General features: G+C 43.8%; 6 protein-coding genes and 1 non-coding gene across 8 annotated transcripts; 4 read left to right on the forward strand and 3 right to left on the reverse strand.

The window, feature by feature from the left end:
- Positions 1-797: 797 nt before the first annotated feature.
- LOC132461762 (heat shock cognate 71 kDa protein-like) lies at positions 798-6,723 on the reverse strand. The gene is given in 10 exon segments (XM_060057154.1): positions 798-1,530; positions 1,532-1,657; positions 3,069-3,301; positions 3,384-3,582; positions 3,777-3,979; positions 4,086-4,641; positions 4,883-5,035; positions 5,116-5,321; positions 5,516-5,727; positions 6,573-6,723. Coding segments are annotated over 9 exon segments (1,995 nt in total). The 5' UTR covers positions 5,721-5,727; positions 6,573-6,723; the 3' UTR covers positions 798-1,416.
- A 5,243-nt stretch (positions 6,724-11,966) lies between these two features.
- On the forward strand, positions 11,967-19,139 carry LOC132461769 (cytotoxic and regulatory T-cell molecule). Its single transcript, XM_060057166.1, has 10 exons — positions 11,967-12,145; positions 13,690-13,815; positions 13,947-14,105; positions 15,622-15,732; positions 15,916-16,074; positions 16,551-16,742; positions 16,961-17,062; positions 17,477-17,860; positions 18,069-18,155; positions 18,262-19,139. The coding sequence occupies exons 1-8, from the start codon at positions 12,097-12,099 to the stop codon at positions 17,581-17,583; spliced, it is 1,005 nt and encodes a 334-aa protein (XP_059913149.1). The 5' UTR covers positions 11,967-12,096; the 3' UTR covers positions 17,584-17,860; positions 18,069-18,155; positions 18,262-19,139.
- A 1,502-nt stretch (positions 19,140-20,641) lies between these two features.
- On the forward strand, positions 20,642-25,181 carry LOC132461763 (heat shock cognate 70 kDa protein). Its single transcript, XM_060057155.1, has 9 exons — positions 20,642-20,802; positions 21,906-22,111; positions 22,501-22,706; positions 22,812-22,964; positions 23,060-23,615; positions 23,722-23,924; positions 24,135-24,333; positions 24,419-24,651; positions 24,736-25,181. Exons 2-9 carry the CDS (start codon positions 21,907-21,909, stop codon positions 24,934-24,936), a joined length of 1,956 nt encoding a protein of 651 aa, XP_059913138.1. The 5' UTR covers positions 20,642-20,802; position 21,906; the 3' UTR covers positions 24,937-25,181.
- LOC132462186 (small nucleolar RNA SNORD14) lies at positions 23,961-24,055 on the forward strand. Its single transcript, XR_009526748.1, has one exon. It is a non-coding gene; the product is annotated as a small nucleolar RNA SNORD14 (small nucleolar RNA).
- A 110-nt stretch (positions 25,182-25,291) lies between the features above and the next one.
- Positions 25,292-44,484, forward strand: jhy (junctional cadherin complex regulator). Of its 2 annotated transcripts, XM_060057151.1 has the most exons (9): positions 25,292-25,454; positions 25,790-26,174; positions 28,517-29,183; positions 33,815-33,934; positions 35,175-35,773; positions 35,873-36,182; positions 40,522-40,605; positions 41,866-41,994; positions 42,253-44,484. In XM_060057151.1, the coding sequence occupies exons 2-9, from the start codon at positions 25,837-25,839 to the stop codon at positions 42,463-42,465; spliced, it is 2,460 nt and encodes an 819-aa protein (XP_059913134.1). In that variant the 5' UTR covers positions 25,292-25,454; positions 25,790-25,836; the 3' UTR covers positions 42,466-44,484. The 2 variants fall into 2 exon arrangements, with proteins under 2 accessions (XP_059913134.1, XP_059913136.1); XM_060057153.1 differs by lacking the exon at positions 40,522-40,605.
- A 1,026-nt stretch (positions 44,485-45,510) lies between these two features.
- On the reverse strand, positions 45,511-48,051 carry bsx (brain-specific homeobox). Its single transcript, XM_060057164.1, has 3 exons — positions 47,531-48,051; positions 46,854-47,044; positions 45,511-46,732 (listed from the first exon to the last, which is right to left on the reverse strand). The coding sequence occupies exons 1-3, from the start codon at positions 47,790-47,792 to the stop codon at positions 46,487-46,489; spliced, it is 699 nt and encodes a 232-aa protein (XP_059913147.1). The 5' UTR covers positions 47,793-48,051; the 3' UTR covers positions 45,511-46,486.
- A 2,099-nt stretch (positions 48,052-50,150) lies between these two features.
- Positions 50,151-53,354, reverse strand: lim2.1 (lens intrinsic membrane protein 2.1). The gene is made up of 5 exons (XM_060057165.1): positions 53,157-53,354; positions 52,053-52,234; positions 51,589-51,738; positions 51,183-51,317; positions 50,151-50,364 (listed from the first exon to the last, which is right to left on the reverse strand). Exons 2-5 carry the CDS (start codon positions 52,225-52,227, stop codon positions 50,309-50,311), a joined length of 516 nt encoding a protein of 171 aa, XP_059913148.1. The 5' UTR covers positions 52,228-52,234; positions 53,157-53,354; the 3' UTR covers positions 50,151-50,308.
- Positions 53,355-70,410: the final 17,056 nt, after the last annotated feature.

Raw genomic sequence — 70,410 nt, forward strand, 5'->3', positions numbered from 1 at the left:
AGTTTTTTACCAACAGGTGGCGTGTTTCTAGAAGTCTAGAAAGGTCTCTAGCTGATCTTCTGATTCCAATAGGTTGTTTGGCCTTACCATGTAAGTAATCCTTTTGTAATTGTTTAAGTAGGCTAATGGATAAATTGATCCACGCCTATCAAACAAGGTGTACTGGTTTTGTGGAATGTCAGGGACGAAACCATCTAGTCTTTAGTCAACGATCAGTCGCGTGTATGTAAAGAAGGACTATCTCACCTACAGTATATTAGATTGTGATCCGATGAAATGATTGGACATTGCAGTCTCACATAATTTATATTTTGGTCAATCAGACAAGCTTTTCATTCATCCCCTTCACTAGGTCGACATACATGTCCAAGTAAAGCCTTATTATATATCACAGAGGTGGGCACTCCATTTTAATATTTGACACCGTAATCATAAGTAGGCTGTCAGGTAGGGGTGGAAACTAGAAGTAAAATTCAGAGACTCATTCTTTAAGCGCAGGGCTCAAATTTGTCAGACTTGAAACTATGCAGGAACTATACTGGAAAAGATCACTGCTGAAATACTTGAGATTGTAGGCAATGCGGCAAGGGAAATCAAAAAGTGCAGCAACCTAATATGCAGATTTGCGTAATTTGTTTATAAAACAGGAAAGCCCTAATTTGTTATTCTTCTGCCCTAGGCTCAAGGAATCCACTTGGTTTCACACCAATGTGTCTTTTCAATGAAATAGCTACGGTGGGAGCAATCTGGTTGCATAAAACACACAGAATAAACAAAACAAGACGGACCAAAAGAAATGGGGATGTTTTCTTCAAATGGATTTCGTTTAATTGTATTGCTTCAATGGTTTATCCAACGTGACCGGACCCATGTCTGGTATCAATCGAATGACCAAATCTTAAATATTCAAAAATAATTAGCATCCAACACACAGTACTTGTGATACAGTAATGCTTTTACTCATCAGCACTCAAACTATACAGGAAACGGTTCCATCATGAGATATTCAAACATACCAACTATATCCCGTTCCTCATGATTAGCCAGTGACCAGCCTTGGCTTGCAGACAGGGTTAGGGGGGTAGGGTTCATGCTTTGGTTACTTGAGGGCAGTGGTTCCCAATCTGGGGCGGAGGGAAAGGGTTGAACCTCTGTGTGACCTTGAGCTAGTGCAGCCTTTTTGATTTGTCAAATCATAATTGTAAATGTATATAAATAAATAAATGTCCATCCAAAATATACAGTAGAATAGCAGCATACTGTGGTTCATTACTTCACTTTGTAAACATCTTCTGCATCACAAACTCCTAGGGGGTAGGAAAGTCATTTGATGTGTTTACCATCATATGTGAGGGGGGGGGGGGGATGGACGGACAGACGGACGACACTGGGAACCACTGCCATAGGGAAGCAAAGTTAGGTACAGATACTGTATTTAATCGACTTCCTCAATAGTCGGGCCAGAGGATCCACCACCAGAGGGGGCGCCACCAGCACCTGGGAAGCCTCCTGGCATTCCACCGGGCATCCCACCAGGCATACCACCGGGCATGCCTCCGGGCATACCCCCAGCACTCTGGTACAGCTTGGTGATGATGGGGTTGCAGACCTTCTCCAGCTCCTGTTGCTGGTGCTCATACTCTTCCTTCTCGGCCGTCTGAAATATAGAGCACCTTTTTAAGTGGTGTTTTTTATTTCTGTTAAAGGAACAGTTCTCAAAACGTTCCATTGGTGGCACGTGTTGTAAACAAAATGTTAAGAAACTGTTTGAAGAGTTAAACTACATTATTTAAAAAGTATTTCCCAATACTCTTGATGCTCAATGTGTTCAATATGCAAACACTTAACCTTAACATCCATAAAGGTATTGGGAGACAGCAAATGGTCTTTGGGAACATTAGCCTTTGTTCATTCATTAATATTCTACTGGGGCAGCGTTTACTATGCTATTTTTTCCAGATGGTTCAGTTTTCCAATATAGGCCTGCAACTGTAACTGTGTGTTCACACCAAACGCGAAAATTTTCGCCCGTTCGCGTGGTCGCCGAAGTTTTGTCGCGCCACACATCATAATCTGTCGCTGTGCAAGTTTTGTCTAATTTGTCGCGCCACAACAAGGTAACCTTTTGTGGAAGAGGGAGAGACGTCGGAGGACCCGACGCAGTATATTCATAATATTGTAATGACCACGGAAGAGGCAGTGAATGAAGTATTGAATAGACAGAGATTTATTAGATAGGCCTACCTAATAAACCGTTGGAACACACAAGACCGGAAACATAGCAACGCCGGTAAACAAACCCCGAGAAGCCCAATCCCTATGAGAGCTCCCCGCGCTACGGCCATCTGGAGGAGCACAGAGCTTTTGGCCGTGATATTATGCATACAAATATTATATTATATATAGAGCTCCGGGAGTCGCAAACGGCAACATTCACTTTCTCCTCCATGCTGCAGTTCACCCCGGACTGCACTGCACTGAGTTTGACGGTTGAACGCTGATTGGCTGATACGTTACACATGTGACTCAGTGGCCATGCTGTTGAACGCTGATTGGCTGTCATCACGCGAAATTCGCGTCAGAGTTCAAATATTTGAACTCGAGCGAATTTGAACGCGCTCGCCTGTGCACGGCAAAAGTGTGGCGCGACAAATCAAAACTTGTCGCCCGTTTTCTCTCGCGGAAAATTCGCCCGAAACGCGTCTATACGTTCACTTTGTATGGGATCCTGTCGCCCCGTCGCGTTTGGTGTGAACACACAGTAAAGGTTTGTGTTGACATAGCTCTCTTGAACAAACAATCCTGAGGCATACCTAAACCATTAGAGTTTAACAACATTTAATTGCCATTTTTAATTATAGTAAAAGTGTCAGACTTTTGAAGCAATCAAAAGTTAAAGTATTTCTTTATTTCTGTGATGTATAATATCCCTTGGAAGAGGCAACCTCAAAGTTAATTCTGAATCATTTATTAAGTTCAATTAAATTAATATAATAATTTAATTGAGTGTCACCAGTTCAACAAATTCAGCCCAATGCATTGAAAGGTTTATGAACCCCATGTCTTACCTGGTTCTTGTCAAGCCAGCCAATGATTTCATTACATTTGTCCATGATCTTCTGCTTGTCCTCATCGCTGATCTTGCCCGCAAGTTTCTCATCCTCCACGGTGGACTTCATGTTGAAGGCGTACGACTCCAGAGAGTTCTTGGAGGAGACCTTGTCACGCTGGACATCATCTTCGTTCTTGTATTTCTCAGCCTCCTGCACCATGCGCTCAATGTCTTCCTTGCTCAGGCGACCTATGACAAGTCAGATGTGGTTAGCATGCAATGACGAGGCATGCTGAAGATTATTTGCCTGCAGGTTTTCTCTGTGGCTTACCTTTGTCGTTGGTGATGGTGATCTTGTTTTCCTTGCCGGTGCTCTTGTCGACGGCCGAAACATTGAGGATGCCGTTGGCATCAATGTCAAACGTGACCTCGATCTGAGGAACACCACGAGGAGCGGGAGGGATGCCCGTCAGCTCAAACTTGCCCAGAAGGTTGTTGTCCTTGGTCATGGCACGCTCACCTTCGTAGACCTATAAGGGGCATTGTATTAGTAACACAGATACTTTAAATAGACGGAAGCAACCCACAATACATCGCTTAGACATCCAAGGAAGGGCTGAAAAACCATCATTGGTTTTTAAACCTCAGGTGCAAACTGAGAATGTTAGGAGTAACTTAATCACAGCGAAGTATGTTGGTCAGCAAACCAATGAAGAGCTCTTACCTGGATGAGCACACCGGGCTGGTTGTCAGAGTATGTGGTGAAGGTCTGAGTCTGCTTGGTGGGGATGGTGGTGTTACGCTTGATCAGGACAGTCATGACACCTCCAGCGGTCTCAATACCCAGAGACAGAGGAGTAACGTCGAGAAGGAGCAGATCCTGGACATTCTCAGACTTATCCCCAGAGAGGATGGCCGCCTGCACAGCTGAAGAAAGAGCAAACTGGTTGGAACTTGTGGATGAGCCCGATAAGGTTGAGGATATAGCAACATTAAGATCTATTTGTATAACAGTTACACTGTTGACACTTACCAGCGCCGTAGGCCACAGCTTCATCAGGGTTGATGCTCTTGTTGAGCTCCTTGCCATTGAAAAAGTCTTGCAGCAGCTTCTGGATCTTTGGGATACGAGTGGAACCACCAACCAGGACGATGTCATGGACCTGAGCCTTGTCCATCTTGGCGTCACGGAGAGACTTCTCGACTGGGTCCAGGGTGCCACGGAAGAGGTCAGCATTGAGCTCCTCAAAGCGGGCCCTGGTGATGGAGGTGTAGAAGTCGACTCCCTCGTACAGGGAGTCGATCTCGATGCTGGCCTGGGTGCTGGAGGACAGCGTGCGCTTTGCCCTCTCGCAAGCGGTGCGCAGACGACGGACAGCCCTCTTGTTGTCACTGATGTCCTTCTTGTACTTGCGCTTGAACTCTGCGATGAAGTGGTTCACCATGCGGTTGTCAAAATCTTCCCCACCAAGATGAGTGTCACCAGCGGTGGACTTGACCTCAAAGATACCATCTTCAATGGTCAAGATGGACACGTCGAAGGTACCGCCACCGAGATCGAAGATGAGGACGTTCCTCTCTGACCCAACCTAACACAGGAAGTAATAACATTTTACAGGTGTCCAAAGTATAAGGCTGGCATTATTCAACGTCTTTCTGCAACAAAAAACAATTGCATTAAGCACTTTGCCATCCAGGGTATAACCCCGTTTTGTCCAATGCTTTGGTCATTTCATTGGGGGATGGTAATTATGGAAAAAAATTAACACTAGCCTTCTCCTGTACAGAAAGTGGGACACATCGTTATATAAGACTGATATTGAGGCTAACCTTCTTGTCCAGACCATATGCAATAGCAGCTGCAGTGGGCTCATTAATGATTCGCAGTACGTTTAAACCAGAGATGGTTCCGGCGTCTTTGGTTGCTTGACGCTGAGAGTCATTGAAGTACGCGGGTACTGTGACGACGGCATTGGACACAGTCTATAAGAAAGAACAGGAACAGTGTTATTAGACTTATATATCATATTCTTCATCTATAAACAGCTTTTATTTGTACGTACCTTTCCAAGATAAGCCTCAGCGATCTCCTTCATTTTCACTAACACCATGGATGAGATCTCCTCGGGGTAAAAGCTCTTGGTCTCCCCCTTGTAATCAACCTCTACTTTTGGGCGTCCACTATCGCTGATGACATTGAATGGCCAGTGTTTCATATCAGACTGCACCACAGTGTCCTCAAATCGCCTCCCGATCAACCGCTTGGCATCTAGATTGTCAAAAGTAGAAACGAAAATTGGTTTGGCTGGATTGCAACATTTGATAACGCATATCACATGGGGACATTAGGCAACCAAAAATCAATCATTCATCGGCAATCCGGGCAAGGAACCGAGTACTGCGGTGTACAAAGTGAATCAATGATTCATGCCGCATATCCTTTACGACCAGCTTGAGCCTTACCGAAGACTGTGTTTGTTGGGTTCATGGCAACCTGATTCTTGGCAGCATCTCCGATGAGCCTCTCAGAATCGGTAAAGGCCACGTAGCTGGGAGTGGTCCTGTTGCCCTGGTCGTTGGCAATGATCTCCACTTTGCCATGCTGGAACACACCTACACAGGAGTAGGTGGTCCCGAGATCGATCCCGACTGCCGTTCCCTTGGACATGGCTTTTCTAAAATACAATTAATACATTTTAGTTTGGAATGGACTGGGAGCAACAGTCCTGATCAAAAAAAATGATTGGTTCCTACTCAGAGCTACATATATCATATATAGACCTACAGCATCCTTGGAACAGTTTATACGTTAAAGCTGTTGCTGCAACAGAAAGATTAGGCTGCGATGGACAGAGCCTATGAAACGCTGCCAAAAATAACCTGCTGAAATAGAAATAGAAAATATGTTTTTTTTTTATAGTTTTTAGGTGAGAGAAAATGATTTACAGGCCCGGTGCAATTAAGCAATCTATAAAGAAAATATGTTGATGGAATAACCGGTTATAAATCAGAATGGATATGTGGGTCAACTCATTCAACTCCGATGTCAATTTCAACGATTTAAAAATGGCGCTTCGGCCAAAGTAGTCCTTGGTAACAGTAGTCATTTGCAACATCACGCAGTTCCCTTAAGCGAATTATCAAAGATGATCCCTGACCATCTGGGGGCATTGGGAGCTCCGCCCAGCTGTCAGTCTGAAGGGCGAAGTTCCGCTGCTGCAGCACAGCCGATGCTGCTGGCTCATCTCCCGCATCTATGCGCAAAGTTGCGTCTTAACCTCTCTGTATAAAATACCATATCTGGTTTCAAGAATCGATTTTTTCCGTTATTATCTACTTCCCAAACTATGGTTTTGTTGACGGTATTTCGTTAATATCGTAGTAATATGGGCTAAACCATCCTTAGAATTGCCCGAGATAATCGTAGTATCATTTCATGTATATTCTTTATAGAGTTCGATTTCTAATAACATTGACGTAGAAGATAAACATTGTACGTTTAAAAGTTATTTTTTCCTACCTGAAGGAAGGTTTGTCTGGTGATGCTCACTCTTTCTGCTGCAGACTGAATGAGGACAGTAAAATGCCGGCGAGTCAAAACCTTCCGGATGTCTTTGAGCCAATAGGATTGCAGTAGAAAAAAGAAAAGAGGTCTTCCAGAATATTCCAACAGGGTGAAACTGGCCTACAGTCAGATCTGCATATGGCATGCCCTGTGCCATGAGATGACGCCCTTTCGCTTTCACTATCTCTGGGTCAGTTTATTCCGTCGGTCTAACTCGTCATGTTGTGATTGGTTCGAAGGTGCAACACATGGTATTCACTAAATAAAGAATAAAGAAAGGTCACGCTGAGATTAGAGACAGAAATAGCAGGATTGTTTCAGGGCATTATAAGGAAGGAAATATAAGGGCATTATATAAGAATTGTGTGATAAATAAGATATATTATAGAAATTAGAAACTGATGTCAGGGGATGGACATGGACGGGGCTCTTGACAGCTTTTTTATGTTTTCTCCCAACAACGGTCCTTAAAGGTCCCATGACATGCTATTTTATGTATTCTTTAATATAGGTATTAGTGGGCAACTAACACAGTATTCAAAGACGTTCCCTAAATTCAGCCGTGGTGCAGAGTTACAGCCACTCCGAGCCAGTCGCACATTGAGCTTCCCCCAAATGCGCTGTTTCGGTGGGCGTGTCAAGGAGGAGGGTGGGGGTGTGGCCCTGAGCAGCTTGCAGCCACCATGCGCTCTGTTTACAGTGGATGTATCGCAATGGCGAGCCGCACACAGCTTTTAGCCGTGTTCTGTAAATATTCTAGGACACACGGGAGTCCTGGAGCTCTATATCTAAATATTATCATATAGCCTACACAGATATCTATATCATATAATATATATTATCACGGCCAAAAGCTGTGTGAGCCGATATTATGAATCTCAAACGACCGCGTTGGGTTCTCCGACGTTCCTGGTTCTTCAACGTCCACATCAATGTGAATACACACACTGTAACGCAAGTGTTTCTTGTCGGTTCTTTGACGTGTCTTGTATTTCCACAACGAGACTGTCGTGGGGGTTATCTGAGCCGTGGTTGAGAAGGAATTGGGGGGAAAGGAACTTTGATTTGACTCGCTGAAGTACATGAACTGCGACATGCCGCCGGTTGCCGCGAGGCACCATCGCCCGGCAGCGGGCAGCCGGCAGCAGGCAGCGCGCGGTTCAGTCGACTTCAGGTTGATGTGAAAGTGGAAGAACCAGAGACGTCGCAGAACCCGACAAAGTCGTTTGTGATTCATAATATCGTCTGGAGGCGCACACAATATGTTATATGATATAGATATCTATGTATATGATATTATTTAGATATAGAGCTCCAGGACTGTAACGCAAGTGTTGTACACTTCCTTGTTATTTGGATAACCGTTCTGCTGTTGGTGTGACGTCGGACTCTCGTATCTGGTATTTCTACAACGAGACTCGTATTGGGGGTTATCTCAGCCAAGGTTGAGAATGAATTGGGGGAAGGAACTTTGGCTTTGACTCCCTCAAGAACATGAACCACGACAAGGAGGAGAACGGGATCTTTGCCGGGCAGCGCTTATGCACCTCCGCCTCCGGCGGTGGTCCCTCAGCGGGGCTCAAGCGGGAGACATTCGCCGCCAACAATCCCTTTCTCCTCCATGTCGTGGTTCATGTTCTTGAGGGAGTCAAAGCCAAAGTTCCTTCCCCCCAATTCATTCTCAACCTTGGCTGAGATAACCCCCAATACGAGTCTCGTTGTAGAAATACCAGACGTGTTATGCGCCATCACACCAACAGCAGAACGGTTATCCAAATAACAAGGAAGTGTACAACACTTGCGTTACAGTCCTGGACCTCTATATCTAAATAATATCATATAATACATAGATATCTATATCATATAACATATTGTGTGCGCCTCCAGACCAGAGGCGTCGTCAGCCCCTTTTTACTGGGGCACGTGCCCCAGTAAAAGTCTCCAGTGCCCCAGTAAAATTCCATTGATCATTATTAAATTCATCTGCAGAAGCGCCGCTCTCGCTATGGAATCGGCAGGATTCATCAAGTGCATCTCCTGCTGCCTCGGGAGTCTTCAGTCGAGTCTGCCTCTTACCAGCCAATCAAAAAACGAAAGGGGCTACATAAAAGCCAATCAGAAAATAGCCCTATTGTATCTGGGTAAGATTTAACGCAACAACCAATGAAAAAAATCAGTTATTTACGGATTTGTCCACGTGACTCTTCTGAAAGTGTGTAAAGTATGACCAAGTGTTTCTTTCTGTTCAATAGTCTAGATAGAACTTTATCAATCCCCTGTAGGAAAAATTTGTCAATAAAACAATAATGGTAAAAAAAATAAGGAATCTCCCACTTCCGGCTTCCATGAAAGAGAACCATACTAATTCACACAATAGCGTTGATGCAAATCTAACATTAAAGGTTAATTTAAGGAAGTTCTCTCCAGTCACGCTGAAACTAGTTTGCTAGTAGTAGCGCTTTAATTTGCAGTGTAAGAGAATTCTGGGAAATCTGAATGCTGACAAAATTCTCAGAATTCTGACACTGCAATTTATTTGCACGCTACGACTAGTGAACTACTTTTAAAAAAACCTCGACACTGCGACCAGGCGACAAATGACTGGTGAGAACCTTCTTAAATGAACCTTTAATGCTGGATTTAATTATCAGAATTCGGATTTTATCCAAGTATTCTGACTTTATTATCAGAATGCTGAATTTTATCTCACAATTCAGAGTTTATTAGCCTATTCGATTTCTGAATTAAAATTCTTGTGATGAATAATCTACATTTGTACAGTCGATTAATTCCCGTCAACTATGTTTTCTAACACCAGCATTTCCACAACTATGCTCATGTTTGTGACTGCTATACAAAACCATTTATAGTGCATCTATTTTTCTGCTGGGTAGTGATAGTCGCCCTAAATGCAGCTTTAATTTGGGCTCTGATTCTGAATAAATGCCGCTGCTGAACTGTGTGAATAAATAAAGGGAACTGAAATCTAAAGAAGACACGTGGTTTTGATGTACCGTGAATTCCAGCTGAAAGTGGAACATTGCTGCCATCAGGGGAAATTAATGTAACCTAGGCATATTGTAAGTAGCTTTCAATTCCTTGTTTTTTTGTTGATCATGTTTCGTTGGAAACCACGGGAGCTGGAAAAAGCCCAGAGTAACTCATCTCCTTTTTTAACGTTACAACAAATTCACAACTTGTTTGACACAAACAATGACAACCCTGATTGCTGTTAAAGAATGTTGCCCACATAATTAGCACCAGTTTTCAATACTGAGCATCTGTAGCCTGTAGTTTGATAGCACACACACACACACACACACACACCATGCGTGCACGCACACACGCGGAAAATGAATAATGAATGAAAAATTGTCTGTCTAGACAAAAACTTCCTTAACACAAAAAAGGAAATTATGGATATACAGGGTGTTTTTAACATACTGGATCCAACAATGATCCCAACATTGACACAGATAATTCAGATCATTGCACTCACAATTCCTGTAAACAGTTGTAGTTGTGAGCGATCTTTCAGTGTGTCGAGAAGGCTCCACACCTGGCTTAGGTCAACCATGGGGCAAGGAAGGCTTCACCAACTTTCTCTTTTGTCCATTGAAAAGGAGCAACTATGCAAAGTGAGTCAAAGCCACGTTATTGACCGCTTTGCCACCATGAAGGCGCGGCGATACAGCTTAATAGTGAAAAAATAATCATTTAAAAAGGCTCTATGCAGTAGTGTATGGCCTTATTTAGTTTAATTTAAGAGCTTTGATGGTTCTATAACATTTTCCAGGTTGATTGGTGGCAATGAGCCACCTCACCTTAAGTCAGAAATTCTATTTGTTTTAAACCTTGTTTCTTGCCTTTTTAGTACATGTCGTTCTGGCAAAATGATGCTGTTTCCACACAGCTTCTAAATAAATATAGATGTGTAGACTTCTCCTGATAAAGAGGTGAAGGTCATAAAGAGACTTCTTGTTTATTTGTCAGTTACCTTATTTGTAAATCTTTGAGATGTGTATGTGTTTAAATAAATATAATTGTACGGTACTCATGAATCCATCTTTGCGTCTTTACCTTTACCAGTGCTTTAATATAGCCTACAGTATGACAGTGACAACAATTTTGAAGCTCGTACATACCCTTCTGTATCCATATATTTCATATTGTGCACACGTAAAAAAAAAAATGTTGGCAGTTGGGGGCCTGTGCCCCAGTAAAACTCTAGGTCTAGCAACGCCCCTGCTCCAGACGATATTATGAATCACAAACGACTTTGTCGGGTTCTGCGACGTCTCTGGTTCTTCCACATCAACCTGAAGTCGACTGAACCGCGCGCTGCCTGCGGCCGGCTGCCCGCTGCCGGGCGATGGTGCCTCGCGGCAACCGGCGGCATGTCGCAGTTCATGTACTTCAGCGAGTCAAACCAAAGTTCCTTTCCCCCAATTCCTTCTCAACCATGGCTTAGATAACCCCCAGGACAGTCTCGTTGTGGAAATACAAGACACGTCAAAGAACCGACAAGAAACACTTGCGTTACAGTGTGTGTATTCACACACACACATGTGGCGCTCGCACGGTCGAGTCTCATTGGCGGGCCAACGTCTCTGGGCGGGCCAGGCAGAGTAAGGGGAGGAGCTGAGATTCCTCATGACGTCATGAGCACAGATTTCCAAATCAGCGCGCTTGAGCCTCCGTTTTTTCAAAGGCGAGCAGAACAGCTAGTGCTAGTTTTACACCAAACGCAAGTTTTAGCCACTGGGGGACCATAGGCAGGCTAGGGGAACTCATATTTATGTTAGAAAACCTCATAAATTGAGATTTTCATGTCATGGGACCTTTAATGTATAAGGGAGACCTTATTCTTGCCGTATGTTTTCACATTTGTTGTAAACGGTTGTGGCTATCATGTTTTTATTGAATTAGAAACAACCAATAACTAAGAGCAACATCATTCAATCACAACTTTAATATCTTTTCCTGACATGAAGAATAAGAATATCTAGGCTTTATTGCATTTGGAAACCAGTGAACAAACCTGGCCCCTAGTTGTAAATGACTAGATAAGATGTTCTTTATTAATCCTAGTGGGAAATGTTGGTGTCACAGCAGTACATGACAGTAATTGAAAATACATTTTAAATTATAATATGGGCGAGAACTACAAATAATATTCAGAAAGCGTTATTTATCTATAGACAAGGAGTGTCCAGTGGTGTCGTTTGACCTCTTAAGACCAGTAGTTTCATCATATTCAGGAAATCGCTTGTGTTTGAGTTTTGCTTGTTGTTAGCATCAGACCAACTTTTACTTTATAAGGAACGATCATGTGAGATGATCTTCTGTGGAAACCACACGAAACCAATAATGTAGTGATGTCACGGAAGGCCCCCTTTCACACGGGTGTTCAAAGACCTGAAGTCAGAGAGGAAGTGGTGCAGAAGGCAGGCAGCAGGCATTGTCAAGGGCTACAACCATGGCGACAACTACCCTCCAGCTTACCATCCTGATATTATTCACAAACTGTGAGTACTTTAATGGTGCCTTAACCAATCAGAATGTATGTATTTGGTTTTTGGTTTGAAACATTTCTTTGATACGTGTATCAGGAAGCTGCTATTGAGTTATTGTTTGAATGATGAAATGTGTAAATTTCATGTGACAGGATTGTCATTTTGTTTATTGAAAGTATTTGGGAATTAACCCCTCAAAACAACCTTTCAATTTGAACAATACTTTTGTATTTTTAATGGCATTAGGCTATGGTTATGGGGAAAAAAATATGCCTAACAATGTCTTCAACGAACGGACGTGTTTTACTATAACACCATTGAAGCTTAGTAAAAGTACATAAAATCAGCATTATATAGACATGAACAGGGTACTTCTACAAAAACAAACAAAACAAAAAGATAAATAAACGAACAAGTCTTCTTATAAACCACAGATCTTAATGGATGTATGTTTTGATATTAAAAGTAATGGAATTATGCTTCTAAAATAGAGCAAATGTGAAGCACTTGAAATGATTTACGCTTTAGAGTAGACCCAGAAACAAGAAATCATGTAAATAATGCAACCCGGTATCATGCCAAAGCGTGATACCGGGTTGAATAATGTCTTCAGCATTCACAGATGCTATAAGGGATACGGTCAGACGTGGAACGGGTTAGTGCAGTGAAATTGTTCAAACCTCCTACACATACGAAAGGAAATTGCAGTAAATAACCTTGTGGTCCACACACAAAAACACACACACACACACACACACACACACACACACACACACACACACACACACACACACACACACACACACACACACACACACACACACACACACACACACAGTTTGTGTTTTCCAAACACAATGTCATTGGTAAACCATCGGAAAGAAAATCAAAAGTAAACTTCAACAGAGACAAAGTATCGGCCCAGCTTTTCTTGCTTTCTCTTTTACCTCTTTGCTGACAGACCACATGACTTCCTGTCAGAGATATATGGGCAGATCAATTTACTTGTCTCATCATTGGCTGTCGCAAAGGGCTCTACACATTCATCCGCAACCAAAAAGGAAACTTTTGCTTACCCCGGTTTCCTGAACTACCCCCGGAGAGGTGCAAATACGTCCTACGCATCAAGATCAATTAATTTGCAACTGTGTGTTTGTGTATGGAGGTGGGGTTTTTCTCATGATTCCATTCCCTTAAGGTTGTGCCAAGTCAAGGAAAGTTCGAACTGCGGCACCTTCTCAGTGGGTTTTACCAACCCATATTTAGATGATTAATTTCCCAGCATCGAACCACCTACCTCCCTCACACTCAAACTTACATCACAGCACTCGTACTCACAATCACACACCTGGGCCACACAGCCCCCCCCCCCCCCCCCCCATTTAACATCTTAATTCAATTACATATACAATTACACCGCTCAAGATGAAGGGGGGGGTTATGTCTGATCCTCGTGCATCGGGCACTGGGCGTATATGAATGAATGCATCTGCCCTCGGCATGCATGCAATGGTGAGTTGGTGTAACGAGTGAGTGTTGTTTTCTCTCCTGTCCAGCTTGTCGGGCCGCGTGGGAGAGCGTGACCTTGATGAAGGGCAGCACGTTGACCCTGAGCTGTCCCCTGGACAACGCCAGTGCGGAGTGGCGGAACCCCCATGGCATCATGTTCACTCACGACAAAGGTACGGTAAAGGAATACATTTATATTTATTGGGAGAGAGTGATAAAGATTAAGGGAGTTTGTTCATGCTGATAGATTGTTGTGATTTTATGTGTTTTAAAGTATTTGCTTATTTTGCTTTATTTCATTAAGGTTTAGGTATAAAGGACAGGCGCTTCAGAATAGAAAAGCTGTCCAGCAAATGGTTCAATATCAGCGTGTCTGACGTCACCTTTAAAGATGGCGGCGACTACAGATGCACTCAGTACGGCAGTGTGGTCACGAAGAAGGTTTTTAGAGTGACAGTGCTCGGTGAGTTATTGCAATAAGCATACTATCTATGGTTTGGATTATAAATGTAATTTAATTATTTATTTTTCGGTTGCAAAATGTTACATTACATTCCAAAGCTATTTATATAAAAATAACAAATAAATGAGTAGCAAATGTGTACAGTAGTGAAGTATAATACTAATATAATCTAGGATGATCAAGGACATTTTTGTTTTCTTTAATTTAATCCAAAGGCAAACAAGGCCCATGAAACAAAACAGATAGATCTTATTTATTCATTCGTCTTTTTTTAATTTGTCGCAAAGGGCTCTAAACATTCATCCGCAACCAAAAAGGAAACTTTTGCTTACCCCGGTTTCCTGAACTACCCCCGGAGAGGTGCAAATACGTCCTACGCATCAAGATCAATTAATTTGCAACTGTGTGTTTGTGTATGGAGGTGGGGTTTTTCTCATGATTCCATTCCCTTAAGGTTGTGCCAAGTCAAGGAAAGTTCGAACTGCGGCACCTTCTCAGTGGGTTTTACCAACCCATATTTAGATGATTAATTTCCCAGCATCGAACCACCTACCTCCCTCACACTCAAACTTACATCACAGCACTCGTACTCACAATCACACACCTGGGCCACACAGCCCCCCCCCCCCCCCCCCCCATTTAACATCTTAATTCAATTACATATACAATTACACCGCTCAAGATGAAGGGGGGGGTTATGTCTGATCCTCGTGCATCGGGCACTGGGCGTATATGAATGAATGCATCTGCCCTCGGCATGCATGCAATGGTGAGTTGGTGTAACGAGTGAGTGTTGTTTTCTCTCCTGTCCAGCTTGTCGGGCCGCGTGGGAGAGCGTGACCTTGATGAAGGGCAGCACGTTGACCCTGAGCTGTCCCCTGGACAACGCCAGTGCGGAGTGGCGGAACCCCCATGGCATCATGTTCACTCACGACAAAGGTACGGTAAAGGAATACATTTATATTTATTGGGAGAGAGTGATAAAGATTAAGGGAGTTTGTTCATGCTGATAGATTGTTGTGATTTTATGTGTTTTAAAGTATTTGCTTATTTTGCTTTATTTCATTAAGGTTTAGGTATAAAGGACAGGCGCTTCAGAATAGAAAAGCTGTCCAGCAAATGGTTCAATATCAGCGTGTCTGACGTCACCTTTAAAGATGGCGGCGACTACAGATGCACTCAGTACGGCAGTGTGGTCACGAAGGTTTTTAGAGTGACAGTGCTCGGTGAGTTATTGCAATAAGCATACTATCTATGGTTTGGATTATAAATGTAATTTAATTATTTATTTTTCGGTTGCAAAATGTTACATTACATTCCAAAGCTATTTATATAAAAATAACAAATAAATGAGTAGCAAATGTGTACAGTAGTGAAGTATAATACTAATATAATCTAGGATGATCAAGGACATTTTTGTTTTCTTTAATTTAATCCAAAGGCAAACAAGGCCCATGAAACAAAACAGATAGATCTTATTTATTCATTCGTCTTTTTTTAATTTGTACTTTTCAAGGTCCAGTGCAGCTTTTTAAGATCACAAGGGGAATCGTTAAATGCAGCGCAGGGGCAAGCAATCTTCCTCCGAATATCTTCTGGCAAATAGGTGATGGGATCCAATTTCATGGTAGGTTTCGCAAAATTCTATGGTCAATATTATGAAGGGTATGGTTGATTATATCAACACTATATTAGCTTTAAGAAATAAGTGTAATAATAAGCAAGTCAACTTTTCAGAGTGCTTTACTTCAAGCCTTTTTGTATATTAATTATAATTTATTTTATCCCTCCCATACTCTCCGTATCACAGCAAAGCCACACTACACATATGAAAACCATTCAGGGAAACACAACTCTGAGGACTTGTTGAGGTTCGAGGCTCTCAAGACAGACAAACTGTGTTGCATTGTGCCGCAACCACATCTAAACACTGAACCTCTGATGAACTGTGTCAAAGTCAGGGCAACTTGTGAGTAAACAACTTTTATTTTCCGTATAACAGCTTTTATACATTAGACAATTTGATTAAAAAAATTATAATGACTGATGATATAAAATAATGAAGTAGTGAAAGTCCCCATTGCAATTGCAAACTGGGTTTCTCCAAAACGTCATGGTGCAAACAATATCACCCTCTCACACACTTCTTACTTGAGCTCCTATTGTTTTTGGCCTCATGACAAGCTTGGAGTTTCACTTACCAAAATGTCAAACTCGTTTTCATTTCCTCTTTATTCATGTTGGAATTTCAAGTAAATCCTAAGTCCAAATTCCTCACGTGGTGTGAAATGAACACCATTTTAAAAGTTAAAATTAAATAGCAATAGTGAAAATACAATAATGTTAATATAGTTTATAAATAATAAAATGCGTGTGATCACTATTCTGCCTTAGAACGTTAAATATAAATATGCGATGAATAATCAGAACACCTTTCTATCACAGCCAAAAGAAACCCTCCAAAAACCACGACCTGGTCACCTACAGAACCTCAAGGATCAACAGACTTGCAGAGTATGACAACTTGGCCTGAAAAGGACCAGAGCACCGAAGTCACAATGAAAGCCATCAACCAGATCAAGGCTTCACCTGAGGCCACAACTCTTGAGGCCACTGCTAGCAAAACTGTGTCTATGAGTGAGTCATTGTGCTTAAAGATTACAATTAGAGGAAGAAACCCAACCTGCAGACACACCATTGAAATATAAGAAAAAAGTAGATGCACTGAAAAAGGGTTACATTCCTACTTTATGTTATCGGGTTGAAGTTGCTTTATTACACATCGTTTGGAATGTTGATCAACTTAACTTCGAGAAAATGCTACATGTTGTGATACATTGATTTTGGTATTTAAGGGGATTTTCCTTCTGCTGTAGACCAATCCCAAGGGGCGACAGACTCCTGGAGAGGAACAATTCCAGAGACAGTGGTGTCAACTGGATGGACTCCCAGCACTAGTGAGTCTAATTGTTTTAGTTCATGTTATTATATGTACGTTATAAATTATATCACAAGACAATCAATCGTGATGTTAGTAAATAAATCACAGCATTAATTATGTGTTAAAAAAAAAAACACACAAAAGACCAAGATGTAAAAACTGAACCGAATGAACATATGTGAACTGTGTGAACATATCTGAACTGGAATCATAAAGTTGTGTTTGAACATACTCTTGAATCAAGCTTGTCAGATAACTGGGGCAGTATCTCAATAAAAGTCATACACACATTATATGAGCTGTTTTTAAGATCTGTTATCAATCACAAGTAACCCTTTGGCCAAGATTAGTTATGCTGATCAAAGTATTTGTAAATTTTTACCTTCTTACAATCTATGATTGTAACCCCTTTCCTTGTTATTTCTCGTAGGTGTTGCACATGTACCAGTCACTGAGTCACCAGATAAGAACATAACTGTATACACATCCCATAATAGTACGGAGGGCAACAGAACCAAAATAGGTGTGCTTACATAGAATTGTCATAAATACAACGCATAACATTTCCAACCAAGCCTTCAAACATGCACTAGCAGGCTGACAACACCAATGATAAAATGTTCTTGCCCAAATTCAGCAAAAATGTGTTTTGACATGTTGCCAGGTAACTTGGAAGAGATGGAAAAACGAAGTGGAGAAAAAGCGAATGGCACATTGCTCATATTCCTTGTCACATGCCTGATAGTCGCTCTTTCCGTGGTTGTTCTCTTTCTGGCCATCAAGCTCAGGAGAGCTCACATTCACTGGAAGCGAGGTAAGCATTGGGGTTATACCATATACGTATATGCCCAATTCCTGAAACATAGAGGCCTTTCATTCAAAATCGGCCAAATGTATTCGCAAAAGATTACTATCAGCACTGAGGCAAACACTGACGCAAACATCTTGATGGTTTGTATGATGTAAAGTTTGTATTAAAGAAAATGCCTCTGGAGTTCTCATTGTTGATTGTTTTTGATCAGAAAATGAAGACTCGGATCCGTCAATTGAGAGCAACAAATCCAAATCAAGTGACGAGGAGAGATGGTGGATGGGTCAAAAGTGCAGAGGTATTTCAACGATTTTACCAAAATAAAATTTGAATCAGACGTGAATGAGCTACAAAGCAGCCCCTTGTACATCTGTTCTAACAGAACTCCTGTGTTTTTTTTTCAGGGATTTTCAATATTGCCTTCACAAAGTATGTAACTGAGGAGCCCACAGGAGTTTCCATTGTAACAACCCCAGATGCAATGCCAACCAAAGTGAACCTCCCACCAGTGGAGGCTTCTCCAAGTCATTTTAGCCCACATTATGATGCTCCGGCCCCTGTTAGGGAGACAGAGCTATAGTTGATCACTTCATTGCTTCCTTTTTAAATACTTTTTTTAATGTTAATGTTTTTATGATTGTTTGATGATGTTTTTTTATTCAAATTTGCATTAGAGTACAATTCCGGTGTAAAATGAATTTGGGATATGTTTTGTATGATAACGAGTTCAAACGTTCGTTTTGGAGCACAAAAAACGCATAAAGTGACGCTTTCTTCAGTTGGCTGTTTTTAGCCGATTCTATCAAAACGCTATAAACTTGGAACGATGAGGCCACTGGTTATCGTAAAAACTAAATTGCTATTTTTCACCACTTAAAAGTCTAAAAGTAGCCCAACACTTCTTTGGTAGTATAATAAGGGTCTTAACGTATAAAACGGGGCATTGAGAACTTTGTAAGTGTAAAGATTGTTTATTAAAAAGGAAATTTTATAGTTTCTGGTTACTTTTAGCCTTTTAAGTGGTTTAAAATAGCGATTTCGTTTTTACCATAACCAGTGCCCCCATCGTTCCAAGTTTATAGCGTTTTGATAGAATCGGCTAAAAACAGCCAACTGAAGAAAGCGTCTATATACTCCAAAACGAACGTTTAAACTCGTTATCATACAAAACATATCCCAAATCCATTTGACACCGGAATTACCCTTTAATAAACGGTCAGATTTGTACATTATATATTTTTGTTCAATGCTCACATGTAAATAAATATTTGTTAATGTTTTACTCCCTTTTCTGAAATGAATAATTTCCATGAGCCATCATGCTACCTTTACAATTATCTTGGCTCTTGACACCAGTAACCTCTAGATGAGAATGCTGTTCATTGGGCTCAGCATTTAACACCATCATCTCCCATCCAAGCCACATACTGTTTCACCTCCTCCCGCCTGGGAGGCGCTGCAGCAGGACTCACCGTTCTCGAGTATCCTAGCCTGGGTATACCCCGTTATTTTTCCCGCGCGATTTCATTCAATGTAGATTGAGATGGGGGTCTGGCGTTAGCCAGGCGAGGAGTACTCAAGTCTGGCTATTGCCAGACCAAGCGCAATTGTAGATTGTACGTTGGTCTCATGGACCTATTAAAGAAGGTTGGTCTGGGGAAGCTGCCCTCATTTTCTTCAGCAGCACAAGAGGCTTGTTCAACGGGCCTAGTTGTCCAACTGACTCTGTACCGATTGGTTGCTTGCCGTTGCTTCCCTGTCGTCATTGTGTTAAACCAGCTAATAGCGCGACAAGGGGAAAAGCCAGCTTGGTGATTGGCTCCCGCAAAAACGTATCGGAAGCAGAAAGAAATGTATTGCTCATCGCTAGTCCCTTGTAGCCTGGTCCTACCAGACCATCGTACTTCATTTAATTTGTACTGAAGTGAAATGAAAATTGAGCGGAAGTAGGTAGGCGGGCGGTGCCAGGCTAAAAGTCCCTTGTGCAGGGCGAACTCAAATCGCCGGCAGAATGGGCGGGGCTACCCAGCCTATGAGTAGCCGGTTCTGGTACTACAGGAACAGCTTGTTCTTCTTGGCTGTCATGTCACAATGCGCTCCGCAACACGGTGATTCTTTATTAGGTCCATGTTTGCCCTGCGCCATTGAGCACTTTTCATAGGAATGAATGGGTACCATTTTTTAATCAGCGTCCCTTTCTTTAATAGGTCCATTGGCTCATCCACCTTCCTCCAGTGATTGAACTTTTCTCCCCTCCAGCGACCCTGGACCAAGGGACCCTTCTTTAATAGGTCCATGCCCTGGACCGCCAACAGCCTTCCTCCCGCCACTCTATATTTGCACTAGAATCTTCTTTTGTAGTACTTACTGTTAAATAATATCTTACCTATAGCGTGATATCATGTTCATAGTCTTCTGTACATATTTTAACGTTTTCATCACCACCGTTCTGTTCATATAACTTATTTATTTATTTATTTACATATTTCAGCATACATGTACATACTCTGCCTTTTACAGCCTTAATTTGCACCTCTAGTGAGATACGAAAATGCACACACTCGAATAGAGTGCGTTCGTCTTTGTGTGTGTCAGTACATCCAGACTAGATTACATTAGATGTAGTCCACGTTTTTATACTGACACTCATTTTATCATATTTCCGGCAAATCCCTAGGTAGATGATTTCCAAGATCATTATCGGCCACTGCAATGGCATTACGAAACCACCATGAAAAGATAATGAAATCTGAGGAAGTATGGCCCATCCGGTTTGCTATTGGTGGATTGTTCGAGAACAGCTGAAGAATCGGCGTCTGATTGGTTGCTTGGCCTGATATAGAAGCCTTAACGCGCATAAGACAGTCTTTCTCTTTCAGGCGAGGACAAGCCGGCCTTTCCATTGCGCAACAAGAACATCTCATCAACCTCGCGTCAAATACAAAGTAAGAATTGATTCTCAAACCCACCGGTTATGTACGATTACGTTTACTGCTAATGTTAAGCAATTTAAATATCTAGGGAACGATTCCCTCTATCGAAAATGTAATTAATTCGTCCACATGCTAATTTAGCATAGCTTGACTAGGCCTTTGTTGGAACATGGTTATCTACTTCGCGTTTTTAACACGACACTTCTCAGGTAATCGTCAGTATCTGTTGTATAATCTGGTTCGCTGTGACAAAACACGACGCATTTATCGAATGTTGCATCGTCGTTATTGCCCTTAAAGGATTGCGCATGTGTGCTGTAGAGTGGGGGTTCCTTCAGAATGTTCTAGAACAAGGCTCCAGTCACATGGTCGACGCGTACAACGTCGTAAATCATCGTGGAAAAATGATATGGATTTTGTATAAAGTAAAATACTCTGGAATTTTACAATTATTAAAATGACTGCGAAATGGTTACGTTATTTCGGTTTATTCTAAAATTTACTCCGTCGAAGAGTTTGTCAAATCAGCGAAAATCTCGCTGTAACTGTTAAATTTACTCCATAATCTAATAATGGTTTATGGGAATTGGCACAGTCTACTAAATAAGTCGGCGATTGATGAAATCATGTTATTTTTTTCCAACATCATTTCGGCGTTTCCTGTGCACTCACAGGCGGTTAGGTCGTGACTCATACATGGCCGTTGACTAACCAGTGATGGCCATTTTGTCCGAATGTGTTAACATTACGATTTAGTTTTCACCCCTTGTCTATGACCATCACGGCAGTTTATTGCATCGCTCTTTTGTTAAAATTCTTTATTGGACGACGGCGTTTTTGAGTTCATGCTTATCTAGCCCCGGGACCGTGGCTAGATAAGATCTCTTTCACTATGATCGGTGCAGTTCTCTAGCCGCCCACATCGATATCCTGAATCGATAACTACTAATCAACAAAGGGTCGAGTCTGCGAGTATCAAGGAAAGTACTCTTGACTAGAGGTCAAGACTGGACGGTGTTGTGAAGGCCAATGGCCCCCAACTATTTTCGGCCGCTGGTGGATTGTAATACTTATCTGTATTAGTTTAATTAATGTTGTTTTGGGTTTATTCACAGAATGTCCAAGGGACCAGCAGTCGGGATCGATCTCGGGACCACCTACTCCTGTGTAGGTGTGTTCCAGCATGGCAAAGTGGAGATCATTGCCAACGACCAGGGCAACAGGACCACTCCCAGCTACGTGGCCTTTACCGATTCTGAGAGGCTCATCGGAGATGCTGCCAAGAATCAGGTTGCCATGAACCCAACAAACACAGTTTTCGGTAAGATTATGGAATTTTGGTTCACGCTGAACGGACATCTTTAAATGTATTGATATGGAAGGTGGTGTTGAGCATTCAGCCTTATCTGTTGAAAGGGTGTCGGCTCAATGACTCAACTAGTTGGTTATCTTATCAGTTTAGGAAGTATACAGAATTATATTGCTTGTTAAAGACTATTTGGTTCAATTCAACATTGAGAAGCAACCATATAGATAAGTTCACTTGCACAACAGTCCTTTAGGTACTAAAGTAGCTACTTGGGTATTGCATTGCTCCACATAATCATTTGTTTTCTGTGCTTCGTGCAATCAGGGTTAATGGGGTGTGAGAACAGGTAATTTTTCTTTCAAAGTGCTTGTTAAGCTAAGCATATATTTATTATTTTGCAGATGCCAAGAGACTGATTGGACGCAGGTTTGATGACGCAGTTGTGCAGTCGGACATGAAGCATTGGCCATTTGAAGTCATCAACGACAACACCCGCCCAAAGGTCCAGGTTGAATACAAGGGTGAGACCAAGTCCTTCTACCCAGAAGAGGTCTCTTCAATGGTGCTGGTTAAGATGAAGGAGATTGCAGAAGCCTACCTCGGAAAGGTATGGGAGGGATTCTTTGGATTCTTTTTCTTTTTCATTCAAATTTAAGTTATGGAAATAGAATTTGTTAACCAACCAGTCGACTGCTTTCTCCCCAACTTTCAGACTGTAAACAATGCAGTTGTTACTGTGCCTGCCTACTTCAATGACTCCCAGCGCCAAGCCACCAAGGATGCTGGTACCATCTCTGGCCTCAATGTTCTCCGCATCATCAACGAACCAACAGCCGCAGCCATTGCCTACGGCCTGGACAAGAAGGTACGCAAATGTGGATCATATGGTGGTTCTTATTTTTAGACTTGCACCTGGTTCCAAAATTATAAACCTGATCTCATTTTTGTTTGTTCTTGTAGGTTGGAGCTGAGAGGAACGTCCTCATCTTCGATCTCGGTGGCGGTACCTTCGACGTGTCCATCTTGACCATTGAAGATGGTATCTTTGAGGTCAAGTCCACCGCTGGTGACACTCATCTTGGTGGGGAAGATTTCGACAACCGCATGGTGAACCACTTCATCGCAGAGTTCAAGCGCAAGTACAAGAAGGACATCAGTGACAACAAGAGGGCTGTCCGTCGTCTGCGCACCGCTTGCGAGAGGGCAAAGCGCACGCTCTCCTCCAGCACCCAGGCCAGCATCGAGATCGACTCCCTGTACGAGGGAGTCGACTTCTACACCTCCATCACCAGGGCCCGCTTTGAGGAGCTCAATGCTGACCTCTTCCGTGGCACCCTGGACCCAGTCGAGAAGTCTCTCCGTGACGCCAAGATGGACAAGGGTCAGGTCCATGACATCGTCCTGGTTGGTGGTTCCACTCGAATCCCAAAGATCCAGAAGCTGCTGCAGGACTACTTCAATGGCAAGGAGCTCAACAAGAGCATCAACCCTGATGAAGCTGTGGCCTACGGCGCTGGTAAGTGTCAACAGTGTAACTGTTATACAAATAGATCTTAATGTTGCTATATCCTCAACCTTATCGGGCTCATCCACAAGTTCCAACCAGTTTGCTCTTTCTTCAGCTGTGCAGGCGGCCATCCTCTCTGGGGATAAGTCTGAGAATGTCCAGGATCTGCTCCTTCTCGACGTTACTCCTCTGTCTCTGGGTATTGAGACCGCTGGAGGTGTCATGACTGTCCTGATCAAGCGTAACACCACCATCCCCACCAAGCAGACTCAGACCTTCACCACATACTCTGACAACCAGCCCGGTGTGCTCATCCAGGTAAGAGCTCTTCATTGGTGTGCTGACCAACATACTTCGCTGTGATGAAGTTACTCCTAACATTCGCAGTTTGCACCTGAGGTTTAAAAACCAAAGATGGCTTTTCAGCCCTTCCTTGGATGTCTGAGCGAAGTGTGGTCCGATTTAATGTAGGCTTCAAGTGCAGATCTGAAGCAATGATAATTTTACTAACCAAACCATTCTTTATAGGTGTACGAAGGCGAGCGTGCCATGACGAGGGACAACAACCTTCTGGGCAAGTTTGAGCTGACGGGCATCCCTCCCGCTCCTCGTGGTGTTCCTCAGATTGAGGTCACGTTCGACATTGATGCCAACGGTATCATGAATGTGTCCGCTGCTGACAAGAGCACTGGCAAGGAGAACAAGATCACCATCACCAACGATAAGGGTAGGTTTTGCATATATCTGGTTGTCTTAAAGTATTATAACTAGTGTCTTGAAATGGTACTAAACGTTTACCCATGCCACCCCAGGTCGCCTCAGCAAGGAAGACATTGAGCGCATGGTGCAGGATGCCGAGAAATACAAGAACGAAGATGATGTCCAGCGTGACAAGGTCTCCTCCAAGAACTCTCTGGAGTCGTACGCCTTCAACATGAAGTCCACCGTGGAGGACGAGAAGCTTACCGGCAAGATCAGCGACGAGGACAAGCAGAAGATCATGGAGAAGTGCAACGAAGTCATCAGCTGGCTAGACAAGAACCAGGTAAAGGAAATGGCATATGTTAAGTCAAGGCTTCTGGCTTGTTTTTAGGAACTCTGGCTAACCACACATCTTTGTACATTTCAGACTGCCGAGAAGGAAGAGTATGAGCACCAGCAGAAGGAGCTGGAGAAGGTCTGCAACCCCATCGTCACCAAGCTGTACCAGGGTGCTGGTGGTATGCCCGGTGGCATGCCCGACGGTATGCCCGGTGGCTTCCCCGGTGCTGGCGGTGCTGCCCCAGGCGGCGGTGGCTCATCTGGCCCCACCATTGAAGAGGTCGACTAAACATCGAACCCAGCAACTAGTGAAGAGATCACTAAAGTGTAACCCTCAATGCTTGAGTCTTGCCATCATTTGAGTTGTTGAGTGTCATCTAAATAAAAAAATAGGGTTCAAGGGATCACATTTGTATTTGTACTGTTAGTTTGCCTCACTACAGGGATCAAATTTGTTTAAAGAAGTTGCCAATTCCCCACAAATATTTTGTATACCAGTTTTCGCAATGACACAATAAATCTTGAAACCCTAAACTTTGTAATCATGTTTTGACTTGCATCATTGAACAAACTGCCAGTGTACGGACCTGTGGGACAGTTAGAGTAAAGATAAATAACATGAGGGTTGACGACTTTTGACTTCTGTGCCACAACATTTAAATGAGCTATACTCGGCCACATTTGGTGTTGCACAATGGCGACACCTATTGTGACATACCAAGTCTTGCGCACGCGCCTTGAGTTTGCATTTTGGTTTCCATGGAAGCCGAGTTGTCGCTGCTGCGTAAATGTAGGAAGGAGAGGTGGGTGAGTAATGTGTTTAAATTAAACGGGAACTGTTTATTTGACATAGGGTTATCGTGTAGATATGTATACATGAATACACGGATTGGGCATTTCTGTTTACCAAACTACTCAAGCTGATACCAATGACAATTGTAATGTCTGTAACCTAGTTGCACTAGTTGATCCATGGACATGGTTGGAATTGTTGGGGATGTTGACATGACCGGTAGGCTATTCATTGGATACAACGTCAAATGAAACGCAGGTCTACACATCAGCAGAAAGTGGGCAACGCTGTTAACTAACTCCATCCCCTCATTTTGTAAACCTGCAACATGTTATTTCTTTGTGCATAGGAATCTGACCTAAAATCACCGATCGATGAGATGTAAACAAATACACGATGGAAATGTTCCCGAAGGGAGAGAAAATGAGAGTGCTGCAAAAAGAACCATCGAAACCACCTTCAACGCAATCTCCGCCAAACTCTGACACGGAGAGCCTGGTCCAGGGTAGGGCCTGCCACCGACCAGCAGTGCACCACGGTGAAGCTCGCACGGTGCGATGCATGGATATTGGGGACAGCCTTGAGGCTGAAACGGGAGAAAGATCGGAGGTGCACCAGGGTGGAGGGAGAAGCCTCGAGAGGTCTACTGATCGGTTTGAAGTGAGGAGTTCAACACCTTTCCCCACCAGAGATCAAGATGCCTATCATGAAATTGGTGGAACAAAAGCTACAGGGTAATTTGGTTTAATAATTCAATTTATGTATATGCATCACCATTCTCATTGATAATCACAACTATAACTTATCGGGGTACTACTGAGACTAGGTATTAGGAACATTTCAGGCGCCGATTCGCGTGCTCGCTTGGCTGCTTGTTATGTGTAGACGACCTGTGTAGTTCAGACACTAGATGGCGTTACAGGGTCGTTAACGGAGGGAACACCTATATTTCTAACCTGCATGTACTTCTGCATTTTCAGACCGGTGCTACGACCGCCTACATGCTTAATTTCTTTCATTCTTTTCTCGAAAGAATGAAAAATACACATTGTTGTGATGAAGTGACCATACGAGTCCAAAGATATGACTACAAATCGAGCCAATGAAAATATTCGTATTAAGATAGATGGACCGAGTCACTATTCGTCACTCCACATCAATACTATTCTTACAATTTTATGTTGGGATTTTTTGACGATTCTTTATTCAAGCAACCTATTGCATTCAAAGGCCATTATTTTCTAGTGATACATAAAACATTGAAAAGTAATTATGCTGCTTGTGTGCAACACAAAAGGCAGAATCTCCACCATCAGAAACCCTTTTACTTCCAAACAGTGCATATCATAAAAGAAAGATAGCCCTCATTGATCCCCCGACAATGCGACAATGTCACTCATTTAATGAGATGGGAGCGCTGACAGTTTGCAGTTGTAAGAATGGTCTAATTCAGTGCTTTTAGTATAACTGCTTTCATTTAAGGGGTATTAGATCTGGGTTTTGTTTGGACAGGATCACAATAAGTGGTCACTCTTTAGTCCATTAACAAGGATCATCGTCATTACAAAGAACATCTCTCCCCCTCTCTGTGTCTGTTTTTCCCTCTCAGTCTGAATGGGTCCGACATAGGAATCCATGACACAGACTCATCCGCCCCCGCCCCCCCGTTAATTCAATCAAACAGTTGGCTCTATTTTCCGCTCCCCAGCCACCGTCATCTATTATGTTTTTCTATGAATAATATTTGAAAAAACAGCAACAAAAAAAACTAGCGCCTCTTCATTTTTTACGGCATTAACCTGTGGAGATTGGTCCTCACTAGAGAGAGTTTGCATTCATTTTTCGAGTGCATTGTTTCAGTAGAAATATGACCATGACATATTCCCACAAAAGACTCCATTCGAGGTTCTATCCCTTTCCCCATCGTCACAGTCTCACCATCCCCTCTTCCCCAGCAGCCCCATCAAAGCAGGTGAGCCCCTTTTCCACACAATAGTTTCAGTTTCCGTGTAGTTTGCAAGCCCAACGGCCACCCCTCATTCAAGCCAAAGGATTTCTTATTCAAGCAACGCTTTTCATCTCCCTCTCCGTATCATATTTTCCCCCTTTCTCATTTCCCTCGAGAAAGCACCGGAAAAGAAAATGGTTGAGTGTATTCCCCATAACCTATTTTTCAATTTGCCCCGCTCCTTTGCTTGTTTTTGTTGTTGGTCACAATATCATGTGTCCTTTTTATATGTGGGTATCTGTACGGTGGGTGAGGGATAATAGACCGCTGTATTTTGCCAATGTTTAGGGCATTGGTTGCCCCAGCTGCTGTGCTTGCCAATAATGCATTCTCCCACTTGTTTGAATCTGATCATTAGCGGGCCATCCCTTACTCTTTTGGCCTTATAGAAGTGAAGGGCCCTACACCTCGACAACTCCCGCCTCTGGCATCGCGGCTCCCCTCGTCCTCCCAGCAAGCACAACAAAGAGGCACTCTTCTATTTATTTTAATGAGATCTTTTCATCACCATCAGAAGGAGCATTTTAGCCCATCATTTTCGAGCCATCTCATAAGCTGAAAATTGCCGTTTGTGAGCCATTTTCCCCGCTACCAGTACTCAAACATGCACTCATTAGTGAGCCCGGAGGTGAAATTACTTAAATTATATCTAAATACAGCCCCATAGACACCACCACTCCCCGTCTGTTTCGATTTCACAGGGCTGCTTTTATTCTTGGGACGAGATGCAGCCGTCTTTGTTTGAGCGCATCATCGATCCAATAACGGTGTAATGGCTCTTGTCCTTTTGACCCAGACGCCTCGGTACCGGCCTGCTGCGCATTGGTTCCTAGTCGTGTGTCGGATACACCTAACTTCTGCATTTCTGTAAATCCTGCTGTCTGCAAACATAACTAGATTGGAAAAAAATGTAGGACTATCTCAGACGTAGAAGCCCAGACTATCTCCTTTTGATCTTGTCAAATGTTCTCTTACACTTTCCTGTCGGTTTTCCCAGAGGTAAGAGGCAGAGCATGACCTAGCCATCCTCTTGACGTCCCTACCGGTTTGCTTTGGCTCCATTTGTAGGCTCCACCGAGACCTGCCCTCTGACGCCTACTCGGACCTGCGCTACGACCCCGACTGGCGCTCCAACCTCGAGGCGTCGGAGCGCTTCAGCGACAGCCCCCTGCGCCAAGAGGAGCGTCGGCCACATCGGCCGGGCTCCCCGCGGAGGTCTGGGGGTACAGGAGAAGAGCTGGTCATAAAAGGAGGCTACGAGTACGTCGTCACCTCCGGTCCCCCTCGTCCCCCCGGCCCACCGAGTGTGGCCCAGGAGGAAGCCCAAGGGTCCTACCATCTGCACCCTCGGCCCAGCCCGGCCACCGGAGGCGTATCTGGCAACCCAGGCCATCCCAGACCCAGAGTCCTCCGTCTCCCTGTAGCGAGCCAGACCCTTGGGAAGGGAGGCACGGCCGTCCAACGGGAGTGTAGCCACAGGGACACCGGGGAGTACCGCAAAGTCCCTGCTCAGCCGAGACAGAACGTGCCGGAAACACAAGAGGAGGCGGCGGCGGTCGGGAAACTGTACAAGAATACTTCAAAATATAAGAGTCCTCTTCTGGCGAACAGAGATCTTGAAGGCACGAGAGAGGACATTGTCGAGCGCAACAAAATCACCCTTGGGCGAAACACATCCAAATATGGCTCCTATCTAAAGGCTCACACTCACAAGCAGGAAACAGACGATATGACGGTATGTGAAGAATGAAAATAACAAAAAACAGTGTTGTCCTTCTTTCTATTTTATTCCTGCTTTAAGGTTGAACACCATGATTGAAATGTGGTAACAAGAGGAGATATATCTCACATCCTGTCTACTCTTCCCTCTTTCCTCTCACTCTGCGGGTTGCAGTTTCAAATACAGCCACAAGGAGCCACACTAGCCTAGTTTCATAGGTTATGGCTTCTAGGTTATGGGGGCCAGTAGCTTGAATTCACACAGTGTTTCGTACCTTTACGATTGGGTCGAGCTCCGGTGGAGCTTTACACATCTTCTCCCCTCGGTTCGCGGGACAATATTGCAGATTTGAGTTGGAAAGGTTATTTCCTTTTATTTTGTAATTTATTGACTGATCTTTCGGATTGGCATCCTGTAGAGATGGAGTCATAATAACAAAGTACAGCTTTAAGCGTCACTTAAGTATGGTTCCTAAATAGGCTTCAGTGATTCCAAGAATGGAAGAATTAACATGGTCCTGACTCTGACAAGCTCAACATTGCCAGTGGTTAGGGGTGCAAAAAATATATCTGCACAAACAAATGGTACTGTGTGGAACAAATTCTAAATGTTCACCCAATTAGCCCACTGTAGTAGACAGTAAACATTTATTTATTATAGTAATTAATTATTCAGTGCGGATAAAGGGAATAGAATATCTGCTCACAGGTTTGGTTTAGTAGTGGTCTGTAGTCCAGGTTGTTGGAGATGTTTGTATGTGAATGGCAACTATCACAGTGAATCATTGCAACCATTTCCTGTTTTAGCCTGACATAGACCCTTCAAATTCGAAAAGTAAGTTGCTGGTCTAGTTGATCTCGTCAGTCCTTATTTGTAGTCCTGCAAGGCATGTTTTTTAGGTGTTTATCCTATATGGCCGACTTGGAGAATTGCAGTTGATTGTGGGCAAGCCATGCGCCGAAACCTTTCTTTCTATGTATTTTCATGTGAAAGCTTTGCCTTATCTCAGTGGCAGAGCACTTCAGCGTCTATCCTTTGGAGTCGTCCAACATTGACATGGGCCTAACCGATTGATTCCACATCAGCCAAGCATATTCTCATTTATTCTGTATTATGACCCCCCCGTTATATCTTTTCATGTTGAGACGACCCAGACGACGAGAAGCCCAGGCAATATCCTTTCCTACACTCCGACCGGGGCCGCGAAATGCATTAAGGGAAAGGAGGCAGGTCACTTTCCATTGCCCCTGCCCCTCCACAATGTCAAGGCGGGGGGGGGGGGCTATAGACTATACAGTGCCTATTATTTAGTTGATGTGTACAACAACATCAGAGAAGCCCTGCTACCAATAGGCTCTTAGGTATCCCTGCACCTGGCACAGTGGCATAATTGGCCGTGATGTCCCACATTCCCCATTTGCCGGTGCATGCGACGACTGCTTGTTGGCTATAATACCCCCCCATAGCCCATCCCCATCCCCCCCCCCAACTCTGTTCACCCATCTGAGCCCCGACCCAGTACAACGTCTCATATCATCCCCATTTACATAGTCAAGAGCAGTTAGCTTTGTGCAACGGTAAATGGAGCCTCCCGAGTCCTTTTGCTCTCCTGAAGCCTTGTGTTTTGTCATTTCCCTTTGAATTCGCTTATTAGTTCCCATACACAAGATTTGTCTCACTTAATGGGGGGGACATGGCATAGAAGCACAGGGCATCCATTTGCATTTGTTTATCTTCCCCATTTGGACATAAGGTTAAGGACAAAACATGGAGTGATAGCAAAATATTATGGTGTAGCAGAACAGTTAATTGAGATCGGAACACTGGTATCGCTATTGAACGTCGCCTATTGTTGGCCATCTTAAACATGCATTATAAATGTGTAGTATTTGCTCATACTTTAGTAGTAGTATTATTCTTGAACAAGATTGCCTTTCAAAGGCGATAACTAGCTAGCACAAGAAAAACCACAACCAACCATTTATTGGTTTAGTTTTTGTAGTTTTTGAGGTTCATTCACATATAGGCCACATCTAAATTATAATATTTTTCGATAAGATTTCCATCTCTGTAACAGTGCCCGTGAATGAGGTCCTCTGTGGCCAAAAACCCACATATGTGCCACAAAGAAATAAAATGACAATGATAATGATCAGAGAGATGTCGTTTTTGCATCATTATGTGTAAAAGAAAAGGATAACGCAAAATTGTAAGATATTAAAATGCCTGTGTACTGTGCCTGGGTCCAACATACAGGGGCACATCACGTTAGCTCGCTAGTCGGGCATGTGATCAGTTCCTTTAAAAAAATGGCGACCATCGGGCCCAAATCGCATCAATTATGGCTAATCCTCGCCAGCTCTGTTCAGCACAATGCCTCGTCGTCGATGGCTTTCTTTTGAAATCCCGCTTTGTCATCTTTTTCTTCCCTATTTTTTTTTAACAGGACTTCGGGAAGTAACTTGCGACAATTAGCTGTGTTATTACATGCGCACAATATCCTAATGCCGCAAATGCTTAGAAAGACCAAGTGGAGCGAGTGGCGGGAGCGATGATTGGTCAGGGGGGGAGGGGGGGTGCGGGGGTCAGCCGCTCCTTTGATAAAGACAGAAGTATCAGATCAATCTTGTGCTATTGCACTCAGCCCTCCGAGGCCCCCGCTCCTTTTGCAGGGCCATCACTTCAAAGCCAAGGGAGCATAATGTACAATCTTTTAATAGCTTTAGACCAAAGCATTCGTCGGGAGGCTCATGTGCCACTGTATACCCTACCTCAGTCTAAACACCTAATCAAGATTACCTGGGCCCGCAACAATGGAAGCTAAATGCAATTCAAGATCTGCGGATCCTTTGAAGTCATCATTGGGAAAAAAGCAGATGTTTCCCTGGGTACAGGAGGTAATACGGCGAGCTGAAATTGCCGGACTTTGTTGTGACATCGTATTGCTGAGAGGCAATTACGGGCCTTCCAATTTATCCGAAAAGATATTACACAGCTTACCATGCTCGGAAAGTAATATGGGCCAGATCCTTTAGCCCAACTGATTGGGATTCTTCGTAATGGGCAGCAAAAGGCAACAGCATGGTGGATAGGCAGAGGTCTTAACTCAAGTGCATGTGTGTGTGGCTGTGTTTGTGTGGGTGGTGTGTTTGTGTGCCCTGTCGGACAGAAAGTCCTAACACCTGTTACTGGTCTCCCAACTGAGACACTATCAACAGCAGCTGTGGCCATGGCTTGGGACCAATCATTCAAACAAATCGTTGAAAGTCTCCAATTCTTGTGAGAAACCAAATTCCCTCATCAGAACTACAATTTTATTTAGCTCTACAGCTTTTTTTTTTTTTTGCCAACTAATACCTGAGAAATACAACTCCACAACAGAGTTGTACATGTTTTGCACATCAGGTACATTTAGTATCTTCTGCTTATTTCCATAGGGTCGACGCCTATAGCCGTGTCTGACCAGACGAGGCCCCATACACTTGTCACGTAAAAAAAAACCCAAACAACTCACGACTCCGCTGGCCTTTGAAGCCATTAGACGCAATGACGTGGCAAACACGTGTATTGATGGCTACATAACTACCGCACCCACTCCGCCTGCACTGACCTTCACCTATTGAAGCGCACGGAATTAGCTGCATTCAGCGCAGAAGTCCTCTGTCCGTCAATACCATCGATCCACTCAGATTGTCCTTCGCAGCCGTAGGAGGGGGGGGAGGCGTCGAGCTAACTAAATGATTTTCATTACAGCGTTAACACAGGATATTTCCCTGTCGCAAATGGGTACGTCGGGGACCACTGACACAGTGCATTGATCTCATAATACGCAGTGGTTGGAGGAGATGAGAGTTTAAGTAGCAAATGAGCTGCGAGTGAGCACACCTAGGCGAAGGCCTTCCCTGCCGTGGGTGTAGTAGATGATTACGTCAGCCCTGGGGGATGAGTGCTATAGCGGTTGTTGTGTGGTGCAATAATTGCATTGTATGATTCTGTGGTCACATCCTCCTCAATCAGTTTCAGTGTTGAATACTTACTGTGGCCCAGACCTAGGTCACACTTTTTTCACTTTTTATATTACTCGAAATGAATACATTCATTTGGCCAGGGGTTCAGCAAACTGGTCGTGTTGTGACCTACCTAGGAGGTATTTTTGGACCAGGGCTCTCCAAATATTTATTACCGAGAGATAAGCCTTATATTCTTCATGTCAAAAGAGTGAGATTATTAAAGTCGCAATTTGAAAGATTTAAACTAGCTCGTAGCTACCGGGACATATCTGTAGTCATTGCTGATCCATATCGATTTGAATAATTTTCAATAAAATCGACTGATATATTCTACAAATAAGAATGCTTGCCAGCCTTTACCTTTGTTTACGAGAAACTTTCTATTGATACTCCAAAAGCCCATCCCACTCACTAGCTGCGCCAGTTCGCGTCACACAGTTACAAAGCCCGTTAACATGGACAGAACTCTGTTATTTCGTCTTGCATATTATGACTTTAACATTCACAATGTGTCTTTCACTATAATTCACTAGGTGTACCATCTTTCAGTTTCACTGTTCATTCCGATCCTGTTGCCTACAGAGATGACTTTCATTCATCCTCTATTCACTTTTTTGATTCGGCAAGAGGTGGGAGGCTCAAGAGGAGGAAGAGGAGGAGGAGGAGGAAGAGGTCATCTGGCATGGAGCCGAGTGCACAGTGGAGGAAGGTTTGGACCAGGATCTAAGGTGGCTCCAGAAAACACAGCAGCTGAAGGTACCAGAATTTCTCTCACACACACACACACACACACACACACACACACACACACACACACACACACACACACACACACACACACACACACACACACACACACACACACACACACAGTGTGTGTTGACTTTGTGTGTGTTGGGAGGGGGAGAGCAGGAGAGCATTATTATTTCTTGAGCACTTGAATGGCAGCCCTAACTCTGCCATGAGGACAAATATCAGCACGCATGCAGGCACACCGGAATAAGCAGAGCTTGCGTCTGGTAAATCAGTGGCATTAGATGCAGGGAGGCGCAGGCCAGCGGGGGCTAGCAGGATAATTTGTCCAAATCATGCAAAGAGGAGCGCTAGTCCTGCTCATGTTTCATACAGAATCACACCTATCGACCGCAGCTCGCGTTTGCCCGTCTTTATAGTCGTCTTTTAGGGCCCAGCTTCGGTCTGGCCCTTCTGAAAGGGCTTTTATACATACAAATCAGTGTTCCCTGTTGTCTGACTGTTTTCTGACTGTTTTCCGGAAGCAGTGCTTAGGCGTGTGTGAGGGGCATTATGTTGATGTGTGTGTGCACAGTGCTCATGTGTGTGTGCATGGTGCTGATGGACGTGTGCACGGGGCTGATGTACGCGTGCACGGTGCTGATGTGTGTGTGCACGTTGCTGATGTGCACGGTGCTGATGTGTGTGTGCACGGTGCTGATGTGCACAGGGGCTGATGTGCACGGTGCGGATGTGCACGGTGCTGATGTACGTGTGCACAGTGCTGATGTGTGTGTGCACGGTGCTGATGTGTGTGTGCACGGTGCTAATTAGTGTGTGATGAAATTAGTCCAATTTTTTTTTTTAATGTCGAAATATAATAAAGATTTTGATGCATCAATAACATGCATCAGTTTTTAAAAATTTGATACTCAAAAATATTTAGTTATGTTTAAATGATAGAAATATTCCGGTTTCTGCAACATCCATAGGTATGGGAGGAATTCAGTTTTTCAACTCCCTTTCTGAAATCAATATGCTAAAATCAAAAACAATATCATATGCTTATAGAACACATGTAACAAAATAACATCCAAAATAATTCCTGTTTGGCGTTTTCAGATTATCAGATTATTTCCTTTTTTTTCTTTTGGGTGTTTAAGGAAGATCTCAGAGGAAATGACAAACCCTGCTTAAGTCTCCCCGCTATTGTTCCGTCACTCAGCAGGGACCAATGTTATCCTGATCCTTCTCTTCACCACAGGCCTACCAGTCCTCCAGAAGAGACAGGCCCCAGCAGAAGGGGAACCCCAGCCCCCGGAGACCCACCGGAGCTCCCCGCCCTGGGGCCGCAGACAGGCCCGGGCCCCGGCTCCGCCCCCCCCCTGGTGGCGGTGGCGGTGGTGGTGGCGGCGGTGGTGGCGGTGGTGGCGGTGGTGGCGGTGGTGGCGGTGGTGGCGGTGGTGGCGGTGGTGGCGGTGGTGGCGGTGGTGCTCGACCACAGCCTAGCAAGGAACTGATCTTCAAGAACACGCCCCCTGAGGTTTTGCCGCCCATTTCCTCCTCTGGTGACTCCGCCTACTCTCAGACGCCGGTGACATCGCCGTCGCCTATGGCCAACGGCACCGGGTCCTTCTCCACCACAGGCGCGCCTCAGGGTCTCCACAAGGTCAGTTACCGGGACCCCCAGACCGTGGTCGGGTACTTTGACGCCCAGTTCCCCGGGGACGTCCGCGCTTTCATGCGACCGCTGCGTGGCACCGGTGGGCGGGGTCTCGTGGCGCTTGGCTACCCCCAACCCCAGAGAGGGTATCCACCGCTGGGCTTCCAGAACAAGACCACCCCAGTGGGAAGCATGCAACGGTAAACAAAAAAACAGAAGTAATAAGGGCGTGTTGGCTGGTTGTTTACTGTGTGCCTCTAATAAAGCCTCACTCTAATTTTTCACATTCTGCGTCTCAGGGCCCAAGCACCGCAATGGACGCTCTCCCATGACCAGGAGCATTTCCTGATCCATCCTCCCGACGTAGACGAGGACGTCTTCACCCAAGACGGCCGCAGGTGGACGGGAGAGGTGCAGCTCCGGCGCTCGGGCTCCCACCCGGTCCTGCCACCCATAGGTGACGACGGGCGGTCGGGTGGGGGGGGGGAGCCCCAGCCACGCTCCGGGTACGTCAGCCCCCTGAGGAGGAGCTCCGAGCCCCCCTGCCCCAGCGGCTACCTGGCACAGATGGAGAGGCAGAGGCAGCTCAAGGAGAGAGTCGCCTACAAGGTGGTTGTGTGTTTGTGGGTGCACGTGTGTGTGTTTTCGTGTGTGTGTGTATGTGTGTGTGTGTGTGTGTGTGTGTGTGTGTGTGTGTGTGTGTGTGTGTGTGTGTGTGTGTGTGTGTGTGTGTGTGTGTGTGTGTGTGTGTGTGTGTGTGTGCGTGTATCCGTGCTTCCATGGGCGCAAGATGATGACTTTGTTCTCCCTCCCAAGTAGCCATGGAAACCAGGCACACTAAAGGCCGTAAAATTCCAATGTGTGCAGTAAAATAAACAAGGAGGTTCCATATTGCATCACATAAACAGACGCAAATTAAAACATCACAGTTGACCCCCAAACCCTTACCACCGCAGCCCCCCCAACCCCCCCTGTTTCTTCTCCCTTTAACCCCCACCTACCCAAGAGATTGCCCAAATAAATATTCCTTTGAAGCCTTAGCATAATCCTCCTCCTTCTCTCCGGCGCTCCCTGCGCGCCTCCTCTCTGTCTACACGCGCGTTAATCCAACACGAGAGGCCTGTCGTTGACTAAAGGCACAGGAGGGGGAGAGTGGAGGATAGAAAAAACATCATCTTAATTGTCCGGCCGCGGTGAGATACACTTAATCGCCACGAGACGACGGCGACACGGGATCGCCGTGCTGTGATTGGTGGCCGCTGAAAAGCATTGGACGAGAGGATAAGGTGATTACAAGACGGATAATAGGTTGTCTGTGAAGGCACAGGGACCCTTAACATGCTTATTTGCATCTAATGATTTGTCCCTTGTTTAGTTCTCTGGGTTTTCTGCCCCCCCCCCCTCCCCCCATCTCTCTCCTCGACTGTGGTTGGCTCCCTGTCCCCTGGCAGGTGGGCCCTAGAGAGGAAAATGACAAACACGCACACAAACACACACTTCTGTAAAGGAGTCGTGTAGATCTCCCCTCACGAGATGCAAACCGATTAGCAAACTCAGGGGAGCTCATGTGTTTGCTCCCTCGAGAAAAAGGATATTTGTGTGTGTTCTTTTGTGATTCAAAGAAGGAAAATAGTACATTTTTCAGTATGTGTATTTTCAGTATGTGTGAGTATCTGTCCTAGCTTAGAGGTTTTTATTACGTGTACCCATTACATAACTGTAACTTTGTCTCTCCCTCTGTCAAGTTAGCTATGGCTACTTGACAAGACTACTGGTTTAAAATTCCTAAACCAGCACGGTTCATCATGGCCGGCCATGAAAGGAGACGAGCACGGCTTAAGAGGGTTGTCAAACGAGATGTGTGTGTGTGTGAGAGAGAGAGAGAGAGAGAGAGAGAGAGAGAGAGAGAGAGAGAGAGAGAGAGAGAGAGAGAGAGAGAGAGAGAGAGAGAGAGAGAGAGAGAGAGAGAGAGAGAGAGAGAGAGAGAGAGAGAGAGAGTGAGAGAGAGTGTGAGAGAGAGAGAGAGTGAGAGTGGGAGAGAGAGCAGAGGGGGGCTCCCTGTTGTGTCCATGACCAGCAGCTAATTCTTGGGTGAACTGATCCCCCTTGAGAGTCAGCTAGCCCAATCTGGAATGATTAGCCTCCCTTTGTCTGGGTCAGGCTGTGGATCGCCACCACCCCATGCCCCCCACGCCCGCTGCTGCACACACACACAAACAACACACACACACACACACACACACACACACACACACACACACACACACACACACACACACACACACACACACACACACACACACACACACACACACACACACACACTCTTGTTTGACCAACACACACACGCACACACAGACATTACAAGGGACAGGATTCGAATATTTCAGCGATGAAATAGGTCTTTGTTCAAGGGTACAAAAAACATCCCCTGCGCTACGCTGCCAGACTAAATGCACTCAATGTTAAGGCCCAATCCCATTCCTACCCCTTACCCCTTCAAAACAAGGGGGAGGGGTAAGGGGAAGGGGTAAGGGGTAGAAATGGGATTGGGCCGATTTTCTGCTGGAGAGCCCTGCCAGCCTTAACCCACTGAAAACACGGTTGAGGACATGCCCCAAGCTGGCAAAAATAAAGACTATTAGCTTGCATTGGTAGCCTAGGTCCCTTAGTATTTCCAGAATGGGCTGGTACTTAACGATTTTATCGTTGAAAGCAATTTCCATGTACAGATCAAACACACAGCCTATCTCAAGTAGGAGCACTTCCCTTCTGTCTCTGTTTAAAAACACAACATCAGGGGTATTATGGATGTCACAAAACACCTCAATAGAGCTGTTAAACCATTCCGGCATGATACGTGAATGTTTGGACATGGTCACATTTTCTAGAAATACTTCTTTAACATTGCTGGAAATCAGATCGACAAGACGGTCGTGGCGTGCAATATACAGTCCTTTGTACATAGTACAGCCATTCACAATATGGGCAACGGATTCAAGTTGATGGCCAGAGTGCATTATACAGTGTGGATGGTGGTGTGCAGGGTACCATAATGCCAGATTGTATTTGGTAGGTAGCACCTGCAGTCTAGCTCTGGCAATGAAACAGAGGATTTCCTCCCCAACAGCAGCATTTCTGTGCATGGAGTGGGAAGCAGAGTGGTCGGCAAAGTCTTGGCATGCTAGCTTTCCCTGCATTCTAAGTCCAGTCCAGTGTTGTTTGGTCTCTGTTTGTTTTATGTTAAGATCTCCTTGCTGTTGTGTTCTGTAGGGTGTGTTGTGCCTCGTTGTGGTATACAGTAGCCTCTGCGGTTACAGGTGGGTCGGTGACAACTGCATCAGATGCCTGTGGTGCTGTGTGGGAGTTGTGTTGTGTCCATTCCAGTTTGACTGTCATTCTGTTGCACAGATCATTTAGGTCCGGCCGGTCCGACCGAACTCCAAAGCCTGCAGCTTGTGTGTCCAGTTTCCCGCTGCTTTTCCTACCAAAGCCTAGGAAGCTGTCCTGGCCTGCTTTGGCCAGAGGGACCTTCCTCTTCCCGAGGTCCAGCAGGAGGGTAGCTCTGGCCAGCTCTCTGACAGTGGCATCATCATTGTTGAGCATGCTGATGAGGTGCGTCAGCCTGGTAGCAGTGTATACCCATTCCAAGTTTGGGACACCCAGCCCCCCCTCTTTATGTGAGAGGAAGATGAGATCCCAGGTAGAGTGTGAGTTCAGCCCTAGCCATTTTCTGACGGCCTGGACTGTTTTATTGTTCATGTTCCGTAAGACATTATGCTGGATATGGACGTTTGCAAAGAGGTGTTGTACCTTCGTTGTACCAGGGCCACCTCTCTGATAGCGTCCAGTTCCATGACTACAGGGTGTGGGGAGGAATCAATTAGATCGATTCTGTTCTTCTAGGCACAACATAGCTCCTGTGCCGGCTCCCCCCACTCACCCGCAATGTTGATGTTATGGCCAAGATAGGTGTATGACTCATGGCGTGTGCACACACACACACACACACACACACACACACACACACACACACACACACACACACACACACACACACACACACACACACACACACACACACACACACACACACACATATACACACATACACATTTAAAGGAGAGGCGGAAGAAGTGTCCTGTCTTCCCCTGAACCTCAAGGATCCAGTGAAGAAGCACTAATGCACAAATCCTGCACTGATGGCAGCATATAGGTGCAGCTGTTGACATGGGTGTTTTTTGTATTGGCATATGAAATAGTGAAATTTTGCCCCAAAATACTGAGTGAAATAATCTTGATTTATGTGCTGTTGGTTCTGTGTGTTTATATCACAATGTATGTTTGCCTATGTGAGCTGTGCACAGTGTGAGTGTGTTTGTGTTTGTCTGCGTGTGTGTGTGTATGTGTGAATATTTGGGTATTTTTGTGTCTGTCTGTGCGCATGTGTGTCTAAGCACTAACTTCAAAATGGAAGAGGCGAGATGGCAAAAATGAGCAGGACAGAGAGTACATGATCAGGTCTTTGTGCTGGAGGGGGGTGGGGGTGCTGATGGTGGTGGTGTGGTTGGGCTGACGGGGTTCACAAAGTGGCTCCATTTTGCCACTGGCTGCAACCATCATTCATCCGTCTGTCATCACTCGACTCCATCAGCCGCCCCGCTGCACTATCACTGGATGTTTCTACAAATAGACTCTTTTAATGGACCGCTCTAATTTCAGCCCAACAAATCCCAGACAAGGGAAGGAAATGGATTTAAATTGTCCTCCTGTGATAATGGGGGGGAATGCTACTGCTGTAACAGACGGCGCGTGGAGGTTTGGGTTTTTCTTTTAATTCTTCTGCATAAATATTCTCTCTCTCTCTCTCTCTCTCTCTCTCTCTCTCTCTCTCTCTCTCTCTCTCTCTCTCTCTCTCTCCCTCTCTCTCTCTCTCTCTCTCTCACAGGTCTATACTCTAAAGGACTACAGGCAGCTGAGGCAGGTGGTGAACCTGTGCGGCCTGGGTCCTGATAAGGCCAATGAGAAGACAGTAAGCGTTTTAGTTTTCGTAAAGTGCCTAATCAGGACCAGTTGACTTGGGTTTATGATGCAAGGTGTGTTCGATTTTGGCATGCCTACTGCTGTACGGACACAGAGTATTAAACAGAATATCTTTGCACTAGATACTTGACAAAATATAAAAATCCTAATATTATTAAAGAAAAGGGTCAGAAACAGTTCAAACATGAACACAACAACGAACTAGAAAAACCTTCATAGGTTGTCTTTGTGTATCTTGTGGTATTAAGTATATCTTGACTGCAACAAGTACATTCATCAGGCTCCACACATCTGGAAAGCCTGTAACAAACCTCTTTATGTTACGACTGAGCGCATGTGCTACTCTGGCCTGTTCTCCTAACTAGCTTGCGCTGTTCAAACACACTCACACACTTGAAGATTCAAATTTTTCTATACTGAGCAGACTAGAAACATCACATATTTTGTATGTATGTTTTCCTTCCACCTCACCACTACTCACCCAGACCCCCGGCGAGCGGTTCATTATGTCGTTGTGGGTCCGGCGGTCGTGTTTTCTCGCTCCCCCGCCGCAAACACTCTCCTCCTCTTTCAGCGCAAAGAATACGATTCACAAAGCAAATGAGAATATGTCCGTGAAGTTAAGTGTGCTTTTGTGCTTTGATGTGCCCTCTGTTAATAACCTCCCCGCTCTCACACACACACACACACACACACACACACACACACACACACACACACACACACACACACACACACACACACACACACACACACACACACACACACACACACACACACAGACACACACACACACACACACACACACACGTGTCAGGGCCACTTTGTCGGAGACGGGGGTCTCTGTGCGTCCCTGTGGGGGCCGAGCCTATTAGTGAACGATGTGTCTAAATGTTGATCGGGTCGCTCAATGCCGTACATGTGTTTGTTGTTGCGATGGGAAGGGTTGTGGATGAAGGGGGGGGCACGTGGAGAGAAGAGGCTTCTCTCGAACCGGAGAAAATAATAACCTCAAGGGGGGAAGGGGGGGGGGGAATGGTTCAGTTAATTAAACCTTGCTTTATAATGTCTCTTTCTCTCTGTCTATTTGTCTCTTTCGCTCACACTTTCTCTTTGTGTGTGTGTGTGTGTGTGTCTGTGTGTGTGTGTGTGTGTGTGTGTGTGTGTGTGTGTGTGTGTGTGTGTGTGTGTGTGTGTGTGTGTGTGTGTGTGTGTGTGTGTGTGTGACGTGTTTCTATCCCCCCGTCAGGCAGAGAAAACGAGACGACAGAGGCTGTATTCAAATGTGATCCGGGAGCGGAACAAAAAGACGAGCACGGCCCCCGTCCTCCCGCCCCGGGACCCGGAAGACCCGGACAAGACGGTTCCCAGGAGGAAGGTGCGATGCTATCCCTCTTTAGCGGGATATTTGTGTGTTGGCAATCGTTTCACGTTGATGTTGTTTGCGCTTTTTTTTTGGCTGTGCTTTGATAACGCAGTGACGCTACCTTGATTGTTTTCTTACTAAAAACCGGTTACCCCTCTGATTAAATATAAAAAGGGAGAAATGATCTCAAAGCGTCAATCCTATAGCGGGTTGCTATACCTAAAACTCTCTCTCTCTAATGCTATTGCCACCTCTCTCTATCTCTGCCAGGCATTGGAATATGCCAAGAGTATCGCCAAGCCCCACCCAAAGCCCCGACCTAAAAAGCACCAGGACCATTCAGGGGGCTTCCCTGGCCTGCTCTGTGACGCCCACCTGGAAGGCCTGGAGCTGGCCCAGCTGGAAGCGCTGGAAGACATGAGGAGACGCCACGAGGAGGAGAAGCGGGCCGTGGCCGCCTTCCAGAAGGGGCGCTTGGTCTGAGGTGCGCCACCACTGTCCTGCCGGTCCGAAACAGAACCACGACTCGGAGGAAGAGACGTCCACATCACCTGACTGTTTACCACCCCGTGCAGGGGTAATAAATACAGCTGCATCACGCCTAGTGCACTGTCAACAACAACAACAACAACAACAACAACAACAACAACAACAACAACAACAACAACAACAACCATCACAACAAAAACCATGAAAAGCAGAAGGATTCCCAGCAGAATGATTAGTACAGACCGATGAGGCCTTTTACTTGTGAAAGCACAAATGCTGGCTGACACAGGAGTTAAGGTCTTCGGCAAATGATTACGGAGCAAATGTGTGAAAGCGTTCGCGATCAGCGACACATCAAAGTCTGTTTAGGCTGACTCCTGTCATAGAAACACGGTTTGGTTACATACATTTTCCATACAAAAGTTTTGCATGGTATACTTTTGATTGGTACATACTATATACTTGTACTGTACATTCAACTGTATAATGGAACATGTGGCCGTGGTTATACTTATCTGCAAGTATCGAATCATCATCAATCATCAACAAAAATCACCCCGACACACACACACCACCGGATTCTGTGTTGATGCTGAAACATTCATAATGAAAAACGCTTCACACTCGAGTGTTTATCCTGCAAAATCACGGACGTTGTTGACATTTCGAAGACCCCCCCCCCCCCCCTCTGGCTCCAAAGCTTTTGAGAATGCTGCACCTATTTTTGGTAGAAGTACAGACTTTTTTACAGTTATTTATTTATGAAAAAACCTAGGTGGATTAATAATAGTTAATAGATAATAAGCCTTGCGTACCTCTATGCCTGATAGACCTCTATGATGCACAGCCACTGTCGGCTGGGGTGAGTGACCTCACCCCAGCCTGACCGGGAGAGAAACAGAGAAACGGTTTCTCTTCTATACACTGATAATGAGATATCAGGTGACATGTAGAAGCGCACATGATCGGTTCTCCCAGGGAACAACTTTATAGATAAATACTTCAAAATGAACAGGCCCCCCCCCCCCCCCCACCAGCCCCCCAAAATATACACTCGCCCCGAACGTTCACCGTTCAACGTGCGAGTCTCAAGCACCGCATTTCGCTAATAGAACCCCTCAGATCATTATCAAAGCACTATTTGGCTCTCTGCAATATTTTAATTAGTTTATAGTCTCTATTTAACCCATCAGGGGCTCTTTGAAGCCCTCTGTTTTAGTGTTTAAGTCCACTGATGAGCAAAGTGTAAATGAACACACACAAGCCCACCACCCACCACCCCTCGGTGTGTTTTTTTCCAACGCTGTCTACCCAGACCCTGTCTCGCTTGCATCTCCTTTCTCCCTTTAGTCCCTCCTCCTTATGTTTTTTGCCCATTGAAATCCAGTTAATTGAAGGGGTCTTTCACCACCACACATGAAGAGGGCCTGAATTAGCATCCCTTTCTGCCCATTGGAAAAGCTCACATGTGGACGTTCCGCGCTTTGATGTGAGAAGCACGCTTTTCTCTGCGCAAGGCGGCAGGCTTCCTGAAATGGGCCTGAAATGAGCTGATGAGCCCGCTGTTAGGGCCCAAATGTAGATGCGTCCATGTGTTGCAAAACGCTTAATCTTTTAATTGATCACCTTCCGCATGGCCTATTCTCTGTGCCGCCCCCCCCACCCCTACTCTTTTACGTTAATCAGAATCAGCTTTTCAAAGGGACATGGCGGGGGGGGGGGGGTGGAGGGGAGCGTGGCATATCCTGTTTTAGAAAGGAGAATGGAAAGCTTTGCGCGAGGAAGAGATTAAATGCACAAATGCACACTCGTAGAGCTGTGTCTCTTAATGCCTGCTTAAATGGATTTGATTACAACAAAAAACATGTAATACAATATTTAACATTTTCTGTTTGTGTGTGTGTGTGTGTGTGTGTGTGTGTGTGTGTGTGTGTGTGTGTGTGTGTGTGTGTGTGTGTGTGTGTGTGTGTGTGTGTGTGTGTGTGTGTGTGCGCGCGCGAGAGACAGGATAGAGACATGCCTATTTGAGAAAAAAGCTTGTATTGAGAAAGAAGCAGATATTCTTGTATTTTTATTTTTATGGAGGCAGATCAAAGTTGTGCAACAGCAAATTGACCAGGAAAGTATGTATGGAGTTAGTGTGCTTGATGGAAGGGAGAGGGAGAGGGGAGGCGCTTGCGTGTATGTGCACGGACTGGCAATCTGCATCGCTTGTTTTATAGAAAGTGCATACAATATACAGATATATACATATTTTTAAAGAATATAAATTGAAATTATTTATATGTATATATGTAACAACTAAAGATACAATTGGCAGTGCTTATCAAAATATATGGTTTACTGGTATATGGATCTCCATTTGCTGTATTAATTTTATATAAATTAAATGTTTGGAATATCTGATACATTTTTTAATTTATTAATGCATTATTTTTGTTTCTCTAAGTTGCTTAAGTCTCTAATTAAGTAAATTAAGCTACATTAATATAGCAATATCAACGTAACATAACTCATTAAAAGGCAATAAAGGCTTACGAATAATTGCACTAGGGCATATCCTTCATTCTCTTTTAATTTTGACGCAAAAATAATTTTCCTCAACTCCTTTTTTATCAAAGGCTTATCAATTAGGCTTCTCTTAACGCAAAATGTTCAAAAAATATTTCCGAATCCCAAGGCAGCTATACCCACCAACGAAGTCTATTGTCCTATTGTAATTAATAGGCCTATTATGATTGTTATTCCCAAATTACTGCAAGCAGTCCCAAAAAACGGTATAGGCCTATCTGTATTGTTACTGTCATGGTGGGCTGAAACGGCCCTCTGTACCCCTGCCAATCACCATCGATGACATTTATGGGTTTACACTACCAAACATGCAGTGCATTCTAAATCATCACATTGTAACCAGAAGGATATATTCTAGAATGTATTTTAGGTAAATCGAAATCCTTCAATTTCTATTTCAATAAATAGTTTTTTTCCATTGACCACTTTTCAGCCATGCAACAAGCGTCTCTGAATATCAACAATACATTGTATATTATCATTTAATTGGGAACGGAACGGATCATGGCTATACAATCAACAAGACATATTCTTAAATGGACATTGAAGACATGTGGTAATATAGACATATGGATAACATTAACTGCTCATTTTTACACAGTGCCCATAGAAGACAGATCTAAATATGAGCTATGCATAGCCTATTCAAAATTAGAAAATATGTTATTTACACGCATTCAGTCCATTTCTCCGCAGCTCGGAGTCCCAGACAGCCATGTGCGGTCTTTGGCCCGCTGGATGCAGCGGGCAGGGGTACTAAGAGGGCCGTTTCAGCCCACCATGACAGTAACAATACAGATACACACATTTTGGGACTGCTTGCAGTTATTTGGGAATAATAATAGGCCTAATAATTACAATAGGATAATATAATAACAATATCAGTAATAATAGGATGAAATAAGAGATGATATAATCATAATAATAACAGAATAATTATGAAAGGTCCTAATAAAAAATGATCCGACAATATGCCATTGACAATAGTAGGCCTACGCCTATTGTGTATATTTAGACAATAATCGAAAAAGTGTAAATATATTATTTTGACAGTGTGTGTCAAAATAACAAAACCAAAAAGCCTTTAGTAACAAGCTGTGCTTGGTAAGAAATTCGCTATTGAAAAGTGCAGAAGGAATTATGGTGTATTTCCCATCGATTATAAACAGTAGGCCTATTTAAATACTGCGTAATGGAATATTATACTACTACTACTACTACGAATAAAAATAAAACAAACAATATTTATAACAATATCAATAGCCTCCATAATTTAAAAAAATGCAATATTGTCATGCTCGTTATATTGACGTGGTCATATACTATTTACAAAGCAACATAGCCGCCGCCTCTTATCGAAAGGGAAAGTCTTTAGATTCTTTACACTTGTGTTTTTTCGTCGTCCCGTTTATAAAACAAACACCACGCAGGGCAGCCAGGCCTACTATAGTAAATGCTCCGGGGAGCAAATGTCCTCCTCGATGTCCACATCGTCCTCGTCCTCGTGCAGCAGGTAGGAGCCGGGCTCCGTCCCGCCCTTCAGCTCCTCCGCGTGCTTCTCGTTCACTTCGCTCTCGCTCGAGTTCTCCGTGGACCGGGGGTCCGTGTCACTCGAATGTTTCCGATCGTCCTGTGCCTTCCTCAGCTGTTTCTTGTGCTTCATCCGCCTATTTTGAAACCACGTTTTCACCTGTATATGCGTTAAAAAAAAGAGACAAAAAAACAAGTATCAATAAACAGGCCTGCTTTAAAATATTATTTTAAAGGCCCTATTTGGGGTGGTCAAGTGCTTTTTTCAGATGTCTTCTGACCTGTGTTTCTGAAAGACTCAACGCCGTGGCAAGCTCCACTCTCTCGGGCGTTGACAGGTACCGCTGGATCTCGAACCTCTTCTCGAGGCCGGACAGCTGCGAGTCGGAGAACACTGTGCGAGCCTTCCTACGCCGGCAGTGCTTGCCCGGCAGCTCGGGGTGATGCTGAAACAACGCGGGCATTTGCATCCCTATCAGGTGTAATATAGTACGGTTAAAATCCAACATACACCCAACGGTATTCAACAAGTATGTATTTTTGAAATGTCCAATCGATCACTTTATTATATACATAGGGATAATAATTAAAATAAATAGTAGTCATAACCGACTATATATTTTTTACTAAACGAATCGAATTAAAAATGAATAAAGAAAAATGCATTTATTATGCTACAATAACATAGCCTAATTTCTTTTTCGATTGATCCATCACTTTTTTTTTTCCATTATTAAGCATGTGCCCCTTCAGATGAATGTGATTAACAAACTGGTTACTTAGTCTACACACTCAAATTATAAAACTGACATGACTTAACTAAAACTTAAAAATTTAGATTTTTAGCCTAAACCCTACCTACATCAGTAGGCCTATTGCGTAGTGGTTTTCTTGTTTTTATCTTTCAAACAGCTCGTAGATAAACACACAGCCTGGTAAACAGGTGCATGGGTCTTACCAGATGTGAAGAAGTACTGGTGGTGCTCCGGCTTGTGGAGCCCGTGGTGCGGGTGCGCCAGGATCGGTGTGGGCATCAGCGGGTATCCGTACTCCAGGAGGGGCATCCGAGACGCCAGGGAGCTCGAGAACGGCGAGTGTATCACTTCCCGCATGGGCTTGGGTTTGTGTAACAAGATGTCCTCGATGAAGAAAGATGTGGATCTCTGTGTCGGCACCTGCGGCGCCGGAGACGTATAATTCATACTCATACTCATACTCATAACTTTTCAAAAATTGAATTCACTGTTCATCGGTCCTCTCTTCTTTTTATATCGCTGTGTGGAGACACACATACAAAAACAAAGTCTCACTTCTATCGACCCCAAAGACGAGTGTGGTTATAGAGTACCCTGTGCGAGAGTTAGTGACTCTATTGGAGGGAGGAACACAGGTTTTAGATTCTGGGAGATTACTATTTATTCAAGGAGTGAAGTCGATTGTGAAATTGATTAGCGGAGAGCCAATAGCGCGTCAGCGGGGGCGGGGCAAAGAATGATTGGGCGCACATTAATTTGGAGTGGCGGAAGGAGGAGAAGCACTACAGGTTGTAACCAGCTGCGGCTCACTCAAACTTGCTTTGGCATTATCCTTCAGCTGCTTGTGGAAAAGAGGCAGAACAACAAATTAGGTTGTTAGTGCTGTATGCTATGTTTCAGTGAGCGGCTTAAATGGCAATTTGTACTCAAACAAAGCCTAAACGTGCCTTACAAAAGAAAAAGGTAAATGAAACGGTTTTATTTAGGCCGACTATGATTTTAATTGCATGCCAACATTATTGTCATCCGTAGGGAGCGTTTTTTTTTTTAAAGTTTTTATTTCATTATCAATGTAGGCTAGTTATCCAGGCTAATGTCGAAGTCTGATATTTCCAAAAATATCGCCGACTCGGAGCCTCTCTCCATGGGCTTTTCAGGCTGGGTTGCCACGAGAGGATTAGACAAGACTACGGGTCTGTCTAGTAATCTTGCCCAATTTGTCTGTAATTGTTGGTATTGAAATCTGGGAGAGTACAAGTGTTGCTCCGGTGCCATTTGTGTCGGAAGCCGTTTGCTATAATTTGTTGATATCGTGTTGTCATCACATTTCCAATCATGCCGGCTAATGTGAAAGTGTCTTAATGTAGGCAGAATTCTTGCTGCAATGCTATTAGGCAATTAAGTGAAATGTTACAGCGGAAGTTGTAATCCTCGGGCTCGAGGACAGGATTTCCATTCGATCTGATAGAATGCTAATTATTAAAATTATATTATGCAAGGAAGTGTGTTGTATAAACTCCAGACTACAATTTGAAGTTGTTATTGTCAAAAACGGCAAATATATTTTAATAATCATTATAATAATGGTGTATTCTTGAGGTCTAGTAGGCCTTTTCAGTTGTTTTGCCTGGTTCCCTGCATTTATTTATTTCACAAATGGAAAACTCGTAAGCTCAATTAAAAACGGTAGACCTTTGCAACAATGTTGACCGTGAATGTGGACGTTCTGTTCACTCTCTTTAAAGAGCCCGTCAGGATAACAGGTTTTGCTTTTAGAAGAAAATTAGAAAGTAAATGAACAAATGGGGACGAAATCGCCTTTACGCGCTGATCAATAGGATCCGTTCCCTTGGTTCGTCCAAAGCTGCTTTCAGCTGCCATTTCATCAGGGGACGAATGCGGGGGAGACCAGGTAGTGCGTCACTCCCTAAGTGGTACATTGCGATAAGAGGCTTGCGATGCTGCATTCATCTCAGACTTCAAAAACACAGATAGCCTATAGTTACACCTGGATTCAGGTTCCCAAACATGAGTTGTGTTCATTAAGAATTGCAAAAAGTGTGTGTGTGTGTGTGTGTGTGTGTGTGTGTGTGTGTGTGTGTGTGTGTGTGTGTGTGTGTGTGTGTGTGTGTGTGTGTGTGTGTGTGTGTGTGTGTGTGTGTGTGTGTGTGTGTGTGTGTGTGTGAGACAAAACTGTTGTGGTGTTCCCTGTGGTCAAGGTCTGTAGAAGCGTTGAACTTTTCCTTCCGTTAAGGAGTTCATTTACATAGTAATGTGTAGCCTACTTTCAAGAGTCTACTTTGAAGAGTCAAATTAGTCTACCTATTGCCAGCCATGTAGGCAAAGTTATCCTTTTGTTAGAAATTAATAATAATTAATTGTGGCGCATCCTGACAGGACTCGCAAAAGAATATGGAGATGAAGAGAAAGGCCAGGGTCTTAAATATGACGCTGTATCAAGGTAAGCACTTCCCACAAATACATACTTTTCTACACTTGTTCATGTAAGTGTGATATTTCGGCACATTCCACAAATTGCTTATTTTATGTAGTTGCAGATGATCATACGGTAATCAAACACACTAACACAAACAGAATCTATTCGTAGCACTTAGAAATATAAACTCATAAAATCTGGTGTAGGGAGGTCATTTAGGATCAACTTTTCAGAATCAGGTCTTGGTTATACTGAGTTTAGCTAGATGTATGGATGGATATTTAACATTGCAATAATTTTGAATGTATATGTGGGCAAGTTCTTAAACAAAAACAGTCTAAAGGGATGAAATTCAACCAAAGAGTAAGCAATATAAAAGCCGGAGGCACATTTTCCATGTTTTTTTTATTGAAATCACTGAAACGTTGGTCATTTTCCAGAGCCAACGCTGCGGGGCTCATGTTGCTGGTCAGATTGAAGCCAATAGAAAGGTTGCAACTCTCGCCGTCGTTCTCATTGATGATGGCCAAGACGTACAAATAAATCAGTGAGAGTTCCTTGGGCACTCGTGCATCTTGTAGGCACACATATAAAATATCCCTGAAGCAGAAAGAGAAAAACAACATTCAACATATATTTCGTGTGGCCTTAGGGTATTACATTAGTGGATCAAACGCAGACTCTCGGGTTTAAAATAAAAGGGTTTAGGCCTACATGCAGCTTGAATTAGCTTGTCTGATACACTATAAGAACAGGTACATGTGTCGCAATATGGCAGTTTATCCTGTGTAAAACTATCGACGATTTAAACATCTATGGAGTTGCTTTTAATATTTCTGTATGTATACATGGAAACAGGCTCATGCCAATATGTCCGATTTTGGTCTGACTGATTGTCTTTATTTCGGAAATATGTGCTGCCGATTCAGTTATTTCCATGTGTTTTAAATTAAAAGAAAAAATCACAACAAATTCCCAGCATGCATCACAGAGACTCATCATGGAGTCTAAAGAGCGGTCAGGAGTACTTCCTGGTGGCCCCCAGCCGGGGCCTAGTGGCCCTAGCCCATTAGGGCTCATAAGAGCCTTCTCTGTATGTAAAACCCTGCGGTTGATACAAACATGGACGTACCTATTCCTATTCCATTTACACACCAAGAAATCACATCATTATTTTTATAATTCACCCTGATGCTAAAGCTAATGCCAAATGTGGAGCGTCCTCCTAGTATATATTCCACAATGACTTCCAATGAACAGGTGTGTTGTTTGAATATTTTGAAGTAATCTGTGCTGTGCAAATGCCACAAATCAGATACTGTAGCTATAGCCTACTAGCGGAGAGGGCCATGTTGATGTAGCTGGTGGGTGGTAGCAGGTGCAGGGCGTGTACGAGTGTGTCGGGGCGCAGCGTTTACCTGAGAAGAATGTGAGGACCACGGACACCCAGCCAACGATGTAAGACCAGGAGAACCTCCAGTTCCCGTATCGTTTCCCAAAGTAGTTGATGGTCACCCCCGTGTACACGGCCATGGCCAGCAACACTAAAAAGCCTGCAGGAGTACATGAGGTGCAGTAATGAGGTACACCCTAAGCTTACAGTTGTCTCATGTCATACACGTACAGTCCATGCAGGCAGGGGCGGTTTGGTTTTTATGTTTTTCAGAGTCGAAGTGTAAGATGAGACAATTGCCTTGTTTTAGATTGAACAATGCGGTTTATTCAAATAATAATAATAGATTTAGATTCACGGCTTTAGCAAGCCGTGAATCTAAATCGCCACAAACGGCTTTGTGATGAAAACCCAGCAAAAACCCGACTTACATGAGATGAAGAACAAAATGCTGGCAGCAAAGGTTTTGTCAAATCTGTCAAAGGAGGAGTAGTGGATGAAGGCCATGATGCCGATGATGATACCGACAAAGCATGCGAGCAGCGACAGGATCATGAGGGCACGCGTGGCGTCCAAGTGGGCTGTGTTGGAAGGAGGGGGGCGGTCAAAGGTCAACGAAGCAGGGTTGGCTTCAGGCTTAAATGCAGGTCAAGGCAGGTGAGCGACATGCGGCGTGTGTCCATCCAGGCAATTAAGCTTAGTCCAAAGACAGGGAGGGCCTCAACCTTAAACACAATACCCTACATCTCAAAAAACGATAAATCTATAGTCAGTATGCTAGTGTTCTCCCTATGGCGAAATGCAACAGACAAAAGGCTACTGACAGTGATACTAATAACAACAGTTAACACAAGCACAGATGTAACGCACGGCCGTGGAGCCCAGCGGTCTTTACCGATGCTGTCGTTGTGTGTGAAGCATTTCCCCGGCATACAGTAGCGCCACAGGCCTTGGTGCATGTAGTTGTTGGACTGCCGATACTGCATCCAATAATCGGTTGCTGTGGAAACAATCAGGAGGATGTTCCCTACGCCAGCACAGAACAACCCTCCGCCCATAAAGCTGTACATTCTGCACCTGCGGAGACACAAACACACAAGATCGTAAGGTCATTGAGCATCAGGAATCATCAATGGTGCACACACACACACACACACACACACACACACACACACACACACACACACACACACACACCGCGCTCAGGAACAGAGGGTCTATGTGTCAGTAACTATGTGAAAATGAACATGTTATTTCCCCAGGATTGAGCTCCGGGGTGGCCTGTGAGTGTTCGCCCCACTTTGTTCTCCGGGAGATCAGTCAGAGAGAACAGAGCTTTACATAGACTCTCTTTTTTATAGCTATCGCAAGCCTCGATCACCCTTGCAGCTTTGATACTTGCCCATTGTTCCACCTGGACACGGTGTGACCCTCACCGTCCCCGGGCGCATCACTAACCCTGTCATGGAGGGTTTTTCTATACAATTTAGCAAAGGATACAAATAGGCACTCAACATAATTTTCAACCTCGAAAACAAAGAATTCTGAATTTAACCATTTTTGCCTCATTCTTATTATTGTTAATCTTTTAACCAATGTTCTTCATGTTAGTTCCTCATTATTGTCATATTTTGTGATAATTGAGCCTAAATCCAATTTTCTAAAAGCCCCACTTCTAAAATAAGCAATTTTTCTTAGCCAGAGGATTATGTTTATTCCATAATCTTAAAATTGTGATTTACCAACCCACCCGATTTCAGTACCCAGTACCCCCCCCTCTTGCGATTAACATTTGTTTGGTTACACACTGACCTTTTTCATAATAAAAGGGAATGTTGTAAATAATTTAATCGGGGCGCAATTCTATTTCTTGAATCAAATACAAATGTCAGAACACGCAAAGAGTTCAGCATGACGCTACGATTTCCATGCACACCACCAAATCATAAAGCCCCATCATAGATGCATCTTTGACATATTCTCGTTTTTTCAACCTTACCTCGAGTTACCCCCTTCTTTTTCGAAGACGTTTTATGAAGATTGCTGCCTGACAAAACAGAAGGAGATCTTGCAATTCCAAGACCAGGCAGATTTCCAGCAAGCTAACAGCACTACTGTTTGAGCGGGTGGGAGAGTCGAGTCAAGGGGTACAACAAACAGCGGCTCGACACAATGGGCCCACGCCGGCTGCTGGCCAATCGCCGCACAGCCGTTTTGTCGTTTGGGGAATCTGCTGAAAAAACAGAAAAGGCGAAAGCTGGGTGGGTTGAAGTGATACTGATGACTGCATGGGTTTGATTGAAAGAGGAGCGGGGAGCGGACGTCAGCAGGGAGCTGGGCACGGGGTCCATCCATACAGCTGTTGCCCCCTGGTTCATTTCTGAACCAAATTCACAATGCTCATCATATATACCTGTACATCGTTGTGTTATACTCATTGTGATATGTTATAAGCTTACATTTTCAAATGATCATGTTCATGTAACCATTATAATTATCATTTGTTATGGTAGCTGATTGCCAAAATAAGATTTTCATACATAACTTGGTACACATTTGGTATTTATTTAAAACGTTATACTGGCTATTATGACCATGTTTTTTTATAAACCATTGTTTGTGTTCCTCTTATATAATATCTTTATGATTATAAAGTTCTGTTAAATAACTAATTCATATACATTTTCGATGCAATTCAAAAGTATTAAAAACCGAACAAATGCACAAAAGTTTATATGGTGAATTGTAACAGTTTAAAATAATCCCATTTGTCTCTGAGCTATGGTCCAAAAGCAAAGTAGCTTAAACACACCAAAAAATTTGTTAAATTCAGTACTCAAAATTATAGACAATTTTGAAAGAATGAGTTGAGAAGACGTGTAGTTGTTTCCCACTCCTTCATCTGCTACAACGTATGATAGCAACTTGTATGGTAGCATGGCAGTTGATCGTTTCACCACTGCAAATGAAACGCTTCAAACCAATGAGGAATAAATAATAAATTGGCTTCATATAATGTTACATAGGCAGCAATCTTGGATCTAGCAGTCATACTATGTCAAAGCAGAACCTGCTAGCCAGAGCCTGGCCCAGAACCAAAAACTGAAGGGTGGAGTTATGCCTTGTTCCTGTTTCTTTGTGCAGATTTCTAGCGAAGACAAACTGATTCGAAGGATGAACTTGTGGATGAAGCTCTCAGGAAGGGATTTTAATATGCTTGTGTCTACAGTGTCCAGTATACATGTTGATGATTTGATACATTTACTATTTATTGAGACGTTTGTGCGAATTGCCAATTACGTGCTAACTAATGCCCGCCTCCAGTAACATGGATGTTCGAAACAAATATGAAGAGAATAAACTAAAACGCCCCATTCGCCCAGATCTGAGCTTGTCTGCCATCAGACTTTAGCGTTAACCTAAAGTCTGATTTGTAGTAGAGTACATAGAAACCGATTCATATCTTTTTTTTTGTTACTTGCTAATTCACTAACCCTCCTAGCTCCTAATTGATATGTCTGAAGGTAAAAATGTCCCAGACTACAGTTGGCAGAGTATTCAAGACTGGTCTGTCGGCCGGGGGCCCGAAGGCCCATCAGTACGTCCAGTCTGCTCGGATGACCCAGTGTCCCCGGGAGTCTATCTCCACCTCCAGTTGTAACTCATTCGCCCTCCCTTTGCTTTGACACGCACACAAACCCCCAAGATGAAAGGAGAAGAGTGGCTCCATTACCTGCATTATAGCAAGTTGCTCAGGCCAATTGACAACAACAAAATGCCCCAGCAAAAAGGATTTTTTTCCCCCTCCCTGAGATTTGAGTGCCGTACTTACATCTAACTTCATTTTTATAGACCACGGCCTATTTTCTTCCATTTGGAGCATGGCAGCCAGAAGGGCATTTGATGTCCTTCCCCCATTGCGCAATCAAAGTGGACAATATGGCTGTGTGAAGGAAGAGCAAATCCAACGTTTCCTTGGATCCATCTAGCTTTTGAGACATTAATTTTGTTATGGAAAGTCCACGCTTATGTACAGCCACAGGGCTGCTTAGGAGCTCAGGAGGCATCGAAGGGAGTTGGGCGGTACACCCGGCCTGGGCTGAATAATAACATGACAAGGGGGATTCCACACGACAAAGACATACAAATACAAACACACCACCCTGATGCTGAGTCTAGAGACTTTCAGACATGTTGCATGTGCTCGGCCACATGATACTGACGTGCAGGTTGGCCAATCAGGAAGGGCACAGCTTCACCCGTCCATCTGGCTTCTTATAGGTCGCTCGCCCTTGTGAAAGCAGAACTATGCCAACATGTATTTCAGCCTGTGTGAAAAAACTATCCTTGGATGATCTTTAGAATGACGAGAGCATTCGAATGGGTGTCAACTTTGGGTATGTGTAACTTGCATTTGAAACTGCCTTTGGATGGGTTAGAGTTAAGACATGGATGATCTTTGAACAGAGGCGATGACGGATATGAGGCCAAACAGGAAAAAAAACTGAAAATAACCGGCGGAGCTCCAAAACGACAATTTAATGGAAAATGTGAAGTTATGGACATTAGTGTTCAAAATGCTTCTAAAACCTTTATGCTACCCTGTAAATGGTTAAATCAACTCCTACGAATTGCATTTTTTGAAGCCTTCAAATGGCTAATTTGTGCAGCAAGTGCTTTCAGCGTTTCTCCTCGGTGGAATAAAGCGATGTCTCTAATCATAAGAGCATGGCAGCCTCCGCGTCGCTCCCCCCCCCCCCTCCCCCCCCCCCCCCCCCCCACAGCCGCTGCCCGCCAGAGAGCACCGCGGACGACGGGAGAGAAACCTTTCCACTTAACCACTTAAATGAATATATCAAGAAACTAATTTGCCATTTTAATTGCGTGATTTAGGAGGACGCTACTTCACTTGCCCCCCTTCCATCTCAGTTGATTTCCAATGTGAGCGCACATTAGATTGATCTATGAAAGACTGCAGAAATCACAACACTTAAGTCTTTTCATTTTCCCCTGCCTAATGAAATAATTGAAATTCCTGTCAGTGACTGCACTTAAGGCTCACACTGCAAACATGGCACACATGCTCGAGACCGGTGTGTGTTGTGAAAGGCCTCCCTTTTAGTTCTGGATTTCGTTTGTTGCCTTTGTCTATCGTTTGGTCTTTTACGGCTTTCCTTTCCGACTCTTTCGTTCTTTGTCTATTTACTTCCCTCTGCCCCAAATTGTATGTATTTTCTTTCTCTCTGCCTCATTCTCTCTGTCACTTTCTTTCTTTCTATGTTTTAGTTACAGATCCGCGGCCTCCATCTTCTTGGCCCAGTAATGGAGCACAACATCTATGTCATTGTGATTTCTCCGTCCCATTAAGTGATTGCTTGCAAAAAAAAACGAAAAAATGGCTGGGGACATCTCTGCTGATATGCTCTCTGAAACAGCACTGGCGGACAATACAAACACATTATTGTGTCCCATTTTCTCCCAGCCACAAGGATATCCATTAGAGTGGCACACAGCCCTAAATATTTTTCCATTTTCTCCCTCACCAAACTTGACTTTATATATTATTTCTGCCTCTGTTTTGTCATTTGCAGCCACAAATTATATCAGGGAAAAGCCATCTCGTGGCTTGTGGCTCCTCTTCCCAGGGCTATTTGCTGAGACTTGAATCTGAAGTGTCAAAATGGGCCCCCTGTTGTGGCTAATAATAAATGACAGCAAGGTGGTTTTAGTACACAGAAGTTGCCAGACATGGGAAACTTCCCTCTTCTTGCAGCCTTCTGTTGGCCTGTGCAGACAATGGATGCTATATGAACATAAAGTACAGTGCTATATTTAACATTGACGCACGTTTCCTATATGTAGGTAGATATATTATACCATATACACTAGAAAAGTGTAAGATAATGTATATAATATTTCTACTATTACTGGACTGAAAGATGGATGTAAAAGCTAGCTATATGCATACACTGCATTCATCTTATTTGTGTCTGTGAATTTTGCAATATTTGAAGAAACTGTTGCACATTAGTTTCTGTTTCTGTATTTCATTTTTTTTGTGCCTTGAGAAATACTTCAGATTAGCAACATTAAGTATTCGTATTAATTGGTATGGCAAGGGATTTTTCTAACAATTATTAGCAGCTTATTATTTTAGCGCACAGTTAATTATCTCGGGCAGCCTTTGTCTGTGCAGTATGATATACATTTTAAACAGTCACACAATGTGTTGAAGTGTAAAACGCGGTCCAAGGGCCAAATATATTTGCACACTAGTAAAATGATTGGCACTCAGGCTCGGTAAGCACTTGGAACTGGAGGGGCATTGCGCTATGATAAGCACAATACCCTGTAAACATGGCTGTAAGCCTGATGTGCCGACAGACGGGTCAAGCTCCAGTCCAAGGGATCCAGACAGCTCAGTCCCTCCGGCGGCAGGAGGAAGCCCAAAGGCCACCGGCCCCCGTTGGGCTGACATTCTCATCGTGTCTTGCCCATTAATTCTGTCATTGTTGCTGCCCCGGCCTCCTGGTGTCCTATCACAGACTCAATAACCACTGCTTAACCAAGGTCCATTGGCAATTCCCAGCCCCACCTCCCCCTCTCTTCTTTTGCACAACCCTTCCACCTTCTCTCTCACCCCCCCCTCCCCCCCACACTCTTTCTATCTTTGTTTATTTTATTTTACCAGTGACCCCTTTTTTCTTGATCCAGTGTTGGTTAATTTTCTTTCTGTATTGTTCATCGTCCCGATTTCTCTTTCCTTCTTCGGTGTCTTCGCCACCAGTTCAATCCCCCCTTTCTTTCTCTCTTTTGCTCTTTCTCTCTCCCTCTCCCTCTCTTTCTCTCTCTCTCTTTCAGCACTAAGCCCTCTGACAGCATGCGGCTGTGCAGTGCAACTGTCAGTACACCCGCCGTGGCGGCGGCCTTTCACTCCGACAAGGCCCAGCCTCAATAGAGCCATTATTGCCCTGTAATTGTGGAAGTCAAACCCAATTAAGAAAATCTGCGCGGGGGGGCTAGCCTCCGCCGTCTCCCACCTCCCGGCCCCCTTTCCCCCTTTTCTCCCGCTCGCGCTCACTTTGCTTGAGGCTCGACTTCATCCGGTTGTCGGAACAAGTGAACGGCACGGACCCCCGACGGAGGACGGCTTGCGGTGCAGGAGAGAGAGGGTGGGAGGCCAAGGGGGGAGGGGCGTGTTGGCGCATCTTGCTAATAGAGTTCTCGCTGGTCATTTGCTCCCCCTAAGTGAGCAAGAAGAAAAACCAGGGGGCCAGGCGTGTGGCGTGCTCCCAGCCCTCAGGGAGGAAATGGAAAGCCTTTCCCAGTGAAGGCGCAAAGTATGAGAGGGCGAGAGGGAGAGACGTGTAATATAAAAATGCAAGAGGTGGACAAAAGCCGTTTAATCCGCGGAAGAAAGGGAGCGTGGAGAGAGAAGGGTGAGGTGGTGGTCCGGGTGGTGGGGGGTGGGAGGGCGCCACTGGGACCCCGTCGCTGGGACCAGACTCTTCCTTTCAGTGGGGTTGGTCGCTTCCCAAGAGAGGTTCATCCTCCTGAGAGGAGCAGTTGGTGGTCGAATTAAAGGAGCGTGGGTAAAATCAGCTGTGGAGTTTGCCATTTGAGGAGACGGACCACTTCTTTAACAAACGCTTGCTGCCGAAATCAAAAACGTACAAACCTACCGAAACATGCGAGCAAATTAAATATCCAAATAATCAGAACGAATTTCGTCTCCCTTACAGTTTGACAGACGAAAGGGCCCTTTTGAGGTCCACTCCAGCATGGCTTCATCCGAGCATGGCGTGGCTGACCGGGGCAACACCCCACGGGCAACAAGCCCCGGGCAAAAGGCCCTGGGCAAAAAGCCCCGGGCTCGGGTGCACGTGTTTTCAACCCACTAAATTAGCCCTGTATGGCATTCAACAGACGCTAATTAATCATTATCTACACCGCGGCCTGTTAGTATGACCTCTTCGCAGGCCGTGAGTTAGTGTGTGTGTGTTGAGGGGGGGGGGGGGGGAGGGCGTCGAAACATACGAGGCGATGATGTCGTTCGCCGCGGCGCGTTGTCCTGTTGAATCAGAGCACTCAGCCGATTGATTCAAATGTGTGTGATCTCACGCCTCTTTCACACCCACTCTTTGTTACCTTCAGAATGGAGGGGTCATTATGGGTCAGTGGACTTGTGCGCACACACGCACACACACCCAGACACACGGCGCACAACACAACACACACACACATAGCCATTGACAGGATATGTTTTGTTTTGTTGCCCTGCCCTGGTTGTGTGTTTGTGTGTGTGTGTGTGTGAGTGTGTGTGTGTCTGTGCCTGGCACAGGTCTGTCGACAATGTGTGTCGGGTGAAACTATTTTTGTGGTTTATTTTCTGTCATTGTGTTTTTAACCCTCTCCTTGATGTAAGCGAGTCTATCTCTGTAATGTGTCTGCCTTTTTTCAGTCTTTATGTGAATTTCTGTGATTGTGTCCGCGCAAATGTGTATGCGTCCATGTCCATAACGGGGAAAGGTGCTTATTGAGTGCTAAAGATACATCCTCCCTACCCCCCCCAACTGTGTATTTTACTCAGGGTACCAAACTCCCCCCCCCCCCCCCCCCCCCCCCTTTCCAAATCTTGGCCTCAGGAGGTACAAGGAGGTCTTGTGGTTAAGGATTAGCCCCCATCAGACCTTCAGCAACTGGCCCACACTGGCGTACAATGCCCCCCCCCCCCCCCTCCATGTCAGCAAGCAACGGGACCTGAGTGTTCCCCCCCTCCAACTGGTTTAACACCTGCCTTTCCCCTGCTAAGCCACTAATGTGAACATGGGGACACAACAACGGGTCCAGTAGCGCTGAAATAAGGGCTGGGGCGAAAAGATCCAATGAACAAAGTATCAAATTGTACAGGCGCACACCTCTTCTTGCCTCCCTTCGTTCTTGGATTTCCTTTGCACACAAACACCTGCAAGTTTCTATTTCAGAGTTGGTTATGTGATTCAAAATTGAAATTCATATTCAAAAAATGATTTCAAAAAATGCATTATTGCATGTAGTGTACTTTTTTAATGGAGTGTGTCACAAACGCACAGTGTGTTTGTGTGTATGTGTGTTTGCGTGTGTCCGAACCGAGGACCTGTGACTTATTTATTCAGCTTGCTTCGTACGAATCCAGTTACAATTATATGACAGTAAGGATATGAATATTGTATTATTATTCTAATGTATCTAGCCACAGTTAGTAACACATTTGAATGGGGGTGGGGGGTAGGTGTTAAATGCAGGTTTTGCAAACTGATATTTGTAATGTCGACCAACTGACATGTGCCCTGTTGGTAAAATTATCTGAGACTAAAGGGTTACAATTCGGTCAACTACATCCCAACTAGTCCGACACTTAAGTGTTTCTGTTTGTGTGCATGGGTGCACATGTGTGTGTGCGGGTGTGCAAATAGAGGGAGGGCAACAGGCATAATTAACAAGTTCATAAGGCAATCTTTCTAATTATTCCCTTTTGGCGGGTGCTAGCGTCTTAGGATGTGCTCATTACATTCCTATTGACTGCGAATCAAACCAAATGTTCCCCGCTCCGCTTCCTAATGGAGTCTAAAAGAGGAGTCATTTACAAATGACTTTATTAGCCAGAGTGCCTAGACGGGGGCCTCCGTCTGTTACTGCAAAATGCAATTTAACCTGCCGTTTGCAGGAGGCTTTCATGCACTTAAGCAGAGGTCACACAAACAGCAATGCAATTAGCACGGCCTACCTTTTACAGAGTCGGCTTGATTCGAAAAGCGTTGCACACCTTTCCCCCCCCCCTGCCCTCACCACAGCCCACCCCCTTCCATTCAGTGCTAATCATTTTTTTCCATGGGCAAAATTGCCAGGGCCTATGAAAGACAAAATGTCACCCTGGCTGTTGCTGCATTGTGGTCGGGCACCGCGTGAGATCTGCTTGGAATACATTTGTTTGGCATACGCAGGGAGGCCTGAACGCAATGTGTGGCTTTGGTCAACCTGGGTGAGGCCGGCATTCATTTGATTTTCAGTTTTTCTTTCAGTACTCTGTAGACATTTTGGGGCGCTCGGTATTAAACAAGTATCAATCGATGATTCATATGTCAGGGTTGTCAGTCATCTTGAAGGGTGGGGATTTTCCTTTGTTTTTTTTTTACAACATTTTCAAACTTCTGTGAGGGAGCTACGATGTGGACATAAAGGAAACGATTCATTAAGAATCAAAACATGAAAGACAAAGTTAGAACCTTTTTTGATTTTAAGATAGCTTATTCAACATATTAAACCATCACACATAAATATAGTCTCAGTCCGCTAAAACAAAGAAGAAAGGGGTACATAGACATTATTAATTATAAAATTAAGCGAATACCGAAAATATCTTATTAAATTACAATTATTAGACGAAACAAATCATCTTTTAATGGCTCTGTGAATAATCCCCAGCCGCCACAAGGAACGCAGGGAGCGTGTTAAATGCATGACCTCTCCTGCCTCATACCTCCACCTCGCACTCCACCTCAAGCGCAACTCAGCATGAGCACAGATGCAGATAACCAAGAAATTGAGAAAGGGAGCCTAAATGGACCCTTTCACTGCAGGGCCAGTTAGTCTGTATGGGTACCGGCGGGGGCCAGCCCCTTCCCATCAATAAAATAATTTAAGAACACATTATACTCCTTTAAAAACGGCCCATTTGTTGGACCAGGTGACTCTTAAAAGACCCCGCGGATTACAGACGCCCTGCATCAGGTGCTCTTAATCCGGCGCACGATCGATAGGATTTAGCCCGTCGTTTGTGTGTGTAAGGGGGGAGGTTAATATAAAAAAAAGAAGGAAATGTTGCATTTGAAACGTCCCGGTAGGTCAAGTCGATAACAAATGGGACAGAATGCTCCAAAGAGTGTTTGAAAACCTTTTCCTTTCACAGCCTTCAATTTTGCATTCTGTCTCTTTTATGGTAATTCCCATAATGGTTATCATGGGGCTTGTACAATGCAGAGGAACAATAGTACTTTCAGATGACAGAACAGCTCTGTGAATTACAACTGGATTAATATGATTGTCAGTGAAGTTCATTAGCTGAGACCATATACTGTCTTAAATTATATATATATATATATATATATATATATATATATATATGGTTCAATTACAGCGGTCTAGAAATTGTAACGGCGAGGCTTTCGATAATTAATAAATCATGAGAAATCTATATTCTTATTTGCAGTGAATTGTTCACAATATTACAACATTAGCAACACTCGGATATCTCGAATCAGGTCTGCTTTACTTAGATAATACCAGAACTCGGGACAATGCAGTCCTAACCGAGGGTCAATGGAACCTGCTAGAATGAATGGAGGATTACCACCACTGTTCAGCATGCACCTCACATGGACTGATTTTAGGCAAGACCCCCAGCAGTTTCCATTCTGAGTGACAGATGGATATAAGAGACGAAAATGAAGGTAATTGTTGGGTAAGAAAGAGGAAAGGTGTTGGAATATTGGATCAATATATGTAATGACAGGTGAATGAATGAACTCTTTCCCAGTAATGGCCCTCAGCCATAATTTTCCCATTAACCATTGTGCGCACACACTTCCACAAACCATGTTAACACAGATTCTACTTGAGGTTTTTGCATTTCAAAGCATTTTTATAAATCGTATCACCACGTGGCATCTAATTCGGCAGGTGTGCAAATCCAAATCCCATTATTAAGCTAGAAATGTTCTAAATGTGCGTATTGTTTTTGATTAATTTCATAAAAAGTTGGAAAAAAACAGCGTCCCCTTGATGAGCCATTCAACGGCAGTGGGGAATGCATCCTGTTTACACCACACATCTTAAGCATCCGTAACAACACAAATTGAGGCGACGTTGCTGCTGCTTCTCGGTAAACACATTTGTCATCCACACTGCTGTTCCAAACCATCTGCTAGCAAGCCAGCATGTGCTTCTTGCCGTATTTATTTATTTTTACTTATTTTTATTTTCTTCCCCCTCTCTCCCCTCTATCTGTGAGTGGAGGTTCGCGGGAGCCACACGAAGCAGTGATTTGGCATGTTAGCGGGTGTGTTGAGGCTAATAAGACAGAGGGGCCACCGTAATGGACAGAATCTGGGCAGAATCACAGCCAGAGCCGCGCGGCAGCGGGCGGGTAATACAACTAATTTCTCCTCTGTCTCAGCGAGCGTACCGACGGAGATGGGGGTCAACAAAGGTGCAGGCAGCATCAAATGAACAGCTGTTGCCACACTCCTTAGCACGGAGGAGCCCAAGACAGAGGCATGCCAAAGCACCCCCCCCCCCCCCCCCCCCCCCCCACCACACACACACCCTTTTTTGTATAAATGTAGAAGTATGTGTGAACAAATTAAGGGCAGGACCTGTGCATATTACTTTGCTTCTTCCTGCCTATCGACCGCGGTAGATTCTGGAAACACTCAAAAGAGATGCCGGCATGATGAAATGTGCATATAAGGCTGGGCGTAGAATCCTTTTATTTATTTATTTTTACAGTGGGGGATGCTTGGAATTTGTTGTGATGAAGAAACAATTGGCTATTATAAGGATGGTCCTTGTAGGGGAATACGTGTGTACATCGGCAGGGCTTGAGAAGGTGGTGTCGCCTGTGAAGTCTATGCCTTCCTGATCAGAAGTCACAAATGCATCAATGCAGATTTTAGGGGTGCATTTCACAGATTCTCTTTGAATGTATTTGTCCAATTTCTCCATGATTGGACTTTGGTCAGTGAAGTGATGCACAAGGCTTTTGATTGATTGGATCAAGGGGGGTAGTACGGCATACTGTGAGGGCCTACCCTATTTTGAAAGATGTGAAAAGACATATCAATAGAAGCAGGCATAAGCCTAAACATCAACAAATGTTATTCAGAGACAATGGAGTTTTTTGCATACCTGCAAAACGTGCTAAGAGAGGATTCCACATAATTATGTATTTTTACATCGAGAGCTATCATCCACACAGCTCCTGTCATCATACCTGTATCAACATAAGCCTTCATATAAAGTCCTAATCCATCATAACAATATATAAAGTATGTTTTGTTAAGATGCTTTGATTTCCGGTTTTACTTCAAAAGAGTGTCCTTACGGACAACGGTTAAGGTTCATTCTAAACATTAGCTTTATTTTCTAGCCTGGTGATCACGACTACTCTAAATCATCATATAAACTATCTTAACCCCTGCAAGGAAAAAAATATTGTTTAAATTTAAGCCTTTACATGGAAAAGGGAAATTAAGTAGACCGTGAGTGGCTTTCGGAACCACTCAGTGATCCGGGTGCGATTCGATTAAGGCAAATCGTCAATGTGGCCTCAAAGTTTATGGAGACACATGGCTTCCATATGAGATTAGGCCTACTTCCAATCATCACAAAATGAAATGGTGCTTTGAACATTGTGCAAAGTTTGAAAAATTGCACGGCAGTGGTATTCATTGAGAGAAATCAAACAGGCTTGATTGTGTGGACGATTGCCATAAAAAACACTGCTATCTATTCTATGCATGTTTCTTAAATTAACAAACCGTTGGCCTTATTAGAAGGTTGAGTCTTCCGTATACTTTTGCCTTGTTTAAATATTGAAATAGCTGCAAAATATCATCAGCATTAAAACCTTTCTAAAGCCATTAATTAGCCCCCCAGCTTGCGGCAACCTCTTATTCCTATGGCCACAACTGAGGAGTGGGAGTGCCACCCTGGAAAAACAAATCTTGTGGAGGAACCCTTGGACAATTTATGTTATGCTATTATTATTACAAACTGTTAGTTCAACATGTGACTCTGTCTGTCGTGCAGATTCTCACACTGAATGGCAGGTGTCAAAGTGCAACAACAGATTAACATAGTGTTATAACCGGGATATCACTGTGATATTAGGACGAAACGTAACCGTACCTTCTACTTGCACATCGCAAATATAGGCATTTAAACTAGATTTGATTTATAAAAGCAAAGACCATTAAAAAAACGGAAGCATTCGCTTACTGAATTGAGGTTTGAATACTTCCGTAACTAACAAATATCTGAATATTGAAATATTCTGGCTCAGCAATTTTGACAGGCTAGATGGATTCCCTGAAGCAATCATGAAGAGTTGTCCTGATTGGCCGGAAATCTGCCGGAATGCTCTTGATCTAAATTGTCTCATACAGAGACAGCCCAAAAAGGAAATTCTCAGAGAGCATTTCACTCTTTTAAATCTGGTGGATGGCTATGGCATTTCTAACAAATTACACTTATAAATATAAAGAATAGTTCTTTAATCTTGCCTACAGCAGCTTTAAACTATGCGCTTCCCAGGAGTATCCCCGGATCTCAATAGATAACATTATGCTACATCTACCACTGAGGCACTGTTTAGCTCATTCAGCACGGCCTATTGCACAACGTCCACTTCTAGCTCTATACCTCATCAGTATGCAGTCCCTCGGCCTGGATGAGTGACCTTGTGTTCGTGAGTCCCATAACTCCAGCCCAGGGAGAGTGTCCGCAGGCTGCAGCATCACCTCCCTGGCTGCCCCATGCTGACTGATCACCGAGGCGTGGACGTTGTCCAGCTACTATCTCCATTAGGAGTGATTCTGCACCATGGTAACACACTGATCTGCTGGCGTCATGCAGACCCACTACACACACACGGCAGATACGGATGCACCCATATACCGGCCACCGGCTGTAAGCACTCAAAATGTGCATTATCCGGAGCCTGATGGTGGTAAGATGGCTTGAAAATGGCTGATTTTCTAATATAGGAAAATCATAATATTATTGCCCATGTAGCTGTGATCATATGCAACAGACAACAACTGTTGATTCATGAAAAATGGAGATCAGTATTATTATTGTATTTGTATAAACGATCCCTCCATTTGACCTGAATTTTATTATTTTATTACTACTGGTAAATGTTGGCTACCTCTTATTTATTTAACGCTGCCATCCAAACTGCTCCAGCATTGTCACTTATGTTTCCTACTTCCTGTCCACCTCCTGCTCTCTCAATGTTTTCATGCTGCAGTAAACCACATGAACTACGTAGACTAAACCATGTACAGTATATGCTATGAGTAACCTTGTACTTAAGCTATGTCTTTGAACAGCAGTTGCCCAGCCTTTGTATTATTTTGAATAATTGACATTTTTTATTTATTATTTCACCTATTTCTCTCATAGCTACCCACAAATTGAGTACTTTCTAATAATAACTGTAAATTCTCATCTTCTGATCTCAGCTTTATTTACAAAAAAATACTTTTTCAGATTTGATGATTTGGGGAGAAGTGATCTGACTTTCATTTTTTTTTCTTTTTTTAAATGACTGACTTTGACATACTTATCGCCCAAAGTGTGACCAAAGCACATAAAGAGCCTCCCCCAAATCCCCTAACACTTCTTATTGTTGATGACGGCAACTCAACTTGCTTTTTCAGGCCGGCTAAAGGTCAACCGAACCTATTCATTTTATATTTGAACAAAGCAAGTGCACAAGGCAGATGTTCATTAAAAGCATTCAGTTGGGGTACTACATAATGCTGCATAGCATAACTGTTCATTCAGAGAGAGAGAGAGAGAGAGAGAGAGAGAGAGAGAGAGAGAGAGAGAGAGAGAGAGAGAGAGAGAGAGAGAGAGAGAGAGAGAGAGAGAGAGAGAGAGAGAGAGAGAGAGAGAGAGAGAGAGAGAGAGAGAGAGAGCGCGAGCGCTGTGGGAGCCATCTCGTGTGAGATGCATTAAAACCCTTCCCAACAGGAGTAATAGATTAAAGGCTGCTGTGGCTCTGCAGTTTGCCAGTCAATGTTTTTTCACTCTCGCCTAACCACAGAACCACCTCACACCATACCCAACCCACCTCACACCAAAACACCCCCCTCCTCTCCCCGCTGAGGAAGATGATTTGCCGTCCATTGCCATCTTGGCTGGTGCCATTAATGCACACCCACAAAAAGGATGACACATCGCATTAGCACCTCACTCCCTTTCAAATTAGAGGCCAGCGCCGCCTCGGCCAGCTTGTGACTGGTTAACACTATCGGCTATTTGTAGAGATTGTTCCTAATACGCGGCGGCTAAAGATTTCATCAGGCATTTGATGACGGAAATAAACCACCGCCCACAGGGAAGTTGGTCTGATTAATGGAATTATGCGTCGGGAGGGGAAGCTTCCTTTCCTACAACAAGGGCGGCTCGAGATGGCGTCTGTGATGGACGGAGGCTGTGGTTAGTGTCCAGAAGGCCGGCGTGCCAGAGCTGAACAAGGCCCCTTTAGTGGACAACCACTCGCTTATGTGTATATACTATACCTAAACTAGAGACATAGAAACGGGGTCCATTGCTATGTGAGTTCCAGAGAGTCCTAGCCAGGGTTCGGATGGAGAAAGATCATTTAAAAAAAGCACTATGCGCCTGGAAGCAGGACAACTGTCCAGGCAGAGGGCACACCACCTTCAACATAATTTATTTAGGATTCCTTTATTCCCATCTTCTCAAGGGGACGGTCCCATCTGTTGACTTTATGAAGCCTGAAACATTCTTCGGCACCTGCAATAGTGCGCATGTGCAAGAACTTATCGAGCACAGACCATTGTTGTGTGTCGTGTGAACATAAGGGGGCTGCATTTGATGACGTAGATACTGGTCACCGTGACCTGGCTATTGGTGTAGCATATCAGAGGGCCGTACTAGTGTACCAGGGATCTCATCAGGGCTTTTGCTGTTTGGTTCAACGTCTGTGTCTCCATTATATTTTATCAAACATTGGATCACAGATTCTGGAGGTGTGCACTGCGTTGCCTGCCCCAGGGGCGCCTTTGGCATTCTGCCGTCACACCCTCCTAAAGGTTTTTCTACGTTGATGGTATGCTAACGTTAATATTCTCAGAAGTATTTGTTCACCGTAGCCCAGTAAGTGCAGGAAGCACAAAATGACAACCACATTTTGGCCTCACCAGACATGTCATCCTTTTTTGACTTAAATGTGTACTTTACTTTCATGGACTCTTTGCCTTCAAAGATAACATTGTGATAATAGAAACTGGAAAGTGGCTTGAGGAAGGGAGGGAATAACATTTAGCATATGGCTACAGGTCTGAGCCTAGGTTCCATGGTTGCTACAACAAGGTGTGTTGCCTAAAAAGATAGCACATTCGTGAGTTTAGACTCCAGTCCATCGTGAAACACAAAAATATACAAATAGATTTTTTGCATCATTGGTTACCACATACATGTACCATGTAGTTAATGTTGTAATTTGTATGCGGCACAAAATGGTTTGTGAATCCATATGTTACACTGTAGAATAAAACCGGGATTCATCTGTGCTGATTGACATTTGTATTCAATGAGAGAACTTAAGATAAAAAAATACAACTAATGTCATAATATACTAATTTATTATTATGTAAACTGAGCTCAGAGTACAATTAAGATTAAAGGTTAATTAAAAAAAGTGTTTGAACTGAATGTTTTCATTTTATGCCTTGATATAATCAAACTAAGCCTTGTTTCCATATCTGAAAGTATCGACATGAAAGTGCAATTCATTTTGGCAAAATTGGCCAAACGCAAAAGCTATGCAAATTTGAAAGTATTAATTAATTGCTGCATCTATTGCTCTTACTGTCGTTTAATATCTCTTCCTTTAAAAGCGTAACTAATCAGTTATCTTGTAAACAGCCGATAAAATGGAAAACAGTTGACAGTTTATTAAGGGGAATTACTTTATCATACAATTATTGATAAACTGATGAATTGCCTGTCAATATACTAAGATTTCCATTCTCTAAATCATCCATATTCACGACATTAGCTAAGAGTACATGAAGATGGAATTGCATATCACATGTTATTCATTTGTTTTATTGTATATATAAAAAATGTTTATAATTCTCACCAAGATTTCGAATTGAAAACTAAAGAAACCACCACAAATATCTACTTATGAAAAGTTAATTTTGGTCTAGGACATCCATTTTCTCGGACCTGAACACAAATCATTTTATATCTTTCAAAACGTGTGGGGAGTCTAGCCAAACACATCATCACTGGAAGAAAGATACAAACCACACACCATGTTTAAATTCAAGACAAAGGGAATTATTCATGACCCGTGTTTGTTAACTTGATGTCACTGAACCACCTCCTGTTCCCACACTTCTTCTCAATTTATATTACCGGATGGTTCAACTGCTAATCATCAAGTGTGAAAACAGGGATTCTGGCCCAGTGGTTAAACATTTTTTAAAGCCCTCTCAGGAAAACTCTTTAAAAGTATATACTGAGGGTTGTTATAATGAGCTTACCTTTCATTGTATATAATTGGCAAGCACAATGGCAGTGTGCAGGGGTCACCAAACGTCTCTGAAGTGGGATAGTGATTAAATGAACCCTTTTTGGCATTTCCCACCCACATAATATGCCCATAGGTGGGTCCTGGAAAATAGCAGATAGAAGGATGAGGGAGATTAAGGGGGGTGTTTCTGTGTTTTGTATGGTTTTGAGAAGTTTACGTTGAAAGATGTCACAAATGTTCATGTCATCCCCTTCATGTCTAGATTCAATAAGGACATTTAAATGACAAAGAATGTCATTTGAATATTATGTTTTAATTTGTTTTTTTATTATTATTTATTATTATTGGCCTATTTGTTTAATACTGCAATATTATTGTATTTGCATTTCTTTTGTAGGAAGAAACGGTAATCTTGTCAGATTGCCGTTTCTTGACAAAAGTCAATTTACGTTGTGGTGCCATAGCAAAGAATTAGCTTAGCATTTTTAAGCTAAAGGCTATAACCTATTATAAAATGTAGAGGTAATGCAATTAAAATGGTAGGGCGATTAAGACGACATCAAAGAGGCACGAATTAGGCTGACGGTAACTCATTTTGAGGCAGTTACAGGCCTATTTTAAATCAGAATATAACAATAATGCTGATATTCCTTGTCAGTTCATTGTATTCGATAAGCAGACTACTCAATAGTGTCTCCAAAGCTTATCAAGAGTAGGCCTGATGATAAGTTTGTTAATACTCAGGTTTGCCATCACCTCATCATTTCCGAACTAGGTATTCACGTTACAACTTTAATTTCTTCCAAACTTATTCTTTGGAGGACTGCTTGACGTCTCCTCAAAGCTTTAGCGAGAGCGACCTCTTGTGGACATGCAACACACTGCTTTTTACAGCTGGGTGTAATTTGCATCATGA

The sequence above is a fragment of the Gadus macrocephalus genome, chromosome 7, assembly GCF_031168955.1.
Source record: "Gadus macrocephalus chromosome 7, ASM3116895v1".
Lineage (NCBI taxonomy): Eukaryota > Metazoa > Chordata > Actinopteri > Gadiformes > Gadidae > Gadus > Gadus macrocephalus.

Bases quoted from the DNA above. Each gene is read 5' to 3' on its own strand.
- lim2.1 (XM_060057165.1), bottom strand. From the start codon at position 52,227: ATGTACAGCTTTATGGGCGGAGGGTTGTTCTGTGCTGGCGTAGGGAAC. The intron at 51,739-52,052 runs GTAAAGACCGCT...CTTCCAACACAG, and splicing joins CACACACAACGACAGCATCG to CCCACTTGGACGCCACGCGT. The intron at 50,365-51,182 runs GTAAACGCTGCG...TTTCTGCTTCAG, and splicing joins GGTCCTCACATTCTTCTCAG to GGATATTTTATATGTGTGCC.
- bsx (XM_060057164.1), bottom strand. From the start codon at position 47,792: ATGAGTATGAGTATGAGTATGAATTATACGTCTCCGGCGCCGCAGGTG. The intron at 47,045-47,530 runs GTAAGACCCATG...TACACCTGATAG, and splicing joins CCAGTACTTCTTCACATCTG to GGATGCAAATGCCCGCGTTG. The intron at 46,733-46,853 runs GTCAGAAGACAT...ACGCATATACAG, and splicing joins TGAGTCTTTCAGAAACACAG to GTGAAAACGTGGTTTCAAAA.
- LOC132461763 (XM_060057155.1), top strand. From the start codon at position 21,907: ATGTCCAAGGGACCAGCAGTCGGGATCGATCTCGGGACCACCTACTCC. The intron at 22,112-22,500 runs GTAAGATTATGG...ATTATTTTGCAG, and splicing joins CCCAACAAACACAGTTTTCG to ATGCCAAGAGACTGATTGGA. The intron at 24,334-24,418 runs GTAGGTTTTGCA...ATGCCACCCCAG, and splicing joins CACCATCACCAACGATAAGG to GTCGCCTCAGCAAGGAAGAC.
- LOC132461769 (XM_060057166.1), top strand. From the start codon at position 12,097: ATGGCGACAACTACCCTCCAGCTTACCATCCTGATATTATTCACAAAC. The intron at 13,816-13,946 runs GTACGGTAAAGG...TATTTCATTAAG, and splicing joins CATGTTCACTCACGACAAAG to GTTTAGGTATAAAGGACAGG. The intron at 15,733-15,915 runs GTAGGTTTCGCA...TCCGTATCACAG, and splicing joins TGATGGGATCCAATTTCATG to CAAAGCCACACTACACATAT.
- jhy (XM_060057151.1), top strand. From the start codon at position 25,837: ATGGAAATGTTCCCGAAGGGAGAGAAAATGAGAGTGCTGCAAAAAGAA. The intron at 29,184-33,814 runs GTATGTGAAGAA...AAGAGGTGGGAG, and splicing joins AGGAAACAGACGATATGACG to GCTCAAGAGGAGGAAGAGGA. The intron at 33,935-35,174 runs GTACCAGAATTT...TCTTCACCACAG, and splicing joins AGAAAACACAGCAGCTGAAG to GCCTACCAGTCCTCCAGAAG.